Source organism: Taudactylus pleione, unplaced genomic scaffold, assembly GCF_031769625.1.
Source record: "Taudactylus pleione unplaced genomic scaffold, aTauple2 ptg000044l, whole genome shotgun sequence".
Taxonomy (NCBI): Eukaryota; Metazoa; Chordata; class Amphibia; order Anura; family Myobatrachidae; genus Taudactylus; species Taudactylus pleione.
Window position 1 is genome coordinate 3,962,042 of NW_028284446.1, and position 57,876 is coordinate 4,019,917.

The 57,876-nt window shown below is 44.3% G+C and overlaps 2 protein-coding genes across 2 annotated transcripts; one reads left to right on the plus strand and one right to left on the minus strand.

The window, feature by feature from the left end:
* The first annotated feature begins 8,390 nt into the window (after positions 1-8,390).
* Positions 8,391-16,284, plus strand: LOC148537750 (myeloblastin-like). The gene is made up of 5 exons (XM_088460302.1): positions 8,391-8,485; positions 10,556-10,709; positions 14,056-14,197; positions 14,328-14,561; positions 15,220-16,284. Exons 1-5 carry the CDS (start codon positions 8,431-8,433, stop codon positions 15,367-15,369), a joined length of 735 nt encoding a protein of 244 aa, XP_088316428.1. The 5' UTR covers positions 8,391-8,430; the 3' UTR covers positions 15,370-16,284.
* A 10,531-nt stretch (positions 16,285-26,815) lies between these two features.
* LOC148537751 (serine protease ami-like) lies at positions 26,816-40,022 on the minus strand. The gene is made up of 5 exons (XM_088460303.1): positions 39,927-40,022; positions 36,195-36,351; positions 34,257-34,392; positions 28,926-29,183; positions 26,816-27,101 (listed from the first exon to the last, which is right to left on the minus strand). Exons 1-5 carry the CDS (start codon positions 40,015-40,017, stop codon positions 26,910-26,912), a joined length of 834 nt encoding a protein of 277 aa, XP_088316429.1. The 5' UTR covers positions 40,018-40,022; the 3' UTR covers positions 26,816-26,909.
* Between the last annotated feature and the right edge of the window lie 17,854 nt (positions 40,023-57,876).

A 57,876-nucleotide genomic window follows, 5' to 3' on the forward strand; every position in this document is an offset into this window, starting at 1 on the left:
GGGTAAAAAATGTATATGAAAGAAAAATTAATTTCATGTATGTACACAAACTTTGTTTGAGCCACAACATTATGGAAAATATTGTAGAAAATTACCTGCAGGCTGTGTGTATAAGGCGTATATAAAACATAAATACATTCTGTGTTTAGATTTGGGACCCATTCCCAAGATATTTTATTATGACATGCAAATATTCCAAAATACGGAATATTCTTATATCCAAAATACCCCTGGTCCCAAGCATTTTGGATATGGGAGACTCAACCTGTAAAATGATTTTTAGAGTCAGTGTGATAGGCAAAACCAGTGCAAATTACTGTCAATTAAAAAATATGTGGACAATAAGAAGCATAGCCCTGTCAACCACCACATAACTGAACCTATGGGTGATATATAAGCACAGTTTACTTCTTTTAATTTTTTACTGAATTTCTTAATAAGAAACGTTTGGCCCAGGGGTGCCGTGGAAAAATTGCCAATACTCTAGGGCGCCATGATTCAAAAAAGTTAGGGAACCACTGTTATAACTGTTTGAGCCGTACTTCTTCAGTGTGGTCACAGCCTCAGTTGAAACATGATGCAACTTTTTTAGGAAGGCTAGATCTGTCTGCTTATGTATTACAGTATCTGACTGTACTCATATAACAATAATTTGTACCCATGTAAAACCAGAAATTCTGCTCCTAGATAGAACCTTCTATTTGCATTATTTTCCTTACTAATGTGTCTTAGAGTCATGTTCAGAACTCACAGAAATATCTTCAGGAAGAAATACCACCAACAACGGTCTCAGTTACCATTCTGTATACTTTGCTGTACTAATTCTGGTGACTAATATACAATATAGAACATATATTGGTGGCTTGTACTCAACAAAGCACATCCTGGAAGTTAGTTAGAAAAGTTGGACCTAACGGTCTAATCGGCAAAGCTATGTGGATCACAAATATCCCAATATTCTGTATTATGTAGGGGATGTAGTTATGTGCGGCCGCCGGTCACAACCCGACTGCTGAATGCCGGCAAAGGATTAATGATAGGCATCGAAATACCGGCTTCTATCATAATCCCGATGCCGGAATCCAGGAGGTGGCGTGCCCAAATGAGGTTAGTATGGGCCGCGTCTCCTGTTTAGCCGCTGGAGGGGGGGGAGGGTTAGGTTTAGGGCAGGTAGCAGGGTTAGTGTTAGGTCTTTGGGGGGGAGGTTAGTATTAGGCACCCCTAGGGGGGAGGGTAAAGTTAGGCACCCACAGGGAGAGGTTAGGGTTAGGCACCCCCCCGGGAGAGTTAGGTTTAGGGAATGGTAAGGGAGTGTTAGATTTAGGCACCCCCAGGGGGAGGTTAGGGTTAGGCACTAGGGGGAGGTTAGGGTTAGGCACCACTAAGGGAGGGTTAGGGGGGGATAGGGGAGGTTAGGGTACTTACCTGCCTCTGTCGGGATCATCAGCCTGTCGGGCAGCCGCTGTCAGGATTTGAACCGCCGACATTTCAATCCCATTCCTATAGTTCTTTCAAATCAAATGACATCATCATTGCATGGCTTAACGTCAATGACATTATGCCCAAATAGAGTATTATTGCAGAATGAGGGCCTGATACTCTACAGATCGCTATTGCGATCACAGCTGCGATTACGCATGCAGACCCGCTGTGAAAATATGCTAATGAATGCAATCGCAGGCTGACAAAAAGATGCCCACTTCCCCTTATTTACATCCGTAAATATTTGCAAGTCTGCCCAAACATCGGTGCCATCAAGTAACATGGCAGCATCATGCACAATTACAGAAGGTCAGACCTTACTCAGAAATTACTAACCTTTCTGTATGCAGTGAGAACTCAAGCTGCGTATGGCATCGCAGTGGCTAATTTATGTTAGCCCCTGTAACGGCGTTCAAACGGCGTTGCCTAACCCTAACCTCCCCCTTAGTGTCTAACCCTAGCCTCCCCTTAGTGGGGCCTAAACCTAACCCCCCTCCCCGCACCCTAAACCTAACCCTCCCGAGGGGCCTAACCCTAACCAACCCTTCCCCTAGTGCCTAACCCCCCCTTCCCCTAGCCTAACCCTAACCTGCGTAGAGGGCCTAACCCTAAATTCCCCCAGGAGTCCCTAAACCTCCACCCCCCCCCATCTCCGGGCTAAGTGTTATACTTACCCGTCAGAGGACGATCGGGATGGCGGGGGTCGTTCTTCCGGCGTCGGGATTAAGTCCCTTGTCGGGCAGGACGAGTCAGGATTTAGACCAGTGGCATTGTGTCCGCCGGTCTATTAACTACATCCCCTTATAGCACATTATGCCATGCAGTAGTAGTGTCCTTTATACATTATGCCACACAGTAATGCCCCTTACACATTATCAATAAAAAGGTATAACAGTGCACTACCACGTAGCAGCCGGTAGGGGATTGTCAATCTCTGAATAAAGGTACAAATAATAACAAAGAAAAACTGATGGTGTCAGTGACATCCAGCTTCATCAGAAGCATAATCTGATGAAGCTGGATGCCACTGATCCAGCGAAACGCATTAAGCTCTACTACAATCACCTGTTAGGTTGCCAAGTAACCTAGGACGTTTGGACTCTCCATGGATTTTCTTGGACATTAAAACAAGCTCCCATTTTAGACTTTGGACTGGCAGCTACAAGTGGACAACTTTACAGCCCCAGGAAATTGCGCAGGACAAGCTAAGAGGACTGTTATTACTTCAATCCACTGGTTGGTAACTATTGCTGTGTTCAGATATTCAGTCATTTGGGAGTCAGGCCCCGTTTCAGAGCCGGACGCTCTGACAGAGCGCTCGCTCTGAATCAGGGCCGTCCCTGCTCCTTTTTGGAACGGCATCCTGGCCGCTCGCATAGCTGTTGGTGACCACCCACAGCTATAGCGAGCGGCCAAAATGATGGTCGCGATGGTCAAGACCATCGCGACCATCGGGCTTGCGTCGAAACCCTTGTGGTAGGGTCTCGCTGCCGCAAGCCCTGGAGTGCTTTTGGCTCTATCAGAGCCAAAAGCACTCCCACTGACATCACTAGTGATGTCAGTGGGGCCGGCCCCAGACGGTAGGCGTTCCCATGGGAACGCCTCCATCTGGGCAGCCACGCCCCCGGCACGCCCACCTAAGGGGGCGTGCTGTCAATCTCCATCGACATCACGCCCACTTTGGTGCGAGACCCATAACAACGGCTTGGCCGTCGTTATTTGGGTCTCGCGCATGCGCACGACGGAGCCGCCTCCGTCGTGCGCATGCGCACTTGGGCAACATCGACCCGCTTGCGAGCGCTCAGCGCTTGCGAGCGGGTCTGAATCGGGCCCTCAGTCCTAACACTATCATCTATACAGGAGAGACACTCATCACCTACAGGATGTTTGATAACAATAGTGATATATGATTATCAAAGCTTTTTTAATTTATAAGATTTATTAATAAAATTATTGTTTTTATTGACACATCTGTTTTTCAGATATATTTATTAATAATTGACTAGCTCTGGTTCTTTGTTAGTATTTGTACCCTTACACATTATGCCTTACACAGTAATGCCAGAGAGTAATGCCCCTTACATTACCCAGATAGGGAGTGCTTTAGAGGAAAATGTAAGGATAGCTTTCCTCATGAAACACACAACCCAGAAGAACAAGTAAAAGGGCAGTGTGAGGAAGAAGAATCACAAGAAGAAGGTATGCTCATTAAATGATCCCACTGAGCAAATCATTTTATTTGTATTAAATAATGTTAATATATTCACATTGAGTAAAGGGTTAACTTTTCCACTTTCCCAACAGTCCATTCATTTTTACTTTGTATATCTCTGAATAAGTTTGTACAAAGGTTGACCCTAAAGAGACAGTTTCACAAAAAGGATTCAGCCATTATAAATATCAGAAAAACTCAAAACCAGAAATGAAAACAAAATCCAAAAATGTTCTATTAGAATGAAAAGGTTGATACATAGAATGGTTTTATGAAATGTTAAAGAATGACCTGTGTGATATGAAATTTCAATTTAAATATAAGACTAATTTGAGAAGTGATGGTGCAATCATAGTAAAACAAGTTAATAAATCTGGATGCATTGTTTAATAGATACAAGCAAAGGCATTGATGAGGCTAATCATTTTCTAAGCGATATCATGTCATATAAAGTATCTGTGTTATAAGCAGGCTAATGTCAGGAGGGCATGCGGCTGGAGAGACAGGGGGACCTACATAAGGCTGAGACATAGGGGGACTTGATGTTGGAGAGACACAGGGGGTGGTATTAGGCTATAGAGAAGGGGAGCATGAGGCTGGAAAGACATGTGGGGCAGGAGGCTTCAAAACTCAGGGGGTGGCATGAGGCTCGAGAGACATGGGAAAATGAGGCTGGAGAGATATAGAAGGTGGCATATGGATGCAGAGATTCTTGGGCATAAGACTAGAGAGAAACAGGGAACATGAAGCTGGAGAGTACATTGAGGGATGGGACTGAAGCGACACAGAGGGGACGAGGCTATAGGGCGACCACAATAGTTATCGGCACAGCGAATGATGGATAAAAAATACTAGTTGATACATAAGCCTACGGTTTAGTTCCTGATTGGGATAAATTACCTGCTACTCCAAGGTTTGAGACATGGGGTTTTAGACATAGCTTATTGTAATTAAATGCAAGTTAATGCACCAGTTATAACCACTTTTTACTTATTACCCAAGGTGCATAAATGTATGGTTAATCTCACTGGTAGTAACATGATTGAGAGGTTTGAATCTCTATCTTCACTTTGATCCAAATATGTAGAGATATTTCTAATAAAATATTTGAAGGAACTACAATCATATGCTAAAGAAACAACAACCATACTAAAGATATTACAGCATACCATGGTATACAAATGACTGCACTTGTATTCAGAATGATAGAGACACAAAGTATATTAAAATAATATTCTTAATATTAGGAATAATTCAGTGAATTTCTTTAATCCACCATGTGGTTTTTAACTTTTTCTAAATGCACCTATATGTAAGAATGTAAATCCTTTATCCAAAAGCTTGCATAATTATAATAATATGAAGGAGTACCATATAAGACAACACATGAATTGTGGGAGCAGTTCAGTAATGTATCTGTTGAAGTGCTCTTGTTATGCTTATATGTTTTGTTCCCTGTTGGAAAGACTAAACGCCCGTCGAAACGAAGAATCCAGGAACATTTATAGAATGTCAAAAATAACATTGAGACTCACTCAGTATCGAAACATTTTAAGATATCACATGGCTCTGATTCCAGTGGCCTCATGTACAAAGCCATAGAACAGGTGCAATTTGAAATGTGGGGGGGAGGGAGATCTGCAGAAATTATTATCACAACCTGAAATGTTCTGTATCCATCAACGTAATACTTTAGTGCTATTTAGGTGATTAACAATTATAAAATGTGCTCCAAACTTGTAAATTAGTTTTGAAGATAATTGTATTAATGTTTAAACCCTCCACCTTGTCATTTGGGGATGCACCCTTTCTTTTAGATTCAATATCTGTGTTTCTCTATGTTGTATGATCTACAATATATGTTGTATTTTTTATGGTATTTTATATATTGTATAACTCTCATTTTATTTTTCTTGCATTTATTGTACTTTATATGTTTTTTATTGTGTGATTTATTAACAATGTAATATTCTTCAGTGCTACTATAGTGTAATTCTAGTTTATTTAATACATATTACATATGTATTGATTTAAAATGTTATGCTATGTAGGAAAATGGCAGTGTTCATAAATCCTTCTAGAAAATAATGTCTGCCATTATTTAGAAGTTCCTATGTTCAGTCATTTTAGAAAATGGCCTCCTCATAGTCTTCTACAAAAGGTGGTTAAAATAGGACTATATTGCCCTTATCTCTATATTGACTCACATTGCCAGTAATACAGTAGTTCACATTCTTATAATATAGTGTTTTGCAATAATAAAACCGAAACCAGCAGTGATCAAGATAGCGCTGGAACCGGAATGCGTCTTTTGGCGTCACTTCTGGTATTATGTCACGTGACGCATGTGCACCTGTTTGAGGTTGAAGCCGTTCCCTCCATGTCGGAATTGATTTGACCATCACTAATTGAATTTGAATCATTAATGTCATGCTTAGAAGCTCTATATAAAGTGGCAATGTTTTACATGTTATTTTATGCTTTTGGTCCCCATGATGAAGTTCTTCCTTTTAATGTAGCACATTTGGGAATTTGCTGCAATAATTGGATATCATGGAAGTCTTAGGCCCTCCTAATTGGCACTCAAAACTGAGAGGATCCCTGTTTCTAGGAAGTTCATGATGTCAGCACAATTGTTACATCCAGATAAGTTTAATTATGTTAAATTAGTGTGGGATAGCCAAGATAAAGACATGGAAGTTATCTGCCTATAGCAGACTGTTGAAACCAAAGGTACAATATGAGTGTCATCCTGAAGGTGCCCATGTCACAAATGGCGTCATTATGGGATGCTTAGGAAAGCCAGATAACGATTCCCATCAATCCAAATAGATAAAGTGAATGAAATGCTAAAAGGCATTTTGGAAGACACGGCTGCACAGCGAGCAAAAGTGCTGCAAGTCACTAAGACACAGGAGGAGACCGCTAGGCTGTTCCAGTCAGAATTGGGCCTGCTGATGCAGCAACAGCAAGATAAGGAGGTGCAGCATACTCTACACAAAATGTTCACAGTGCTCAAAAGGGATAACATTAAAAAAAGTACACAACAAGTACACAGCAAAATGTACTGGAAAGGTGCACAGCAAAAATACATTGCACAACAATGAACATCACAATGCATAAATAATAAACAAATTGCAACAAAACAATAGACATGGAGTGACAAGTACAGGGGAAAGGTTGGGCAACTCGCTGTAGCTAGAGCCATCAGGCAGTTGTGAGTTGCAGGGGAAGGCACAATAGCGCTCAGTGATTCTGTACCCATCGTATGGGTGATCAGACAGTGTTAGAGTTGCTGAAGGGGTGAAGGAGACAAAAGGAGCACTGGTGGTAAATACACTGCAGGGGAAGGTACAAGAGGGTCCTGTCGAAAAATGAAATTCTAAAAGGGGGATAAACAGGGTGAACTAAGAAGAAAACAAAGCGAGTAGGATGAGAGAATGAGAGAGGAGTTAAGAGTAGTGGTGGTAAGCTTGAGTATAACTGTGTATCTTCAGGCAATGTTTAAAGCTAGGAACAGTGGAATAAAGCCTGACTTAATGAGGTTGAGCGTTCTAGAGGAGGAGGAAGGCACAGCAGGGGTTTTGGGGGGCATCAATGTAAAGATGGTATTGGAGACCGAAGGTGTTGGATGATTTTTCCACGGTGTAGAGGTAGAAGAGAAGAGGTCCATGGACAGACGTTTGGAGGACACTAACAGGTAAAGAGAATGAGGGGGAGGTGGAGTTGGAGGTAGAGATTAAGAAGGATCAGTTGGAGAATAATAGGAGAATCAAGAGAAGACAGTCATGGAGGCCTATGTAATGAAGGCTATGAGGGAGTAGAGGGTGGTCAACTGTGAAAAGCAGAAGACACATCAAAGAGGATGAGGAGAGAGAATTACCTTTAGATTTGGCAGTGACAAGATCACTGGTGACCCTAACGAGGTCGGTTTCTGTGGAGTGGGGGAGGCAAAACCCAGACTGAAGAGTGTCGAGAAGAGAGTGGTCAGTAAGTAAAGTGGTAAGTCTGTGGTAGAGTATCCTCTCACATTTATGAAGGCAGAGGGGACTGAGAGAGTAAGGTTAAAGAGATGAGCAAGGTGGAAGCAAGCAGCAGAGGAGAGTGTGGAATTGTAAATTGAGACAGTTTGATCAGGGTAGGAGAGGTGTGAGAGTAGGGTGTCCAGGGAGGTGATTAAAATTGCAAAGCAGAGGGCATCAAGGTGGCACTTAGTTATAGTAACCTTGGGAGCTGGAGAGGGCGACGGAGGGAAATAGTGGCCATAACTGACTTTCTTTAGTTGTGAAATACTGTGATACAAACTCAGCTTTATCATTGCTGGTTATTTGGCCTGTGTTTCAAAATGAAGTGAAGAAAATTGGTTGAGCAGAGATAGCTGATGATTCACTAGTCTAGAACGATGGTTACTAGTTGCTAGACCAAAAATATATTTTTTGCCCCTTGAATAATGATTATAGAATAATGTAAGAAGGGAGAAACTATACAAAAATTCAAACTTTGCCACAAAACCTTAACTCTTTTATTAGAAAATGAATTTGGGCAACACTATTTCATATACTTCACTTTTGTGTTCACTCTTTTCCTCATACTTTATTCCCCTTTTCTTGACACTTATGCAGTTGCAACTTTCTCATTGTGGGTTAGAAATAACAGTTGGTTGTGTAATTTAAGCGGTTGTTTAACAACTATAAATGTGCAGGATATGAGTGCAGCAATGCAGACCAGTGGATAACATGGACCATCTGCTTTCACTAGGGACCCTTATGTTGGTATGGCAGGTGAATGCAGGTGAGTATTATTGTGCATAATAAAAATTCAATTAGTATATGAAGAATTTAATTTGTGTATTTGGGAGGATTTCTATACAGCATAGCACTGTAATGTGACATGTAATATAGCACATTATAGTATATAAGAGAGATTGTAGGGATGCAGGGCATTGCGCTTCTACGAAACATCCATTACCTTGCAGGATGGGCGCAGGGAGATTACCAATGTGTAAGCTCTGTACATCTCCACCTAGGAGAGTTTAAATAAAATATAAATCTCTGTATTGTTGTCCTGAAGAGGTGTAGGGGGGAATAAGTATATTGCTATGAATTCTAACTGAACATTACCTTGAAAAAAAAAGAATATAATGTATCCATAAAGTTTTTTTCTTTTCAAGTTAAACTTTATACAGGTGATTGAGAAAAAGTTTAATGTAATTGCTAAACATAATTGTTATGTCATATACAAAATGGATTTAAAATATGAATTGATTTAATAATAATAATGTTATTTATATAGCATTTTCTACCAGTGGGACTCAAAGAGAAACATTAGTGAAGGGACATTAGTGAGATGCTTGGGTAAACAGGTGAGTCTTGAGTCTGTTTTTGAAGATTCCTAGAGTGGAAGCATCTCGAACTGTGCAGGGAAGCGAGTCGGAGCCGCAAATCTAAAAGCTCGACCCCCAGATCAATTCAGAGCAATTCTACATACTACTAATAGTCCTTCATCTACAGATTGTAGTAAGTGAGCGGGACAGTAAGGAATCAGAAGATGCTTCAGGTACCTTGGATTCTGTTTATGTAGGGCCTTGAAAATCAGTAGCCAATATTGAAAACGATTCGCCATCTTACAGGCAGCCAGTGAAGGGAGTAGAGAATGGGTCTTATGTGGCTGGAACGGGGCTAGTTGGTTAATAGCCTGGCAGCTGTATTTTGTATCAGCTGCAAGCGGTGCAATTTGTTTACTGAAAGACCCAGGTAGAGGGTATTGGATATGTTCCTCAAATGAAAGAATGAGGATTTGATTGTGACTGATAACTGATGTTTAAGTGTCAAGTCACCATCCCGGACAACACCAAGATTCCGCACATGTTCAGTGTTTTGTAATCCTGAAGCCCCAAGCATAAGTCCAGTTAGTTGGCTATACTGCAGTCTTGTCCACTGATGGTGAACTCCTATCATAAGGACCTCTGTTTTATCAGTATTCAGTCACTCATCCACTCCTTGAGCTCAGCTAGACAGCCATTTAGGGTTGTTATTGGGTTTTCAGTACTTGGAGCAAAGGACAGTTATGTATATTCTGCATAGCAGTGGTAGAAAAGCCTATGACGTCTGATTATTAATAGAATATAAATAGAATCCAGTGCTCTGTTTCATCCATAGTTTGTAAATGATTCACCATTATTTGCTATATGGCCTCATTTAGAATTTGATGTCTGTGCAAAAATACTGTTACCACGATTGGAGGCTTGAGAAATGTCCTACTGAAAAACAACAGTATTTCTGTCAGGTGTACAAATCCTTCACCCCACAATAGCAAGAAATCCAAATTGACATTGACACAATATTTTATAATAAAAGTCCATGTTTATAAGAGAGAATAGTGTCTTAGCATTGTTACTAATACATGTGAGTCATATTTACCATATACACTGTAATGAAATGAAAACATCTCCATATCCTTTGTTTACCACTTTATAAACCCATTGGGAATTTTATTTACTGCAGTAGTCTAATTTGAAATGACAAATGAAATGACCATTCAGAAGCAAAATAATCCCAAAAGACCTTGTGTTTTAGATTGTAAACTAAACATTTTCACATCCCATTCTCCTGCAGCCTTTTATAGGGTTTTGCTACACCATGAACAATTCCAAAAATATAGAGGGGAAACAGCGATAGAGTGCTGCTTCAAAACAGTTTATAGTTTAAAATACCATTCTTTAATTTAATCTATGTATACTATAATTAACATATAGTCAAATATATATAATCTAATATACTATAATATTGTAATGATTGTATATTAATTTGTTCATGCTAAATATACATATATTCATTATAAATATAACAATCCTTTCCTCAGATTCATTCAAAACTGAAATTGTTGGAGGCAGAGAGGCCACCCCCAACTCTCACCCATACATTGCCTCTCTACAGTTAAGACGTCAGCATTTCTGTGGGGGATCACTAATCGCCCCTCAATTCCTAATGACTGCTGCACATTGCTTGTCAGAACTGTAAGTAATTCCATTGGGAAGGGCATAGTCTGTATTAATGGATTACATCACTGTGTGAGCACTTATTGGTTAGATGTCAGTTCAGCAGCTATACCACAGCAGCACACCACACTGCAGCTATACCAAAGCAGCACACCGCACTGCAGCTATATCACAGCAGCTATACCACAGCAGCACACCACACTGCAGCTATACCACAGCAGCACACCACACTGCAGCTATACCAAAGCAGCACACCGCACTGCAGCTATATCACAGCAGCTATACCACAGCAGCACACCACACTGCAGCTATATCACAGCAGCACACCACACTGCAGCTATATCACAGCAGCTATACCACACAGCAGCTATACCACAGCAGCACACCACACTGCAGCTATATCACAGCAGCACACCACACTGCAGCTATATCACAGCAGCTATACCACAGCAGCTATACCACAGCAGCACACCACACTGCAGCTATACCAAAGCAGCACACCGCACTGCAGCTATATCACAGCAGCTATACCACACAGCAGCTATACCACAGCAGCACACCACACTGCAGCTATACCACAGCAGCACACCACACTGCAGCTATATCACAGCAGCTATACCACACAACAGCTATACCACAGCAGCACACCACACTGCAGCTATACCACAGCAGCACACCACACAGCAGCTATACCACAGCAGCACATCACACAGCAGCTATACCACAACAGCACATCACACTGCAGCTATACCACAGCAGCACACCACACAGCAGCTATACCACAGCAGCACATCACACAACAGCTATACCACAGCAGCACACCACACTGCAGATATACCACAGCAGCACACCACACAACAGCTATACCACAGCAGCACACCACACTGCAGCTATACCACAGCAGCACACCACACAGCAGCTATACCACAGCAGCACATCACACAGCAGCTATACCACAACAGCACATCACACAGCAGCTATACCATGGCAGCACACCACACAGAAGCACATCACACAGCAGCTATACCACAACAGCACATCACACAGCAGCTATACCACGGCAACAGACCACACAGAAGCACATCACACAGCAGCTGTACCACAGCAGCACATCACACAGCAGCTATACCACAACAGCACATCACACAGCAGCTATACCACGGCAACACACCACACAGAAGCACATCACACAGCAGCTGTACCACAGCAGCACATCACACAACAGCCATACCACACATAGGCATATGCAGGGGGGTTTCCGTCTGCCTGGAAACCCCCTCCCAAGCACACACCATGACCACAATAGAAATAGTAATATAATAGAATGTTACTAGCACTGCATGTTCTTCTCAGTATCACAAATGAAATGATTAGCACTACCTGAGGATCTTTTAAAATGTGTCAGCTAGTAGTAAATATACCTGTGCACCAACTAGGACATGTGGAAAACATGCACTGTTAGGTGTGCAATGCTATAGACCATCAATAGGGTTATTTATCAAAACTGTATAATAATACACTATCCAGTACATTTGGAGACCAATATGTACATATACATGTCATGGGCAGTTCTAGGTTCTTCTGCCGCTCCCCCACACTACCGGACTTGCTCCCATACTCTGGAATGATGCCCACATCTGAAGAAAAACATTCTGCTCAGACAGGATGGACCTACTGCCGCATCTAATGGCTTACTGTGATCGCTGGTCCTGTATATGCTGGAATTATGCAACACAATATACTTTGAATGTAACATATTAAAGCTGGATAAGTACCAGTGGAGTAACTTCATCCCAGGTGCCCGGAGGTAAGATAAATGTTGGTTCCCCCCCCCCAAACTAAAATGTACCACCCCCCAGCACCTATGCCAGCCCCAAATGCCGCCGCCACCCTTATGTAGTTCCTTTTATATAATGCCCCCAGTAGTGGTCCGCCTATGCAGTACATCCAGTAGTGAGCCCCCGATAGTTGCCCCCAGTAGTGAGGCCCCTTGTAGTTGCCCCCAGTAGTGAGCCCCCGGTAGTTGCCCCCAGTTGTGAGGCCCCTTGTAGTTGCCCCCAGTAGTGGGGCCCCTGTAGTTGCCCCCAGTAGTGAGACCCCTGTAGTTGCCCCCAGTAGTGAGGCCCCTGTAGTTGCCCCAGTAGTGAGCACCCTGTAGTTGCCCCCAGTAGTGAGCACCCTGTAGTTGCCCCCAGTAGTGAGCACCCTGTAGTTGCCCCCAGTAGTGAGTCCCCTGCAGTGAGGCCTCTGTAGTTACCCCCAGTAGTGAGGCCCCTGTAGTTGCTCCCAGTAGTGAGCCCCTGTAGTTGCCCCCAGTAGTTGGCCCCTGTAGTTGCCAGTAGTAGGCCCCTGTAGTTGCACCCAGTAGTGAGCCCCTGTAGTTGCCCCCAGCAGTGAGTCCCCTGTAGTTACCCCCAGTAGTGAGGCCCCTGTAGTTGCCCCCAGCAGTGAGCCCCTGTAGTTGCCCCCAGTAGTTGCCCCCAGTAGTGAGCCCTTGTAGTTGCCCCCAGTAGTAGGCCCCTGTAGTTGCCCCCAGTAGTAGGCCCCTGTAGTTGCCCCCAGTAGTGATGGCCCCCACCGCGCGCGCACACAAAAAAACAAAAAACAAACACTTACCTTTATCCCCGCTCCAGTGCTGCTGCCATCCATCCCTGGTGTCTGTTCCTCGGCACTATGGGAGTGACGTCATTACGTCACTCCCATAGTGCACTGCAGGACCCGGAAGACGGAGCTCACTCCTGAGCTCCGTCCCCGGCGTCCGCTCCTCGGCACTATGGCGTTATGACGTCACTCCCATAGTACACTGCGGGACCCGGAAGACGGAGGGAGCTCCGTCCTCCGGCTGCCGCCAGGAGGATAGGAGCCGGGCGCCCGCTGGTAACACATTCAGCGGGCGCCCGGCAAATGGAGGGTGCAGGGGTGCGACTGCACCCCTTGCACCCTCCGTAGTTACGCCAATGGAGGTGGAGCGCCGATCAGCGGCGCTCCTTCTCCATGCAGCTCCCGGGGACAATGGAGCCAGGTGCCCACTTCAGGGCTGACGCCCGGCAGCAAATGACTCCATTGTCTCCGGGAGTTCCGCCACTGATAAGTACTAATTCTGCCCTCTTCATGGACTGGCCACACTCACTCTAAAATCAAGCATTTGGAAACCTCCCTCTAGAATTCCTGAGTCTGCCACTGTGCCGCAAACAACACAACAGCTACACCAAAACAATTTCACTTTTACTATTGTCCATTGAGACTATTGCAATATAGACTGTGAATGATGCATATGTTACATTCCAGCACATGTGCGTAATTTATTTGTACCACTTTATCAGGGCAACCTTTTACTTAGCATGCTACTCCCTCTTACAATTAGGAATCCATCTACAGTGACTGTGGTATTGGGGGCTCATTCTCTTCTTACCAACGAGGCATCCAAACAAACCTATAGAATCTCCCAAGTCTTTGAGAATGGTTTTAATCCACAGACACTGGAAAATGATATCCTGATATTAAAGGTGAGAACACTGACAAAAATAGTCATGTCTTGTACTGTCTGAGAGATAACTGTGCTGCGTAGGCTTCCCTATTCTTATAATTTACCTATAATTCTATTCTTAGAATTTACCTTTTTTGTTCTGCCTGCAGCTCGATAGGAGAGTATCTTTAAATGGGAGAGTACAAGTAGTGGCTCTGCCTCGTGACAATGAGACAGTCCCAGCTGGAACACCGTGTGTCACTTCTGGATGGGGGCGACTGGGAACTAATGCACGAATTCCTGACCGCCTGCAGGAGCTCAATGTGACTGTGACTAGCAGAGGCTTATGCCGGCCCAACAACATTTGTACTGGAGTATTCATGCGTCAGGCTGGAATATGCTTTGTGAGTAATGGCAAACCATTGCAAATATATTGACCATGGAAATTCAGAATGAGGACAGAGAGCAACTTGAAGTCTGGTGGGCAGTCACAGCCGGGTTGAAGGTCCTACCAAACTCAAGTATTCTCACAATGTCTGTAATAGAGAAATACATATACATAATTACTATAAACACTGGAACACATTGTAACTATTTCTGACTAATACTGGGAATTCTGTAAAATCAGATTTATTAACAGGTGTCTGTGGGTTCCACAGCAAGAAAGTGTCACAAATTGGAAAATTAGTAGTGACAGTGTTGTGTGTGAGTGGTGGTCTTATTATGTATAGCACAGAAGTTGGAGGCTTAGTAACAGAGCCGAATGTGAGTTCACTAAAGAAAGTGTATTAGTCATACTGAATGGTTGCAAAGCAGAAAATAGTACTTGCCTATTCCTCCAGAATTTCTGGCAGACTCCTGAATATGGGTGAGCAAAGTAGGTGGTCCAGGGGCATGATGATGCGTTTTGTAGTGAACCATGATCATGAATTATCATCATGTCTCTCCCCTTGTGGATTAATGCCACACAAAATGTTTTTATAAAATGGTATTAGCCTTCATTGAACGCAAAGTGAAGTAAAATCAGCATTGGCCTTAATACAGTCTTCTCGTTTTTTTCAGGGTGACTCTGGTGGACCACTTGTATGCAATGGGGTGATTCAAGGGATTTCATCTTTCATCATCCGGTCTTGTGGAAGTGGAGTTTCTCCTGATTTCTTCTCGCGTGTTGCACTTTTCCGAAACTTCATTGACCGCTCCATCAATAGCTGAAAGGGCACGAGAATCTGCCCTTAACTTTTCCATTGTACCCATAAAACATGTTTCTCTCCCTACAATGCATACTGTTATTTTAGCTATTTCTCCAATTAAACAATTAACTCCTAAAGCTTTTCAGACTATTGCATATCACTGATTAGCAACATTTACATGGCGTATACATGAATTATTATTAAAAGAACAAATTTGTCTGTGTGTTTCTAGTGTAGTATTGTCTATGTCTTAGTATACTTCATATGTATTTCTTTTAGCTCTGTACTGAAGTATCATATGGGAGTCTCAGCATTATTTTGTTATGCTGTTGGTAGTATAATAGCTCTTTGTCTGTATAGATCCAAATCAATTCTAGCATAGAGAGCAAATTGACTATTCAGACTCAGACTGATGTCAGTGTGACGGTTGTTCCTTTATTAACTATTAATATTGTGCATTGCATGCTACAATAAAACATAGATTGTACCTGAATAGCATGGTGGCAGGGTTTGCCTCCCATTCTCTGAGCTCTGATAGAGGCACTTGTTTCTCAGCATCTTTCATATGACTCAAACCTGTAACAATGGTAAAGGGAAATGTCATATATACATTATAATTGATCAGTGTTACTTGGTTGCCAAAGTATGGTATAAATAAGTATTTGGTATTAAGGAAGAAATTTGTTATTGAACAACAACATTTGCCAAACGTGGCAGAATTATAAAAGTATACAGGAATAAATAACGAATAAATAAATAGGCCTAACACATTATATGTATGATGGGTAGCAGTAGAGTAATAACCATACCGTCTTGTAGTGGCTGGCAGAAGATCACTGGCATTCAAATTAATTGCTATGCTTTCAATTTTTCTTATTTTCTATCACTATATCATGTCATTCATATTTGAGATAACTACTACTTTCGAAAAGTGTGATTTAACCCATAAATGTTCCTTTTCTGTTTTACTTTTTTTTTTTTTAACAAAGCATACAGAATAAAGCAGTCAAGAGTCATTTTCTTTCATTTTAATAGAGAATGTCTGAGTTCATTATGACAGCTCCCAACTGACCCTTTTATCACATTCAAATATACAGCCATGGCCAAAAGCTTTGAGAATGACACAAGTATTGGTTTTTACAAAGTTTGCTGCTTCAGTGTTTTTAGACCTTTTTGTGAGATGTTACTATGGTATACTGAAGTAACATTACAAGCATTTCATAAGTGTCAAAGGCTTTTATTGATAATTACATTAATTTTATGCACAGAGTCAATATTTCCAGTGTTGACCCTTCTTTTTCAAGACCTCTGCAATTCGCCCTGGCATGCTGTCAATCATATTCTGGGCCACATACTGACTGATGGCCGCCCATTCTTGCCTAATCAATGCTTGGAGTTTGTCAGAGTTTGTGGGTTTTTGTTAGTCCACCCGCCTCTTGAGGATTGACCACAAGTTCTCAATGGGATTATGGTCTGAGGAGTTTCTGGACAAGGTGGGGAGGCATAGGGCACAGGGGGGGGGGTGGACAGGGAAGGCTGGCTGAACTAGGGAGGATAGCATGTCAAGGTCAGGGAGTACCTGGTTAGTGGTGCGTTCAGCTGGCTGCGCTGGTGCAGCCAGCCAGGTAGAATCCACACTGCTGCTTAAGTATGGAGAGAGATGGGGCCCCGCAGGGGCAAACGCAGGATTTTTAGAGGGGGGTTTCCATAAGGGTGCGGGCTGGGACACTGAGGGGAGTTACAGGGAGGTTGAGGGCGGGGACACTGAGGGGGGTTACAGGGAGGGTGAAGGCGAGGACACTGCGGTAGGTTACAGGGAGGGTGAAGGCAGGAACACTGAGGGGGGTTACATACATATTTGTTTAAACATATACACAGGCAACATCTTCTGGGGAACACAGAAAATAAAATGTATCCTTAGATTATGTAAATAACCCCCTTTATTTTCTGCTATGTGCCTATGATTTCAGATGTTTAAAAAGTTTGTGCTCAGTTCTGTTACAGTATTTCTCCTTCATTGTTACTAGTGTGTTTTTGTGAACCCCCATCTACCTCCTTTTATATTGAATGGGGACAGTGGCATTTCTAGAGAGGAGGGGACCCATGTGCAGTCTCCGACACGGGCCCCCTCCTCTACGCCCGGCGACCGGCAGTGCACTGAGCTGTGCGCGGCCAGCGCCGGAGTTATAGACTCTGGACACTAGAGTGTACCCAGAGTCTATAATGCATGCACAGGTCACCGGGAAAATGGCAGCAGCGGCCATTTTCCCTGTACTGCACATGCGCAAACTACGGGAAAATGGCCGCCGCGGTAATTTTCCAGTCATTTTACAGTGCCGGACCCCACGCCGACGTGGGACTCTGGAGAGGTAAGTAATATTATGGGTGCAGGGTGTGCGGTGCGGGGCCCCCCTGGACCCAGTGGCCTGTGTTCCCCGCACACCCTGCACCCATTATAGATACGCCCCTGAATGGGGATCATGTCAGCAGGGACCATGCTGCCATAATGAACACATTGCTCATCTCATTTTTCCCCATCACATCTCTCCTGGCCCACAGTCTACAAACTGTCACACACAGTAGGGTAAATAATAACATATTCCAATGCAATCCACCCACTTACCTTAGCTTTCGGTGGTTCCTCCTCTCCTCTCCTTCAGGGTCTAGGACTGTGGCCATGCAGCTGTTGCATCGGATCCGCGGCATCCTCCTTCCCCTATAATAGTGTACTGCTCCTCCTCGGCACTTCAAGACAGTTCTACACAGCAGCAGGTACAAAGATAGCACGCCGGCAATGTGACGTCATCATGTCACCTTCATGGAGTACCCAGTGAAAGGACAGCACAGCTGTGTTTCGAGCCGGAGGGGAGGCGGAGGAGCGAAGCAAATTCTACAAGCGGCTACGCTAATGGGTGGTCCGGAGCACACCCGGATCACCCCTTATGCTGATGATTGTGCAGAGACAAGGCTATCTCTGCCGTCACTTCCTGCTGCTGCAGCGGCGCTGCTACCTGCTGGGCCCCCCTCTCTCTCCCCTCCTTCCGGGCCCAGGACTTGAGGCCCGGCGTCCCCCCTGATGGCGGCCCTGGATCCTCCCCCAATGCATGTCAGTAATTGCAGTGATAGGGCAGACTGGCAGCTGCAAGAAGGGCAGCCTCTGGGAAAATGAAACTTCCAGCGGTGCCGCCACTGTATGCCTGGTGGCTGCAGAGAGGAGCAGCCGCTGGGGACAAACCAGAGTCTAGGCCGCCCAGTGTACCCTGATAGGAGACATTAATTCATATATCAATGGAAATCAATGTTTATAAATAACAATTATAGTAATGTGTTTAAAATAAAAATTGCAATTTTTAAAAAAATAAAATCATGTTGGATGAGTTATAAATAGATGTTCAGGACCTAATTCAACCATAAAAAAACTACAATTTCTGAGCAATTTTTGGAAAACGTATTAGCCAATTGAGTAGTTAAAAGCATTTTGATCACATCTGCATTTACAACTGGTGAGGCAGAAGGGTGGCAGAGTGCCCTCACATATTTGATGCTCAGGAAGGGTGTGTTCACAAAAATGCATCTTTTTAAGACATGCATGTAAACCAGGCAGGGCCGGATTATAGGAGGGGCGAGTGGGGCGGTCGTCCAGGGGCCCCCACACCTTGGGGGCCCCCACACTGATGAGAATAATGACTGGAACCTGGCCACTCACCCTGGCCAGCTTCTGGTCCCGGCAGCATCACAGCAGTGACAGTCTCACTGCCTCTGAGATTCACCCGACAGTGGCTGTATGGAAGCCCCGCCCCCTTGTTGACAATGCCGCGATTCAAGGGTGCACGTGTAGGGGGCGGGGCTTAATGCAGTGAAGTGCCTGCCCCATCAGAACGGTTGATGGGTTGCCTGCTGCAGCTGCAAGAGGTTAGTGTGTGAGCTCCCTTCCTCCATCTCTCTCTCCCCATCTGTCCCTTCCTCCCTCTCTCTCCCTTCCTCTGTCTCTCCCTCTCTTCCTCTATTTCCCTCTTTGTCTCCCTCCCCATCTCTCTGTCTCACTCCATCCCCCACTCCCATTCTCCTTCCTTCCCTCCCTCTCTCTCTCTTCCTTCTCTCTCCCACTCCCTCTCTCTCCCTCCTTGTCCCTTCCTCTATCTCCCCCCTCCCACCACTCTCTATCTTTACTGTATCTATATCTCTATCTTTATCTATAATTATATATATATATATATATATATCAATTTATTTATCTATCTTATCTATCTATCTATATAATATATATATATATATATATATATATATATCCCCACTCTAAATCCTGTGTTTTACCTTTTTTTATTGGGCCCCCACAACTTAGTTGCCCCGGGGCCCCCACAATCCTTAATCCGGCCCTGAAACCAGGTGCATCCACAATCTATACAAACCAGGTGCATCCACAATCTATACAATCCAGGTGCAACCACGATCTATACAAACCAGGTGCATCCACGATCCATACAACACAAGTGCATATACTATCCATACAAAACACGTGCATATGCTGCCTACCACGTCACAACTTGTGCAGTTCTCTTTTCCTGCATGGGGTGTCGCTCTCTGCTCTGGTGTTTCAGCACTCTGGTCTGAGTATCTGCAATTGAGTAATTAGTTGATACAGCAGCTGTGAGCTACCCCTGAACTTGCCATTTAGACCAGCCACACAAGCTCCCTGGTGCCAGTTCATCAAGTCAAGACTGCCTCAGTATCTGCACTCCTTATCATACTTCCAGCTATTATTCCTTGTGTTTCAGGCTGTCTCTAGATCCTGGCCCCTGCAACCTGCTATCCTCTTGTAAAGGCCCCCAAACATCAGCGACGGATCGCTGCATTCCTGCATCCGCCAGCTTCTCAAACGTATACCGGTTTGACCACCCAACAATTTGATATACCATACTACATCTTGGAAGGGACATCCCTCTAGCAGTAACCAGGATTGATATCCAGTGGACAGTCTCCATTTATACCACTCTAGGCATTCACAACGTCCCCCATATTGGGGCTATATTTGAACAGGCTAACACGAACTTGAGGTTGTGGGTGAGATCCTATGTTTTTATATGTCACATGTCAACTGCGTTTTCCACCTTTGGAAACAGTAAAGTGATTTTTTAAATTCATTTAAATACATTTTTGAATGTACTCAGTACCATAATTTATTTCATGTATTACATGTAAGTGAATCCATTAGCGCTACCCTTTTTTTCTGTATTTTCATGTGTGTTAGGTAGTGACTATCCCGTCTATCAGTAGCTGCTAAGTATTAACAACTCATTCCAGCGCCTGTTCATACCTATAAGATATAACTTTTTTTGTATTGCTGAGGGCCCTGAATCAAAGTGTAATTTTTCTCAGCACTTATTGCAATGATGCAGGATATCTTGGTGCTGCATTGTTTTAAAAAGAGAGACCCTAGAGAGGTGTTATGTAAATGCACCCTCTGCCGATCTCATTCCATCTTTATCATGATATATATTTTCTTGTGTTACACATGTGCAATATTTCCAAAAACCGCAAGCTGTCAATTTGCCAGGACTGCTAATGCACATAGAGCATCTGGCTGTGGGGCTTTTAAGTAAGCATAGTGCCTTCTATACTTAGCCATCCATTCCAGCAGCGGGCAAAGGACTCTAACCATTCAGGTTTTCTGCTGGAATAGGGGTCTCTGTATTCTGTAATCACAGACTTCCCCTTTTGATATCAGTGTACAGGTCAGGCCCGCAAAATGTACCCATGCATTGCACAATTCACTGAAGTCTTTTGGAGGTTTCAAAACTGTTATAAATTTCACACCATTTCCACACCCTTTACAAAAGTGTGGACGAGCAGCAGTAAAAGTAAAAGATGACAACTTAAAAATTGAGGATGCTACTGTGGAAGTGCAACAGGATAAGGGGGATATTTGTGCATCTGACACTAATGAGGATGTTGTTTGTGTAAAAGTCCACTGCATGCCTGGGCATGAGACCAAAAAAGCCACCTCTTTCGTGTGGAATTATTTTTACCCAAATCCTGACAATATTTGTCAAGCCAAAGTAAGTAGAGGTAGGGACGTTAACCATCTAGGAACCTCCTCTTTAATATGACATTTGTAGCAAGTTCATGCAAACTATTTGGTAAAGTCTCAAAAATCCTGTACAATAATACGAAGCTGTCTCGCATCAGCTAGCAGCAGCATGGATAGATTCCATCACATGCATTCTCCACCACCAACACCTTCATCATCAATCTCCTCATTAATGATCGGAGGCAGTCCTCCTGCATCCAATTTGTGAAGGCTGACTCCTCCTCTATCCAGGATTCCCCAGAAGAATCATTTTGATCTACGGCTGCTGTTGGGGGTGAATCTTCATCCCAGAAGAGGACTAAGAAGACTAGCAGTTTCAAATAACAATTGACTGTGAAACAATACTTTATAAGAGGAAGCAAATAGGAAAGCTGCCATCCAGATGCACAGCGGACCACTGAAGCCATGAAGGCTATGCTAGCATTAGATCTGCGGCCATCAGTGCATCTGGTTTTAGACAGTTAATTGTGGTCCTGTGTCCCCACTACCAAATCCAGCTCCATTCCATTCTACTAGGACAGCAATTCCTTGCCTGTATTGGGACATTAAAAAATTCCTAATTCTTGGCCTACAAAAAGCCATTGTACTCACTATCCACTTAACCACAGATATGTGGACAAACAGTACTGGTTAAACTAAAGATTACATGACTGTGACAGCCCATTGGGTGGGTGTATCACCTTCATCAACAGTATCTAATTTTGCAATCTTATATATATATAATTTGCTTAGTCCCTTTTTCTGGAACGCTCTTTGAATTTGAATATCTCAAAGACTAATTAAGATATTAATGTGATTCTTTTGCGACGGATTTCAATCAGCAATAAATTACAGAATTTGGAATAAAACTGCATACATTTTGATGAATTTTTTTTTTACAAAAACCATAATAAATGCTTTAGTATAGCTAACCTGAAAATGTCAAGAAAACTACCAGAACATAGAGCCGGCACAGTGACCTGGGGGAAGCAGGATAGGGATGACCACCGCTGGCTGCTGTTCTCATGCACAACTGGTGGTATGTGCTCTCACATGCTCTGCTCAGTTCGGCTCCTGATTGGCCGCCTGGCTGCATGACGTAGCTACTACATAATGAGGAAGGGCGCACGGGTGGCACAACATGTGAGGCTGCTGCCGTAGGGAGCGCTCTTCCCTCACCTACTTTCTCCAACATGTCGATTCCAGGCTCAAAACTCCCAACCAATCAGCACTGGGTTTGCGCCTTGAAAACAATGCCTCTTTTCTCTTCTTTCCACGAGACCTGCCGGCACCCGTTGATTATTGGGAGGCTGGGATACGGTGAGGCGGAGTAACAGTGCATTATCATTTGCACCTAGACGGGCTCAGCTTGCAATACTCCCTGGAAACGGTCCATTTTGCTTCAGAGGCCATGGTCAAATATATCATCACACTTACAAAGTGCCAAAATGTTACAATAAAAAACTCCCCAAAAACCATAACAGGTTGTAGCTTAGCCAGTTTTGTTTCACACACCTTTTATTATCTGATTCTGTCCTATTAACATATGATCTAGCCATTATCTAGCAAAGCATTTTCCGTACGTATTTTTTGGGTTCTAATTGGCAAAATGTTCGCCATGAGCATGCTAGTAGCACTTAACTTGTGATATACATTAAGTATTATTTTGGCTATTTATAGTTGGAGTGTGGCCATAATTTACCATTAAAACTTTGTACACACTAGACGATGTGAAAACAACGCGATGGTCGTTCCGATTTCCCTTCATCCCCAGAACAAACGATATAGGCCCTGATTCAGAGCTGGACGCTCTGACCAGAGCGCTCGCTCTGAATCAGGGCCCACCTCCATAAATATGGAGCGTCCTCCTGGACGCTCGTATAGCTGTGGGTCACCACCCGCAGCCTATACAAGTGTGCAGGATGATGGTCGCGATGGTCTTGACCATCACGACCATCGCCAGTGCGAGCAGAAGCCTGCGGTTGAGTTTCTCAACCGCAAGGCCAGGAGTGATTTTGGCTTTATCAGAGCCAAAATCACTCCCACTGACATCACTAGTGATGTCAGTGGGGCCGGCTTCTGACGGTAGGCGTTCCCTTGGGAACGCCTCCGTCTGGAAGGCACGCCTCCGGCACGCCCACCAAAGGGGGCGTGCTGTCAATCAACATCGACAGCACGCCCCCTTTGATCAGACACAACGAGCGAAGGAAAGTCCTTCGCTCGTCGCGTCTCGCGCTTGCGCATGACGGAGCTCCCTCCGTCGTGCGCATGCGCAGTGCACACCATCGACCCACTTGCGAGCGGACAGCCGCTCGCGAGTGGGTCTGAATCAGGCCCATAGTGCATACACACTATGCAATCCTCCAAATGATGGAACGATATAACGTATATCGTTTGATCATCAGAGGATATGGGAGTGGCTTGAGGTGACGTCATTAAAGGTCTGATTGGAACGACGGTCGTCCAGTTGGGCGTACACACTGCGCAATGTGCTCAACATTGTTAAAGATATGTTCTCATCTGCTGTGCAGTACAGCAGAAGAGAAGATGTGAGGAATGATGCATGGGAACACGCAAAAGTGTGTATACACTAGACCATGTAGAAGTTATGCTTTTCCAATTCTTTTCAAAATGACAAATCGTCCAATATGTCATCTAGGGTGTACCCAGCTTTAGTTTTTTGTTGACTAGAAGAAAGTATCACTGGTCATCACTGGACTCTCTTGCAACATTGTGTAGCCTAGCATGTAGGTTTTGGCAGAGCTCTGAAATGATGTTTTTAATAGGATGTGATTTGTTGGAAAATGGTACATACAGTATGTCCTTCTTGTCTGAAAACCATTCTCCTCTGCCAGTTGACTGGCTGAAGCATGAATTAATCAATCAATCAATGCTTTACCTGACTTCTACTAAATAGTACTCCACCTTTATCTGTGCTAGCCTCGGACCTCGGATCTAGTTTTTTTAAATTAATAAATCATTTTATAGTTTATATTAACCTGCTATTCTGTCAACCACTTCAATGCCACTATGTTTCGTAGATGTGCTATATTCCTTTTTCAACTGCCATGTGTTTATGCTGCTGCTCTGTCTCTTAATTTAGCCATTCATCTCACTGAAGCCTTTCGCCCATATGGGTAAAAACTGAAAACAATATTGTGAGCTGTGAGGTGGTCAAAATGGACTGGAAATTACTGGAAATTAATGTCATTGAGGTTAATATTGAGTTTAATAATACTGTAGGAACAGGTCCCAAAAACATGTTTTTAGCTGTTTTCAATCAATTTTAAAAAAAAATCCAGATCCAAAACATTTGAGGGTGGTTTTGACAAAACCAAAACACGTCCATGAATTAGAAATAAAACCAAAACATGGGGGTCAGTGCACATCTCTACTTTAAATTCATTGTTCTTTTACCAATACAAGTTAATGTAATAGCATGGTAGCACATGAAAAATAGCTCTTGCTACAGTCTAAAATGAAAAGTACTGTTAAAGTTTTACAACACAATAGTGTGTAAAGGCCACTAAGAAACCATTCATCCTACAGGCAGGGTTGCCAACAGTGCTGCCAGGCCCAGGTACTGAGAGGGGGTGTGGCCAACTCATGGAGATGTGGCCAGGTCCCCTCTTTACAAACCATAAATGGGTTGAGAGGCTGCTGCAGCAGCATTCTCTTCCTTCCCTGAGTGGCTGCCGCATTCTGTTCCATGGGCGGGGCTGCAGGAGGACCCGGGTCCCTGCTGAGCCCCTCCAACATGCCCGTGTAAAGAGTATTCACTCCCACCCGCCTCTAGGCGGCCCTGCCTACAGGTGCTCCTCACCTAACGACTTGCCTATTTAACAACTGCTTGGACTTACGACCTGCCCATATGACCTGTAATTAAGCAGGCACCTTCACCTGGCACGGCTGCCCGTCAGCCTTGACTTCAACAGTCCTGATCACAGTCCCGATCACTGTGGCCAGCAGTGATCGGGAAGCCCAGAGCCGGCACCCCCTCCTATCAGATGCTCTTCGCTTATCGACCAATTCATTTAACGACCTAGGGCCGTATTCAATTTGAGTTGAAAAGTCAGTTTCCGCGTGTTTTTGGCGGAAACTTTTTGCCGATGACGTCATTTTCGCCTGTTTGACTTCTACCCCGTATTCAATTTGAAAGACTTTTCGCCTAGGCGGAAAGTCAATGCAGTGTAGTAGGCGGAAAAGTTTCGCCTATTAATGGGAGGCGGAAAAAAAGTGCAGAATTGGGGTTTTGGGGTGCAATGTTGCGGGAACCCCTCTGCAGCCTTCAGACAGTCCCCCAAAGGTAATCTGTGTCAAAATAAAAAAAAAAAAAAACACTTAAGGACACCCCAAAAAATTACTTTGAAAAAGGGGCCGAAAAAAAAATTTTGGGGTACAAACTTAAAAACTAGCGAATTTGACTCTGGGGGGGGGGGGTCCCCAAGTATGTCTCAAGTGTTTTTTTGATTGCAGGTGTTTGCAACAGGTGGATTTTTCACGATTTTTTCAACTTCACTTTAGCAACTTTTAAATATGCTGACCCCCATTTTCAAGTACCCCTTAGCGCCGGGGGGCGGGGCTTAGCGTCAGTGGGGGGGTAGTAGCGACGGTGGGTCGGCGCATGCGCGGGCTCTTAGTCGCAGTATTTTTTCCGAAAATACCGCGACTAGAGTGCGGATGGGATCCGCAGGGACAGAGCTTTATCGCAAGCTCTGTCCCTGCAAGGGATTTATAGTAAATCCCTGTGATATTGCCTGAATTCGCAATGCGAATTCACTCGGTAATATCACACTACAATCCGCATTCAATATGCGGATTGTAGTAAATAGAGCCCTTTGCCTTTTTCATTTAAAACATAACTGCGTATTTGTACTTTTTTAAAGAAAATAGAAAATACATTTGTAGAAAATAAATAGTCCTATTACTCTAGCATTACTAGCTGCAATACTATATTTTTCTTCATTGGACTAATGGCCCACAGAGTAGTGCTTCTGTCCCTCATGATACGCACTTGTGTCACCTTTGTCATGCATTCATTATAACGCTTGCTTCAAAGTTATTGCACAGTATTTTAGAAATCCACTTTATTGTGCACTTAGGAGGAGGTCAGGACTACTGTTATGCTGGGTACACACTGAATTATATATTGCTCGCACAGCCGATAATATTTATTACTATTGTGTGCTAGTTTAAGTAAATGTTATTTAGTATTTTTATGTGAAGTATGATGGTATAAAACAAGGCCCGTATGCTACTCGTGGTGACCTGCATGTACCTTGTGATAGCTGCAGCTTTGCATTTACAAACAATTGCAGCTTTTTTAGTGTACATAAATATGCCCACATTTTGGGGCCCCATCGTGTCTATAACCTGTTACAAATACAACATTATTTGCTACTTGAGGTAAAATAGGACGAAAAGAATTTTATTTATTTTAATGAGTAGAATACTCTGTGTTATTTTTTTCTCCTGTACTGCCACTGGAACAGCTTTTAGGATAGCACCATTGTTGCTGCTGTTGTCCTGGGCAGGGTGGCATTAAGCATGGTGTTATAAATCCAGTTTTTGTAGGGAGAAATACGAGTATAGATGCCAGGCCGTTGGGGATTGCCACAGACACTAAAACCAGTAGACACTATTCCTTCAGCCACTCCATTGCATACTAAGGGTCCCCCGGAGTCTCCCTGATGGATGGAAAAATGAACAATCATTAATATTATATATCCTCACTTAATACATACATACATGCGATGGTGTCACCAAATAGTGCTGCAGTGGGGTGATAGATGACGAGCGCATCATCCACGCTGTGCTGAGGGAGGCTTGGTTCTCCCCACCCAGAGCACTGGGCAAGCCACCAAAGTGACAATGACGGTGTCACACCCCCAAAATGCCGCACACCAGGGAGCATGGCCTTGTGGGTACACAGACACTCCCTTTTGGGCGCACAAACCACTGCCGATCGCAAGGGGCCAATGAGTGCCGCACTAGGTGTCACCACATCTGGTGACGCCTGTGCATTTTATTTATATTTTTATCATCCTTTTCCTCAAGAAAATGGGGCAACTATATGTATAGGTGTGTGCAGAAGCCAGCATATGGGGTCATGTACGACCGTGTCCCCCCCTCCCTCCTGGTCGGCCAGGTGAGTAGAATATGTCCTGGAGGGAGGGGGGACGCGGTATTCCATGACCATGCCGGCTTCTGCACATACCTATGACTACATGTGAGGTGATTTTCATATACCTGTTGCTGTTTTGACCTCTACATGGATAGTACAGTCAATGAGCCTGATTCCGAGGTTTACGCAAAGCCGATATTTACGCTGATTGAGCAATTTTTACCATTGCGCATGCACAAAAGCCGCACTGCGCATGCGCAGTGTTTGGTTTGTGTTAATGCTTGTAAAGAGGATTCACTCGCAGAGTAAGTAACAGGTAGTAAGTGTTTGGGGGGGTAATGGAGGGGTGGGTAAGGAAATGGAGGCGTGTCTGACCGTTCAAACACAATTTCATGGGAGTACATAAATTAGCCATTGTGATCTCCTTTGCAGCATGAGAGCTCTCTGCATGTCAGGAGAGTTGCAGTGTTTGCGGCTGGTCAGACTTGACTTAGAAGCTGCGTGGCTGCCCGATCTCTGCCGATGTTCTCGATGTTTACGCTGATGCAACTTTGTCGAATGGATATGAGAAGGCAGTAGTGGGTGTCTTTATGTCGAAGTAAGCTTGGAAGACATTAGCATATTTTTGCAATTGTAATCCATAAGTGATCGCAGTTGTGAATGCATTAGCGGAAAACTCAGAATCAGGCCGAGTATTAACAAACAGTACGGCTTTCACGCATGTGCAATGGCTAAAAATCAGCGTAAATAGCATTGCATAAATCTCGGTTTCAGGCCCATACTCAGTTACAGTGGCGTATCTATCTATAATGGGTGCAGGGTGTTCAGTGTACACGGGCCATGTTTCCAGTGAAATATGGTACTGGCGACAGAGTCTTTGTCACCTATCCAGGGATGCTGCCCCGATATGCCATTGCGCAGGCTCGGGTAAGTAGTACCTGTTCCCCTTCCCCCTTGGTGCCCCTGACTAGGCGCACTACAGATATCAGCATACCCTTTAAGCTCTTGGCTGTAACTGGATATCTCTGCATCCTGTAAATGCTGAATATTACTGTTTAGCCCTGTGTTAATCTGCACCTGCTTCTACTGGTTAATTAACTATTACGTAGTTATGTTGATCTGCCGTGTGGACTAACTGCCATAGCATACTACTGCCACCTACCATCGTAGTGTCTGGCAATAAAAATGCTCCCCCTGCATGGTTACATGTCCTATTTTAAAAAAATTAGGGAAATCTGTTTTCCTTTACATTGCTAACTTCCTGGACAGTGTAGGGTCAGTACCAACTATCTGTCTGCCTAGTGTTGCAGAAAATTGTGACAAAGTTATAATGCAATATGTTACTCCTTGGATGGGCTACTGGCTGGTTACAACTTTTCATACTCACATCACATGAATCCATTTTACTCTGCCCTGCGCACATCATATTGGGAGTGATTTTATCTTGGTAGTAGGCTCGGCCATTACATATCTTAGAGCTGATTATTGGGACGGAGACCTCATATAGCATGTCTGGCCTCTTTCCTGTGCGCGTTATCTTCCCCCAGCCAGCTACGAGGCAGGGCATACCCCCAGGAATCACAATATCTTCAGTTTGGAATTGCAGAGGCTTGACTGTATCGCTGAGCAGGACCTTGTGTTTTAGCTTAGTAAAAATGTAATAAAAGCATAAGATTAATCAGTAGTGACATTAGGGCTGATGTTGTGTTTCAACACGTAAAACGCCGGCACCAAGAAACTGCAAGTGTGTGAATATACAAATTTGGACGATTTGCAGGATGTACTGTATGTAGTACTGCACTAGGAGCATATACATCAGATATACAGCAGGCATACATTATTTATTATTTATTTATTAACAGACTTTTGTGAGATGCAATTCAATTAATGGGGGGGCTTGTGTATTGTCAAAGTCAAATACCAAAATGGAATGAAGTACAACACAATAAACAACTTTCTGTACGTTTAAATCATATTTTATATTTTTCCATATACTTAAATATTGCTTTTCAATAATATGCATTGATATATATTAGTGTTTATATTGTTTACGAACATTGTACAATTTCCAAAATAACAGTGTGTAAATATAGCACTGCAATTCTATGTATGAAAATGTATTTGATTTTGTGACTGATCACAAACACAGACATTTTTACTTGTAGTTACAGCTTGTTTGGTAGATGCATAGGCTTCCCATAAGAACCTGTTTTTACATTTTAATTGTAAACTGTTACCTGCCACTTTCCCACTCTGAGTGGCGAGCGCCTGAGGACATGAGCACACATGGATACAACAATAACAAGCAAGAGGTTACCGCCACTCAGGAAGACAGTTGAAAGCTTGACCAGTTGCATTGTTTGACCTGTAATCTATTGTGTAGTGACCAGTTTATCTAAACTGTAATATGTGTTACTAAGGTTACTCCTGTATTGTTTGCTGTGTATAATTTGTACCACACTGACCCGGCAAGTCAGTGCATTCAGAATTGAAGCCTTGTATTGTGCCAACCGCGCACGCGTATTGTATTGGCGGTACTCTTTGTATTTCTTTATGCGAATAAATGTTTTGGACTTTGGAACTCCAAGTAAGCTGATCGGACTTCACAATTATTTTACTTTAATAGTATGTGTAAGTGGAAACCCGTGCCGTCCACTGATTTTACACCCACCGCCACAACCTTTATCATTTGGTTTCATCACTGACACCAGCCACATGGTAGGTGCAAGAGATCCGGCAGATACAGGCTTCCCTTGCCCATATGCACTACACAGAATCACACTGAGCTTTGGATACATACAGTATACGCATGATACTTCCATGACACTCCAGCAAGTCACCATTGTTGCTGCCCCGAAACACTCAACTTGACGTAAAGGCAGTTACTTGCGATTCCAGTGCAACTCAGGATAGGACTGAGATACGCAAAAATGTGTAATTTTGCATCTGCGCATGTGATGTATGGAAAACCTCGCCATGTGTGTCTGTGCACAGGATGCGTCCAACGCATCAGTCCCATATTCCACAGTGCTTTTTATGAAGAATATTCAGATCAGTCTCTACCCTGGTGGAGCCTACAATCTATATTCCTTACCATACGGATACACATGTATACACTTAGTTCATTTTTTGGCAAAAACCAATAAACCTACCAGTGGGGTTTTAGATTCTAGGAGGAAGCCAGAGCACCCTGAGGAATCTGACATAAACACAGGGAGGACACACAAACTCTGCACAGATAGGACCTTGGTGGTAATGGAACACAAGACATCAGTGCTGTAAGGCAGTCATCAGATGCACTTATCTAATTTTTTTAACATTTGTTTTGATAGTTAAATAAAGCAGGTATAACTTTCCTTCTCATGTACGAATACAATATAATTGCAATCTAGCTTTAAATCGTCAACAAAATCACCAGCAATGAAGATAGCTGAATCCATAATTAGAATTGGTTAGCTAGTAGGGATTATTGTAATCATCAACAGCAGCGCCTGCACCTGCCCTCAGCCACCTGGAAGTGATATGGCTACTGGCAAGTGTATACAGGGACGTAACTAGGGGTGTGCGACCGGTAGGGCCGCACAGAACACACTGCTCCACGGCACCCTGCAGTCAGGATTGCTGCTGCAGCTCTGCTGGTGCGGCCTTTAGACGCTCTAGACAGGCACCCTGCAGCTTGCACAGCTGATTGGATCGGCCTCAGGACTCTTAAGCCTGCGATGCTGGCCCCCGCCCCCTCCGTGCGACATAATAACGTTATGTGCTCAACATCATGATGACATGCGCACAACGCCATGATGTCGGGCATTCAAGGGGTGGGGCTGGCATAGGGTGCATTTGAGCCCCGTTACGGCACTGGGTGTATATGTGTCTCTGCGCGGGTTTGCACCTGTTCACAATTATGCTAATACACCCGTACACTACTCTGCATTTGTAAGCCTTTTCCCTCCTCTGTCCCACCTCTTCAATCATACAAAGGTGCAAGTGTAAGTGACTACCATATCTACATTCACCTGTAGGCGGACAGTTACTTCATTGCTCATTCACGTTTTATATGATATTTTTCAATTATTTTCTTTCTTTCTTTCTTTCTTTCTTTCTTTCTTTCTTTCTTTCTTTCTTTCTTTCTTTCTTTCTTTCTTTTTTCTGTATTATATGGGCAGTTCTTTCTATTTACATCAAACCTAGTAGCAAATGCGGCTTTTACTATCAAAACAAATGCTAAAATTCTTGTGCGTATGATCATGCTGGGTGTATGGGTTGGGTATGGGATGCCGGCACTCAGGATCCCAGCGGTCAGAATCCTGACACTGGCACCCCGACAGTTAGGATACCAATACTTGTCGGCAAGTATCCTAACCTTCTCCCTCTCCCTACCCCACCTTTCCCGCTGCCTAAATCTAGCCCTCCCACCTTAATGCCTAAACCAACCCACCCCCCTAGTGCCTAATCCTAACCTACCCCTAGTGCCTAACCCCTACCGGTCAAAATGCCGGTGCCGGGATTCTTACTGGTGTCGGAATTCTGGTGTTGGCATTCTGAGCGCCAGCATTCTGACAGTCGGTATTATGACAGTCGGTATTATGACTACATCCCTGATGTATAAGTGACATAAACCTGTTGCATACGCTGCTGGTGCAGAGCTTGAGATACATCCAACAGAGCAACCTCATAATCTCTAAAGCTGGTTTATATAGCACATTTGTATAGAGATTCTATATAAAAAAAATTAAATATAGTGCAATTTACTTCAGACACGTCTATGAGCTTATTCTTTTTCAAATATATGGAATCTTATTAAGAGTTGAAATCAAACATAATGCAGCAAAAAATGCAGTCGGAAAAAAAGTTGCTTTTTGCGACTTATTCTGAGTTGCCAGCAGCCTAATTCCTATTGGCTGCTACTGGACGTCCACCACGATTTACCGGTCGAATGTTGATGCTTTGTCCACCCTTGGGTTAGGGGTTAGGGTTCAGTTTTAAATTGGGTGTGGACTTATTTATCTGTCGACAATTTGAACATGTTGACATTGTGTCAGTGTCGACATTATAGTTGCCGACATTCTGGGCACGTCGAAGTTTTATCTGTCGACATTTTGTAACTGATGAATTTATGGTGTCTATATAATGCTTGTCGACAAAACATACCTAAACCATTGCAGTACTTTAACTTAATTTGCACTATGAACCTCCTAACCTCCTAATGGCTGACGTGTGTTTTGTGCTTAGATCCCAATAACATTAAACTTATCTAAAATAATGAAATTGAGACAGGAATGTTAGCTATTTATTGAAAAGATCACAATTAAAAGACTGTATGGTGGCAAGAAAGGACAGGCAATAATTATCGCAGCCCAGCAATGCACCAACGCAAACACAAAACATGCATTGCCGTAAGAGTCCGTCCTATAGGTGCTTACAACACACAACTAAAAGAGGTATCCAACTCAACCTTGCAACATAACAAATCACCGGGAAAGGTGTAGTGCTTCTTCCGGTGGGGCGGTTCAGACTTCAGACAAAAATGAGTGCACCCACAAACAAATCAACTGCACCTGAGCTGAATGACCTGCCGTTCTTTCCCACCAATGGAAAATAGCCAACAACCGGACAAAACCTAATTAAAGAGCGGGCGGGCAAGAGAGAAAATTCTTCACAAATAGGCGTGTACCATGTGACCACAAGCTTTAAATACTCTAACCTTTAATCCCACCCACTAACACCTAACTGGCTAAAAATCACTCATGTGACCTCACACAAATCTCCCATAGCCTTGTGGTTTAACCCACAACAGGCATAGTCTGCCTTCTGTTCTTCATGTGTGTGGATGCATTTGACCAATCATACACAGCCTATGGCCAACTTCATCAACAGTTCACAACCAGAGTGTCAATTGAGTTGCTTCCCTCCAAATAGGTGGAAATACAAGTTTTTGCTCTAAGTCTTTGCCTCAGTTTGCATCAACAGGCCCATAGCACACCCTCATTCTGGGTACACACTAGACAACTAGACTGGCCGACATATCATATCTGCGGTACACATCAGTACAATGTAATGACCTTCATTACCTTGCCCGGGTATTGCTAATGAGCGCACCGATTGGCCGTACATGCTGAGCAATCCGTCTGATATGTCGTTCTGATTTGGCTGGAAAATACATATCGAGCCGATATCGCTCCACTGTGTACCCAGCTTTACTGTAATTTGGCCATGTCTACACCCACAATCAACCCCTAAACTGGCCACCTTGTTCTAGAGCAGGGTTTCTCAAACTCGGTCCTCATGACCCCACACAGGTCCCGTTTTCCAGGTACCCAGCAGGTGCACAAGTTTATTACTTACTGAAACATTTTAAAAGACTTAACTTGTGATTCTGTGAGGAGACCTGGAAAACATGACCTGTTAGTGTCCTGGGGACCGAGTTTGAGAACCTGTGTTCTACAAAGTTGCAAGTGCAAGTTGCCTGAAAAAAATGCAGACATGCATCACAAAAAGACACGCATGTCCACTACAAAAAGCAAGTTGCAGCCAAAAAAATAAGGCAATTAGCATTTACATCCAACTGTGAATGAGGTTTATTGTGTCTTTCATGCAGATCTGTATAATATGAGATAAAAATAGAATATTCTTAGATTTTATTTGCATTGAGCCATTCTAATTTGTTTTTGTATAGCATGACATTATTATAGGCAAATAACCTTACCATTACAATTCTTACCTTCAGAAGAAGAAGGTCATTGTGCTTGATGGTTCTGTTATACTCAGGGTGACTGACTTGGATCTCAATATCATGAGCAAATTTAGGAGATTCGGATAGAGAGTTAGTTCCAATGACCGCACGAGTGTGATTATTACTGAAAGAGAAACAGTCCTTATTCTGTGCTCATCAACTTCTATATCTTTACCACACTGTTTGGAAAGAGCTCCACTTCTCCCTCAAATGTGACTTTAGATCATCCAAACCACCATAGATTGTAAGCTTACATGAGCAGGGCCCTCTTCTATTTATTTTATCTACATAATTATGCTACTTCGGTATTGTAATTATGTATCTAAGGGGCCTATTCATCATCGATAAATGGCCCGGGAACCATGCAGAAACGCATATTTAGGTTGCTGGGCTATTCATCATCAGGGGTCCTAAATGGACCACTTGATACTCAGCGAACTCTGAAAACTCTGAAAACTAAAAGTTTACAGAGTTTGCTTCCGAGGACAAGCGCCATCTTCAGACGGCGATTGTTCTCGGATCCCCGCTCCTTCCTATAGGAAGGAGTTCTGGGGACGCTAAGAGGGATCCGATCGAACCTCTCCGCCACCTCCTCACTACCTCCCTGGCGGCTTTGCGTAAGCTTGACCTCGGGTCAAACATGCGTAGCCAGGATGTCAAGGAGGAGGTAAGTAACACAGCTGTTTCCATAGCTGCGATATTAACTGCGGGGACAGCTGCTCTTTGGAGCAGTTGTCCCCGCACAGGAGCAATGATGAATTGATCCGGTGTCAAGTTTCCCCTGCTGCGAGTTGGATACTTAAATATCCCTCGCAGCAAGATCAATACGTAATCATCGGAGGCCGTATGAATAGGCCCATATGTGTTTTTACATTGTCTATAGTGGTCTGTACTTCACATATCCTGTTGTCAGTTTTATCCACTTGTACGTCACTAAGGAAACTTTGTGGTGCCTATAAAATAGCAGCACATAACGCTCTTTTCTGCATCACGTAAAAATATAATTATTGTATATTTATCAATCTTGCAGAAATGCAGTGTCTGTAGACTCACTTTTGTCCCTGAACCTCTGTGCAGCCCAGCATTTTGTCAATTAGAAAAATTCTCCTGTCTGTGCAAGCACCAATAGGCGCATACACTGGGTCATATTACTATATTTTTATATAGTGGTGCCGCCCCCAGTGTCCTGTACGACGTCACCCCACGCAAACCCCTTGGCTGCCAGCATACATTGATGGGACCGACGTGGGAGGAGGAGAAGAGGTGGGGCTTACAGGAGAGGGATCTATAAAGATCCTTTTCTGATACAAATACAAAGAAAAGACAGGCAATGCTATCTGCAAAGACAGGCAATGCTATCTGACAGGCAAAGCTATCTGACAGGCAATGCTCTCTGACAGGCAATGCTATCTGACAGGCAATGCTATCTGACAGGAAATGCTATCTGACAGGAAATGCTCTCTGACAGGCAATGCTATCTGAGAGTGTTTTCACGCCGTTGACTAAAGGATGCAAAAAAATGCGTTTTCAGCATTGGTTTAATAATTTTAAGGGAGCCTTTAAATATATTGGATATGTGATGATGATATCCTTAATTACTTAATTAATGCATGAGACAGCTCTGATATCTCATTGTGAAAGATTTGAGAATTTCACACATTTACTAATACTTAAAGAAAACAAAATCAAAAACTGTCTTTTAGCATATGTGTGATTTAGCCCCAGAAACACATCAATGTTAAACGATTTCCATCCATATAAATTCAATCAAAATCAATTAAAATCAACCTTTAGAAAATATACCCCAAAATCTTTATAGTCACAGCATAATTATGTATAGCATGTTTATATGTAACACTAGGGTGTACATTATCACATCTATAGATGTATCACTGTATTTTATATTAAACCTGATGATATATTTACCTGTCAGTAGCACAATGTGCTGCACTAAGCACCCACTCATCAGAGATTAGCAGTCCCCCACATTGGTGGGTTCCATTCACCTGCAATGACACCATATATGGTCTACTATGTAAAAGGGATTCCTTCCCACCCAAGATTCGACCACGGGGTCGGCAGTCTGAGAGGAAAAGAGAAAATCACAAATAAAAATAGTAGTGGTAATTATAATAATAAGGAATAATTTGTTAAAATTAGGTTCTCAAAAAAAGTACCCATGTTTTGGTTCCTGACCTAAATATATGCCCCTCCCCACTGTGCTAAAAGTACCATATTGCCATGGAATCGGTATGAATCACTGCCAAACCTAATCCCGGTGGATGAAATACCGACGCCGGAGAACAGGCAGCTGAAGATCCTGACTGCGGTAAGTGACACCCCTAACCTTCCCCTCTCTCCCCCCTAACCCTAACCCTCCCTTAGGGGTGCCTAACCCTAACCTCCCCCCAGTGGTGCGTAAACCTAACCCCCCCTCCTACCACCCTAAACCTAACCCTCCCGGGGGGGGCCCTAAACCTAACCTCCCCCCCGGTGGTGCCTGACCGTAACCCACTCTTCCCCTAACCTAAACCTAACCCCACCGGGGGGGGGTGCCTAATTTAAGTCCCCCGAGAGTCCCTAATCCTAACCCCCCCATGCGGCTAAGCGCTCCCGTCGGGATTTCGGCATGGGGCTGATGATAGGCGTCGGTATTTAGACGCCTATCATTAGTCCCATCCCGGGATTTCACAGTCGGGAAGCATCCTAACTACATCCCAGTGCCATCTACAGTCCGTTTCTGCATAAACAGTTGTATAACATACAAAAATGTATGAACATAAATTAAAGTTAGGCTATTTGCAAGTATAAAGAGACTAAGGGGCCTATTCATCATAACTAAAAATTCTTTGGAGATAATTAGGTTTAGAACTCGCATGGAGTTCTACCTAATTACCAGAGGAATTCATCATTCCTCCTCTCCATAAGTATCTATTCCGAAATGCTGTCATTTTTGCGATGACAGCTTTTCGGGAAATAGATACTTTTCCCTGCCTGCTCTAACTTACCGCAGCTGGAATCAGTGCTGCGCATGCGCTGTTACATTTGTAAAAGCAGAGCATGCGCAGCACTACCTACAGCTGTGGTAATTATGTGTCCCCCCCTCCCACCTCCCCCCTCCGCTCACCTCCCCCCTGTCCCCCAATTACCTGGCCTCTGCAGCCGCCTCAGGCTCCGTCTGCTATGCTGACACTGTGTTTTCCTGGCAGTACACAGTAAAGTTTAGAAGAATAAAAAAAAAATTTTTCTAAACTTTACTGTGTTCAGCCAGGAGAACACAGTGTCAGCACAGCAGACGGAGCCTGAGAAGTGACCAAAGCGACGGAGGAAGCCGGCTGAGGACCTGCCCAGCTGACCGCAGGTAAGTGTAACCTGCTGTATGCCACCTGAGAGTGGCGGATAATAACACAATCAAATTCTGAAAATACAAAATTTTCTGAATTTGATGAATAGCCTAATTTCTACATCCTCATACTAATGTATGGGGAGTGTGGAAATTAACGCAGGCAGACTTAACCAGGAGATATCAGTGATATCTCCTGTGCTAAGTGTGTTCATGAATACTAAAATAATGGTAATTAAGGAAAATATCCTTAAAAATTTTATTTTAGTGTTGATGAATAGGCCCCTATATGTGTATGCATTAACAAAATGACATACAATAAATTGATTATAAATGAATAAGTGGGCAGCACAAAGGCATACTTCTTAGCATTGCTGCCTTGCGAGCTGGGGCCAGGGTTCCCCTTCTTGCATGTGTTTGCTATGGGCGCTCCTGTTATTTCTCACACTGCAAACATATACTGGTATGTAAATGTAAGTGTGGTAGATAATGGAGACTGTGGGGCCTATTCATCATCGGGGGCCGTATGGCCTCCAATGATTAAGGAATGATCTTGCTGCGAGGGAGACTTAAGTATCCAACTCATAGCGGGGGAAACTTCACACCGGAGCAATAATGTGAGGGTTTGACACAATTTGAGAAGGTAGGGTAGATCAGTGCTCTGTTAAGTGATTGTTATAGAGCAGAGGTAGTCAGCCTGTGGCACTCCAACTGCTGTGGAACTACACATCCTAGCATGCATTGCCACAGTTTTGCAGGATATGCTGGGATTTGTAGTTCCACAGCAGCTGGAGTGCCACAGGTTGCCTACCACTGTTATAGAGCTTGGTCTAGGTTTTAAGACATGAGCTAACGTTAAGACTATGTAAGCGCTTAGTTGTCAAATAAAGTTTTGTTGTTTTTCCTTTTCAGTTTTATTTAGGCCCATATAAGCAATGGATTATTTGTCTCGGAATCGGTATGATTCCGACAAAGTTCAAATCCCGACAGCAGCAGCCCAACAAGGATGAAAATCCCACGCATCCCCAGGTAAGTATTCACTAACCTATTCTACCCCCTAACCCTACCCCTCCCTTAGGGGTGCCTAAACCTAACCTCCCCCCAGTGCCTAACCCTAATCCCCCCTCTAAGTGCCTAAACCTAACCCCCCTTTCCCCGCCGCCTAAACCTAAGTCCTCCGAGGGGGTGCCTAACCCTAAGTCCCCCCCAGGGATGCCTAACCTCCCTGCCCCTAGCCTAACCCTAACCCTCCCGGGGGGTGCCTAACCCTAAATCCCCCCCCGGAAGTGCCTAACCCTAACCCTCCCTCCACCTAGCCTAACCCTAACCTCCCGGGGGGGTGCCTAACCCTAAGTCCACTCCCGGGAGCCCCTAACCTGACCCTCCCCCCGCAGCTGTCCGAGCTCGGCGCCCGGCATCTCTTAGATCGGGATGCCGGGTGCCAGTCTCCCGGCGTCGGTAAAATGACAGGCGTCTAGATTTAGATGCCTGTCATTTAACCCTCGCCGGAATTAAGCAGTTGGGAAGCCGGCCATCGGGATTAGGTCCGCCAGCTTCCCGAGTGCATACCCTTGTCTCTTCTATCTAACTAAGGTTTAACTAGAAAGTAATGTGAGAGACCACCTGTTGTGTACCCCTTTCATCAAACAGTCCTGACTCTATAGTTATGGCATGTTATGGTAATTTTTGTATCTGCGTTTTAAAACATTTTGTACCTTAAAGATGAAAGTAAATAGTAAAAATGTCATAACAACCCCCAATAATATATTAATAACAGGGATGATTCTTCTCACAGCTTTGTCAGCGACATCCGTTTGCCACTCTGCTAATAATTGTATTGGAAAAAGATAAGTGCCAGGAGATCTGGGTGAGGGACTGTATTTTATTGTTTAGACATAATCTATCACTGTGTAACCGTATAGGATGATAACGCATTACAGTACTGAGTCTGTATGATGTCTGGGAAGTGCTGACATAATCTTCTTGATCAGATTGAACAGTTTTAAACAAATATGTAATTAGCCTCTATCAGGCTTTGTTTAATTAAAAATAGGCATAATAATAATATGACCTGGACTGTATTGCATATTTAAACGTGTAAGTTGATTCTTTTAGAGCAGTGCTGTAGAATTTGTTATATCCTATTCTAGCAATACTCACATAGGTATCTATTACACGTGCGCATATTATGTGACTAGATCTTGAAAGCCTACAATAGTCTATAATAATGCTGTTAGACACAATAATACTTATTATTATTATTATTATTATTATTATTATTATTATTATTATTATTATTATTATGTTACACTTACCATTAGATGTGATACTAAGTACAAGTACCAAAGCAGATAAAAGGTATGGCGCCATCATGTTGAATACCAAGTGTGACTCTGAGCTTTGCATCTATGTATATATAAGGTAGAAGCCTCTCCCCCGCCTAATCAAACACCTTCTTGTGCTGACATAATATTATCTGCTATATAAACAGGAAACCTGCAAAACAATAGTAAAGGTTGTTGCTGAATACTGATGGAGGCCAGTGACTAGGAAACCAGGAAAGTTCACATTAAGTGCAGAGAATAATACTGACAGAACAGCAGCCAAGTACAAAAATAGACAGGGAATATATGCAGTAAGCAATTTTCATCAAAATAAAGGGGGAAAAAGTGCTGTTGCATAAATCTAGAGTTGGACATAAATGCAGTCTGTGCTCCAGCCAACCCTCCCCCAATTGTGTTATCCCACTGTAACCGCGAGCCATAAATTCTTACACATACGTCCCTATGGCGACTGGGACGCATTTTGCGCTTATGACTCCTTGCACTATAAGGAGGCAGAGAGCTTAGAGGAGCATACAGTATAAGTGTAGTCAAAGTACAGTTTGCTGACCACTAAAAAGAAGCATATGTGCCTATTAGGAGGCGGATGTCTTGCTGGTGATTGACCCCTGCAAAAAGCAAACTGATGATGACAATCAGCTACTGCTTCTGATTGGCTGAATACATCTTAATCCCTCCCAATATACTATTGCTATTGTAATGTGGCTGTCACATTATCACAGTGATATTAGCGATCGATCTGCAGCAATAAAGCAGATTCCCATTTAAACTTTTAAACGGAAAGTCAAGGATGCGTACATTGAGTTAAACTTGATTAGTACTTTTATTTTGTCTTTGCATTTTGTTCTTGTTTCCTTTTACATTATTAGTTACATTAATAACACTGTTTGGACATACTGTATACTACTGTATACGATCTATTATGTGCTCAAATTGACTACTATCTCTGTGCAGCCACATTTCCTTGCATAAGCTAGAAACATATTCTACTGGTCTCTCCTGGTGTAAAGCAGGCGCATACGCTACCCTTGCAAAATGCGCATGTATGGGGTGCATTTATTGCTTGAGATGTTGATGTAAATTCCATCCAACTCAACATGGTAACGAGCAGGGGCATCTTAAGAGAGGAGGGGGCCCGTGTGCACTCCCTGTGCGGGGGCACTTCCTCTCTCCCTGGTGGCCGGCAGCTGACTGACGCGACTGGCAAGCCACCAGAGCCTTAGTAGTAGACTCCGGGCACTAGAGTGTGCCCAGAGTCTACTGCACATGCTCAGAACGCCGGAAAAATGGTAGCGGCAGCCATTTTCCGACGTTCTGTGCATGCGCAGTAGACTCTGGGTACTAGAGTGTGCCCGGAGTCTACTGCACATGCGCAGAACTCCGGAAAGTTGGCCGTGGCAGCCATTTTCCGGTGTTCTGAGCAGCGCTGACACCCGACGCGGGACCACGGACAGGTAAGTTTAAAATAATATGGGTGCAGGGTGTGCGGTGCGGGGCCCCCCTGGACCCGGGGGCCCATGTGCCCGCACGCACTGCAGCCATTATAGATACGCCACTGGTAATGAGAGTAATTCTGTATTAAAATAAATTAACTATGGGATGGGCACTATGGGGGAGATTTATCAAATCTTGGAGAGAAATAAAGTGGAGATAAAGTACCAACCAATCAGATTCTGTCAATTTTCAAACACAGCCTGTAAAATTAAAGTTAAAAGCTGACTGGTTGTTACTTTATTCCTCTTTCCTTTATCTCTCTTGTAGAATTGATAAACCTCCCCCCCATATCTGAATCCAATATATGTACTATGCAGAAATATTTAATAATATTATTATTCAGAGATGTGAAGGGTCAGATCTGAAATCACCGGTATGTGCAATGCAATCAATATAAACCTGCCAAAATACTCCAAACTGCCAGTGAGTTTAAGGAAATGCTGCAATTTAAAAAAGAAAAAAAATCTGTCTCATTACATCAACTCACCTTCTATCTTACCTGCACTGTATAGGGCTCCCTACTGCCCAGGGGCGGATTGGGGTGGAAAACCAGCCTGGGAAATTTCTGAAAGCAGCCCTAATGGAGGTGGGTATGTTGAGAGGACGGGGTCTGTGGAGGAGGGCAGAATACTCCCTCCTCTTAGGGCCTGGAGGAGCTTTTGTAAGCCATTGAAGGGAGCAGGGTCGGCAACATAAATCTTGGTCAATGATACACTTTTTGGGGGGCACCCCATCCCTCTGCACTAGGTACAGGCCAGTCAGTTTGAAAGTCTTTTCTTACCTATATGGTGGTTTCTCTGCAACGGGGAACCTCTGAGGAATTTGAGCCTCACTGGGCAGCGCCTTCAGCCGGTATTCACTATTCATGTAGGAGATCACATTGACTGGAAGATGTCTGTTTACGTAGAAACATAACCAATGTCATCATCATAACCAGTTAATATATAGTAACAGAATGTTTTGTGCAGGGCAAAATGTGAATTTCCCTGATCAAACAATTTCTGTGTCTCTCCAGGCCTCCCTGTGTTACTCCAGACTCACTACGTCTCTCCATCCCCAGGTCCCCCTGTGGCTTTCCAGGACCCCTGTGTCTCTTCATCTCCAGGCCTCCATGTCTCTCCATATCCAGGCCCCCTTGTATCTCCATTACCAGGACCCCCAGCTTCTCTCCAAGCCCCACTGCATCTTTCCATCCCCGGGCCCACCTGTGGCACTGAGCCTCAGTCCCCCAACCCCAGTGTGTCTCAACCCCATTCTTCTGGCCCCAGTGTGCATCTCTCAGCCCTATTGCCCCGGCCCCAGTGTGTCTCTCTCAGCCCCATTCCCCCAGGACCCAGTGTGTCTCTCTGACTCATTCCCCCCCAGCCCCAGTGCGCGTCTCTCAGCCCCATCCCCCCGGCCCCAGAGCACATCTCTCTGCCCCAGTGCGTGTCTCTCTGCCCCACTCCTCCATGACCCAGTGTGTCTCTCAGCCTCATTCCCCCCCGGCCCCAGTGTGCATCTCTCCCATCCTCAGTATCAGTCCTCAGCCACCAGCCCCAGCCACCAGCCCTCAGCATCAGTCCCCACTCCCCAGCCACCAGCCCCAGTTCTCAGCATGTCCCCAGCCACCAGTCCCAGTCCTGAGCATCAGTCCCCACTACCCAGCCAACAGCCCCAGTTCTCAGAATCAATCCCCAGCCCTCAGCATAAGTCCCCAGCCACCAGTCCCAGTCAGGAGCATCAGTCCCCACTCCCCAGCGACCAGCATAAGTCCCCAGCCACCAGCCCAGAGCATGAGTCACCAGCCCCAGTCCTCAGCCCCAGTCCTCAGTCCCCACTCCCCAGCCACCAGCCCCAGTACTCCGGAGCAAGCCCCAGCCACCAGTCCCAGCCCACAGCATAAATCCCAAGCCACCAGCCCTCAGCCCCTGCCCCTGTCTGCATCCGTCCGTCCACCCGCCAACGCTTACCTGCTGCTGCTTCTCTGTGGCGTAGCTGGCGTTCCCACCATGCAGGACAGGCTGATTGTTGCTGAGTTTGTACAGGGCCGGGGCGCGGAGGGGCTGGAGGCGGAGCCATCATCAGTGGTGACTGACAGGCTCCGCAAAGGCTTGTGGGGGACGTGCTGTGGCTGGGGCTGACATGCGCAGCAGCTCCCCATAGGCATTTTCATTAGTACTGTAGTGCTGCCCAATCGGGCAGCGGCCATGGGTAAGTGGAGGGTGGCCGCCGGCCACTGTAGTGACCGGCCCAGCGGGAACCGGTCCGGTGTCCCGGCGGCCCAATCCGCCCCTGCTACTGCCTAATGTTAATTGTTAAAGTTTGCAGGTGTTAGAGGTAGGATACAGTACAGGAGAGATTGCTTTAATAGATCTGAATACTTGAGTAAGTTTGAGGAAAGATAAGCACCCTGTTTAGTGATGGAATATTGCTAGTTCACCAGGGGTTAAAGGAGAGGAGGGGGCATAGCCAGGAATGTGTCCATCAAAATAATAGCCTATGGCAGCAATAAAGGGCAAGGCCCCTACCATTCATTATAAATAGTCTGGAAGAGGAGCCATTTTCCTCTTTTCCAGTTCTGGAACCATGCTGGGATGAGTACCACTAAATATATTTAATTTGCTGTCTTATTCTCCACTGTATTGCTAGCTGTTGCTGTATTTACCCCACTTCCATCTCCAGCCTAAAACCCCCTGTGTCCTTCCGACCCGCGCCTCCTGCAAAAGCAGCACCTAATGGAGCCTTTTTCCTCCTACGTACCCCTCCCCCCCAGTACACTCAACGCACCCTGGGGCATCAATAGGGCAGCACAGAGGGTGTGGTGGTTAACGTTATTGCCTCTCAAGGCAGACTTTGAGGGTTAATTTCCATCCTTGGCCCTGACTGTGTGGAGTTTGTTATGCTCCCATGTACTCTGGTTTCAGGGAACGGATTAGGAAAGGCAAGTTTGTGGGCCTGCTTGCCAGTACGGCGGATCCTAAAAGGCATAAACAGGCAGCATGATTGGCGTAGTGGTTAGCATTCCTGCCTCACAGTACTGAGGGCTTGGGTTGGAATCCCAACAAGATCCTATCTATGTGGAGTTTGTATGTTCTCTCAGCGTTTGTTTCAGGCAAAGGCCTCGTTGGCATTTTGGGGTCGGTTACCATCGTTCATACCTGATTTGGTTAACTGGCTTGTTTGTATTCATGGTGAATTTTTACTGGAGAACCCGGCTGGGGAATACATGGAGGTGCTGAAGTACATGCAGTTTTTTCAGAAAGAAGCAGGAAGGTTAGGCAGTGTTTCGACTCGTGATTCAAGGACGTGGAGTTTTTAGTTGAAGGTTACTCGGCAGTCCAGTATACCTATGGGTTCCGCGATAGCCTGGAGGCAGCACTGTCCAAGTACCTCAAGTGCAGGGCGCGGTGAGGGCTATGAGTTCAATAATGCCCAGTGCAACAGGGAGTTGAGCGTAGTTGCATTGAATTCTGCATGCTGTGTGGTGACAGCCATCGGCCAGTAATATAGCCGCATTGGTGGTGCAGGAGCTGGTCAAGTGGATATCAAAATGAGCAGCGAGGGGGTATGACATAGTGTTAGAGGGTTTTTAATTTGGGTTTTCGTTTGCTCTTAATGCACAATATATACGTCACTTTCCAAATGGAACCTTCAGTCCATCACCCAGAAGTCGTTAATGGGAAGCGGAGGTTAGATTAGGGCACATGTGTGGCTCTTTCTTGTCTTTCCCTGGGAAGGGATTTTGTACCTCGCCTTTGGGGTTTGTACCTAACAGGGCGATGGGCAAGTTTATATTTATCAGCATCTTTCCTACCTGGAACGGTGATCTGTCAACACACGTTTAGATTCGTCAGTTTGCCGAGAGCTGTACCAATTCTTCGAGCAGGCACTGTAGAGGCTGCAAAGTTTTGGCGAGCAAGCTCCTCTGGCTAAAGTAGATATTGGAAACAGGAGCTCATTCAGACTCGCTTGCTAGCAAGCGGCCGCTCTTTACAGACGATGGCCCTGATTCAGACCCACTCGCAAGTGGGCGTACGCACGTTCGGCGTACGTAAAAAAATATTTAAATTCAAGCACTCGCTCGTATTTTCCTACGCAGCTAAAAATCCGCCCCAAACTCAGGCGACCCCTCCTCTGACTAATGAGCGTGCCAAATAGTGAGCGTACATCCCCGAAATGGCTTGAAGGGAACGCACGCACAAGTACAAACCGGAAGTGGGACTGTCAGATTCCGATTACCTGCTCGTTTTTTCGGCATACCTCCCTCAATCGTATCATGCCAATCAATGTATCAATTAGCTTAATTGTTTTTTATTTTTCAACACAATGCAATAAACTTTAATCTTGTCCGTGTTTGTATTTGCTCGCAGAATACGTACGGCTGAAACCTTCGCTTTTATTGTTCAAAAGACATGTTAGCCCCAATTAAACAATTGTTCTATTTGTTTGTCTCCCCACAATTTTTCTGTGGTTCATTTCTTTATTTAAATTTGCTTACGCATGTCACTGCATCAAGCCTATCATAACTCTCAAGAGATTTGTGGCCCTGTCGAACACATGACTCATACACTAACCAATAGAATTAGTCCTGTTAATTTCCCAAATACATTAGCCAATCAAATTTTTTTGAGGTGCTTTATTAAAAATATTTTGTCAAAAAAACACCATTGCCATCATGAGATCCGCCGCATTCACCAGGCGCGAACTGCTGGTGCTGACGGAGGTGATGGACAGGAGGATCACCAGTCAGCCTCCACCCATCTCCAATAGGCGCAAGCGTTCCGCATATGCGGAGGTTCGTCGACGCCTGCGCTCCTTCGGCTCACGCCGACATATTGGCCAGCTGGAGCGCAGGTGGTCGGACCTGCACCGGCGGACGCCCCGCTTGCTGGCATGCTTTCGCATGCAGATTGCGGAAAGTAAGTGTTCTGGACTGTGGTTTTCAAGTTTATCTTGTGGGCCCTAACTGCGTGTGCATGTTTTCATGTCTGTCCTATTGAGTCATTGTAGTCATATCTGCATGTGCATGTTTTCATGTCTGTCCTATTGAGTCATTGTAGTCATATCTGCATGTGCATGTTTTCATGTCTGTCCTATTGAGTCATTGTAGTCATATCTGCATGTGCATGTTTTCATGGCTGTCCTATTGTGTTTTTTTTTTGTTTTTTTTTTTTTTTTTGGTTTCCTGTTGAAACTAACCACAATATTTTTGTCATTTTTTAGGGGCACAGCAAACACTACGGCGGCATCGCCACACAAGACGCCGGTCCCGGCCCCTCTCTCCAACCCCCAATTCCTCTATTACCCCCTCCTCCCCAGACCCTGTGGCCGAAAATTCAGGCCTACTTCCCCTCCAGCCCAATTCCCCCTCTCCTCCATCCGTCCCTCCTCCAAATACCCCCTCCCAGGATCCCGAAAACACCTTGTCCCTCGGGTTGGGGAATGTAGCCACCTCAGAGGTGGTCCAGAGAGTGGCTTCTGGCTCTGTCGTTTTGGAGAACGGTATGTTTTTAAAGTTTATTTTGGACACCACAAACTGTTTGTATGTAATCATGTGTCGTCCCCATTTTTTTTTACTTTTTGTCGCCTTAGGGTATTTTTGGGGGTTGTCTTTACCTGTTCCTGCTGATGTCACCATACACATATCACACCTGTGTGCCTTTTTTTAGGGCCCTTGTATTTTTGCCCTTAGACATTTTGGGGTGCTGGGTTTTATCCGTGTAATGTTTTTTTGGCCCACAAGCTTGTAAGTTTTGGTTTGCTTGTTTTGTGTTTTTTTACAATGTTGCTTCATTATCGATTTATTAATCCCCAAACTTTTGTCACCCACAGAGGAACAGAGGCATCGGGAAGAGATCGTGAATTGTGTGGGCCGTATGCGGGAGCAGGTCACCGGGCTTATGCAGGGCCTTGACCATCTGTTGGTCCTCCTTAGGAATTAGTTTATTTTTTTATTTTTTTACAAATTGTTTCTTAATAAATCTGTTTTAAATCAAGCTCTGTCTCATGCGTTTGGAGTAAATCCAAGATTCTTTACACTGACATAAGTAGACTCTTCAACCAAGGTTTGCCACAGAATCTCACTACAGATTGTGTGTTGTATTTTGAATGCAAACAGGCACAAGAAACACCTCCCAGTACCAATGTCATTTTCCTTTTTTGTGGTGGTCAACATGATAGTTTACACCATTTTTCAGGTTCCTATTTGGTGGCCAAACTGCTTAGGACAATCTTACGAAGGCAACTGATTGTACACGATTCCTTGTTGTGTTGGTTAGTACTACGAAAACATATTACATTTTAGCTCCACTTGCTTCATTACTGGGTTACCCCTTAGGTAAAATTAACGTTTGGGAGTTTGTTTACACTTGCTTCTAACGTGCCCAAAAAGGAAACAAATTACACTCTCCAAATATTTATTCACAACAGAAATCAAAATACAAAGTGGTCACTCACAAACAAAACACACAGTGATAATCTGAAAAACACCACATACCAAAAACACTAAACAAACACACAACAAATCAAGAACTGGTTGACGAAGGTCCATGCCCACATGATTTAAAAAATATGGCGTTGCAATATTGGTGTCAGAATATATTCCCGAAGTTTCAACAGAAAGGTTTTTGAAGGGTAGCAGGAAGTAGTCATCGTGGGAGTGCCAAAGATTATGCAAACAAACAGAAGATGGTGCAAGAATTAATATCAAAAAAGATGAACGTTAAAAAACCGTAACACATTGGGTATACACACTGTTGTTTGATCAATAATTACCTAAAATATCATGCTACCACATCATCGCGTATGGCCCCCCCACATACTGACCTCCGACCAAAAATCGGGGGGGCCATCCTCAGGTAAGGCATCCTCAGGCTGCATTGGAACACCACTCCTTATGGCGATGTTGTGAAAGATCCCACACAGGACCACAATTTTCGAAACCATATCCGGCAAATACATGAGCTCGCCACCAGAGCGGTGGAGGCATCTGAATTGGCCTTTTAAAAGGCCGATACAGCGCTCCACCACTTGCCTGGTGGCTGTAAGTGCGGTATTAAACTCACTTTGTGGACCTGGTGTGGGAGCCAAATAAGGAGTGAGCAGCCAGGGCATGCAAGGGTATCCACTGTCTCCTGTGAAAAAGAATAGACAACATCAGGATCACTGTGTATCAAGCTTAACATTGTTATGTACTAAAGGTCTCCACTTACCCAGAAGCCACGCATCACCAGCTTGTAGGTTGGTTAATTTGTGCCATATCCCTGATTGCCGGATGACGAAGGAGTCATGTGCACTTCCTGGTCATTTTGCATTCAGGGACAGGATCTGGAGGGAGGCATCACATACCACCATTACATTCAGGGAGTGATAGTGTTTCCTGTTTCGAAATATGGCCTCCAGCCGTGCTGGAGGCTGAAGTGGTATGTGAGTACCATCCACAACCCCTATGATGTGTGGGAAGCCAGCTATTTGGTAAAAATTGGCCTTGGCCACACTAAGGGCACCCATATCCAAAGGCATTTTAATAAAATGATGGAGGTGCTTGAAAAGTGCCTCCATCACTGCCCTCAGGATCCGGGAAAAGGAGGATTGTGGGATGCCCGCCACTATTCCCACCGTTGTTTGAAACGATCCTGAGGCACAGAAATGTAACACCGCCATAAATTGCGTAAGTGGTGGTATTGCTGTAGGACTGTCAATTTGCCGCTCAAGATCACTCTCTATTAATGAGAGAGTGTCTATGATGATTTTGGGAGGAAGACGGTAGCATCTTAAAACCTCATCATCGGGCATTCCAAAAAGGGTGACACGTGTTTGAAATATCTGGGGCCTTGCTCGCCTACGATGCCTACGCCTGGGACGAGATTGAGGTTGGTCGGCTTCCGGGAGCATGGCCAGAACAATCCGCCCAAGATCAACCTGAAATGGCAAGATTGGAATGTAAGGCTTTGGACCCACCCCAAAAGAAAATTAAAAACAACTTAGCTTGATGATACCATCCATTGCTGCTTACATGCCGGGGTATTGTCATGATACGTCCAAACTGAAATTAATCACAAAAATAATTTGACAAATTTCACTCTGTGCATTTTTGTTTCTAAATTTTGTGCTAGACAAAACTTAAAATATGCGAAACACACATTTGGCAAAAGAGCAAAACGACATTGCACACAGTACATCAAAATGCGTTGAAATGTTTGCCAAAAAAGTGAAAGGGCAACCACAAAAAATTTTACAAGATTAATAAGCATTTAAAAATGCGCTAATTAGTTCGCAAATACAAGTCACAATAGTAAGTAGTAAAAATGCGCTAATTCGTTCGCAAATACAAGTCACAATAGTAAGTAGTAAAAATGCGCTAATTAGTTCGCAAATACAAGTCACAATAGTAAGTAGTAAAAATGCGCTAATTAGTTCGCAAATACAAGTCACAATAGTAAGTAGTAAAAATGCTCTAATTAGTTCGCAAATACAAGTCACAATAGTAAGTAGTAAAAATGCGCTAATTAGTTCGCAAATACAAGTCACTATACAAACTGAGAAAAATGCGCTAATTAGTTCACAAATACAAGATAAAAAATGGACTTACCAAGAGCAAATATATGAGTCCAAATCAAAAGGTCTTTGGGTCCGAAATTAATAAAAAGCTAAAATATATGAAATTATGGATCCAAAAATTAAAAACAAGAAGAAACACAATGAGACAACAATTGATCAAAAGTTAGACTTCACAAAACTTACCAAATCAAGAAACGAGGGCAAAAAAAAAAAAAAAAAAAAAGAGAACGGAAAATAAAAACGCAAATCTACCACACAAAATAAACTCCAACCGCCAACTCCTTTATCCGCAAACAATAAACTCCAGCCAAGGTAACCTCCAACAATCCAAAAACGCCACCTCGACTCGAGACACACCAAGCCATAAATAGTGTTTCGTTTCCCGCACAAATTAAGGAGGGATCATAGGAACCCACAATCAATGATGCGGCCGCAAAATAAGGACGCATGTATAAATACGTCACGAAAACACATTAAAATTCTGGTGTATTTCTTGTTTGGACCTCAGACATGGCGACAGACCAGGGAAACAATGCCCAAGAGTCAGGCGGTAAGTCTTTCATGCATTTTGTATCAATGATTAATTTGAAACATAAGATTGGGCAAGTTGTGATTTTGTGAAATATGAATATTTACACAAATAGGTGAGGAGGATGACATGGAAGAGGCTGCTGGGCCCAGTATTCCGGCCAAAGCTGCCAAAAAAAAAAGGCAGCCACATTTCACAAGAAAGGAGATGGAGGTTTTGATACAGAAGTGTGTGGACATCCTGCCACAGGCAGACAGGAATATGAGTCTAAGCCAGAAGGGGAGAATGTGGGAAGAGGTAGCCGTTGCTGTCAATAGGGTGGGTGATTATGTCCGTCTAGCTCGGGATGTCAAACGGCGGTAAGTAAACACTTGCCCCCCCTAAAAACAAACACCATTTTAAACAAAAGGATAATGGCTTTCATTTTTTCCCACAGATGGGGCGACTTCAAATATCGCCTAAAGCAAAAACTCGCGGACAGGGCTAGGCATGCAAGGGGGACAGGTCCCCCACCCCTGTGTCATTGGAGTTGACGGATTTAGAAGAGCTGGCACAGGGGTGTGTGCAGCCTGTGGAGTTGTTTGGCGTGTCCAACATGGATACGGACATGCCAGACTTTGCGGCTCCTCATGTTGTCCCAGGTAAATCTTTTGATGTCACCAACTCTGAAATGTTATTGTGCCAATATGTAGATTCTAATGTGAGTCTTTTCTCTTTTTTCCTAACAGAGACACAGGCGGATGAGTCTGCTCCAGAGGGGAGCCTTGGCCGCCGAATTTCTGCTGGCTCGGCAGGGGAGGAACCAGTACATCCGGCTGAGGACCCTGCAGAAGCCAGTCCAGGGCAATCCCCCTCGCAGGCAGTGTCCCTCCTCACAGAACTCAATTTCAAATCGGATTTCCATACGGAGATTCTGCAGAGGATGGACGCCAGTCTGCTACGGGTGGCTGAGGCCCTGGAGCAAAATGCTGCGGCCAACGTGACCATTGGTCAGGCCCTGGCGGAAAATACCAGGGCCAACATCCGCATCGCCAATGCCCTGGAGCAGCTCGTTCGCCAGCACATGGTGGAGCCGACCTCCCTTCCTGCCCTGTGCCTAGTCCAGAGGCCACAACATCTGCCTCTGGACAGGCCAGCCCGATGACATCCCGGACCCGGTCTGGCGCCCTCCCTCCCCCATCCAAACAGGTGAAAAAACGGTGACAGCAATGGTGACTTTTCCCACAATCCTTCTGTGCTTGGCTCATATTCCTTTCTGGTCAAAACTTCCCTCTCCTTTCTTGTGAAATGTTTTTAATTTTTTGTTGTATGTTTATGTCAACAGTTATGTTGGGCCAATTTGTTTGATTTTGGGACAGATCTTTGCCAAAAAAAGATGTCCCCAAATTTTTTATTAATTTATTTTTTGTTTGAGCAATAAATTGACACCAAAAATCTGACATTGGATTGTGAAATTATTGTACAAATGGGTTACATTTAATCCTGGACCAAAAGGCAAAAACTGGCAAAAAAAAATAAAAAAAAAATAAAAAAAAATGGGCTCTTTAAGGAACGTTTAAAAATTCATATAACGAGGCAAATTCAAGAGGCAAAAATAAAATGGTGAGAAAATTAAAACATGATGACATTATTGTTATAATAGGCCCTAACCACCAAATTGAGGGCAAAATAAACCCCCACAAATGTACGCAAATTGATTGTGTCATCCTGACATTAGCAGCTCTGATTTCCACCTGCGTACGGTTTTGTGCTATCCCAAAAAACTGATTTCAAAACACATACCAAGCCGGTTTTCAATCCAACACTAATTGCTTTTCAGCCCTCCCGCGATTAATCGCAACAACATCGTGGAGTCCCGGGACGGAGGAGAAGGCCATCGCCAATGTGGTCGAGTAATCCAGACCCTAAGCTGTGCGAGCATTTTGAAGGGAAAGAGGATCATCCAGTGACGTATGAGTCAGTCCGAACACATTTTACGCTCGCATCTGCTAATGTATGTACGCCCCAAAAACGCCTCGCCACGCCTGCGTTTTTCCATCTCCACCCCCGTCAACACCCAAAAACGCCCTGTTCTGTCAATCACATTTGACATGTCACTTCCTGTACGCTATTTGACGAACGAGACCAAAAAAGCTCGCAATCTGCCGTACGCACATGCGCAGTGTTACACCGACGCATGCGCGGTTATTCAACATCGGAACGCAACGAGCGTACTGCTGTTTGCGAGTGGCTCTGAATGAGGGCCGATGTTCACTAATGTGCGCATGCGTGTGGTTCGCAATGCGCATGTGCAAATTAGTACGAGCGATCGGAATGTGCTTGCTTGCCCTGCAAAGACAGCCCAGTGGTTTGAGTGACAGTAAAGGTCATTTGTGGGTGGTAACAGGGGCAGGCCAGCAGTAATGGGGGAGTGGAGTTGCGGACGCAGGCGTGCCAGAGTGTTTTCACGCCATTTCTAGTGCATGAATAATTAACAGGCAGCGTCATATTACACATCACCTGCTTGAATAATACACTGAAGTGCTCGCAGTGCTTGCGGTAGGGTACTGTCAACCGCAAGCACTGTGGTCAGATCCGATGGAACCCGATGTACAGATGGTTGTATATACTTCCTAGAGATGACGTGCGCTAATGGGCAGCTAAAGACAGGCTGGTGGGTGTCTGTAAACATAAAGAGATCGCTCGACAAGACATAGTGGGCGTGCTTATGCCTTGCCGTGTGAGCGGCTGCCTTGACGTCACTTAGCTGAATTTCCATACGCTGGGAGCGAGCGGCAGCATCTAGCGAGCGGGTCTGAATCAGGTCCACAGTTTCATTTAATGCCTCTTTCACTACGTATCATTTCTGTGTACGGGAATTTGTGTCGCGGAAACTTATTCTGTAGATAAGCTCTTTCCAACGGGTTGTTCTGTTTACTTTTTCTTTGTCGTCTATTGCAGCTCACCTTTGCAATGGTGCGTGCAAGCACATACACGTCACGGGGGGCGGCCCAAAATTTGGGTTACTATAATGGTAGTGGGGCCAATTGGTGGTTTTAGCTTGCAAGGATTTATTTTTCTTTGCAGGCGTTTATCTATTCTAGGTATACTGGTTTCTCGCAACTAAACTGATGTCTCGGGGCCTGATTCAGAGCCGGACGATCTGACAGAGCGCTCGCTCTGAATCAGGGCCGGCCCTCTGGTTTTTTAGAGCGGCCTCCAGGCCGCTCGCATAGCTGTGGGTTACCACCCACAGCTATAGCGAGCGGCCATGATGATGGTCGCGATGGTCAAGACCATCGAGACCATCGGGCTTGCGATGAGACCCTTGTGGTAGGATCTTGTTGCCGCAAGCCCCAGAGTGCTTTCGGCTCTAACAGAGCTGAAAGCACTCCTACTGACATCACTTGTGATGTCAGTGGGGCCGGCCCCAGATGATAGGTGTTCCCATGGGAATGCCTCCGTCTGGACAGCACGCCCACCAAAGGGGGCGTGCTGTCACTCAACATCGACAGCACGCCCCTTTTGGTACGAGATCCGGAGCGACGGTTTGCCCGTCGCTATCCAGGTCTTGCGCATGCACACGAGGGAGCCAGCTCTGTCGTGCGCATGCGCACTGGGCCACCATCGACCCGCTTGCGAGCGAATAGCGCTCGCGAGCGTGTCTGAATCAGGCCCTCTGTTACATGTTTGTCCTTTCTAGGGATAGATATAGACACTTTGCTAGGTCTTTACTGATTACCTTTGGATACATTTAGTGAATTGGGGAATTATTGGGGCAGTGTCACTAAAGCAATTGCAATCGCTTACGGGCCGTGAATTTTGATTGTAGAGTAGTACCCACGGGCAGGAAATTGTCGTCACTCGGACCGCTTCATAGCCAGGATTCAAGATCTCGTCATTTTCGCTTGTCTCAGGACTGGTGGGAGGAGCTGCAAGTTTGGTTGGTAAGGTTTCCGGATTTCAATGGAGTTAGCATTGGCTACCTGCTCGGATGGACATTTACGGGTTTCAGTTGTTTAAGGTCGCGTCTAGTTCCATAGTTTTAGGGGAGTTATTGGAGGGCGGCTGTAACCGAGAACTTGGCCGGATTCATGGATGCGGCAAGATCTAATTGCCAGTATGCTGTTTTTTGGAGTTTTTTCAAGTCATAGGGGCAGTCGAATTCTGGGCTACCAGACTCGGCAGCAAGAGGATTATGTTATGCATTGATATTTTAGTTATAGTTCTTGCTATCAATACTTGCAAGTCCCCTTCGATTTTGAGTTTGCTGAGGCGTTTTTTCACCTCTTTGTGTGTTTGCGCAGGAACATGGACATTAGGGCACGGCACGTTCCGAGAGTGGAGTACGGTATTGCAGACGTCCTTGTCTTGCTGTCCATGGATTGGGTTTTCGGGGGCTGTCCTCCCTCCTTTTTTGCTGAGATACACGGCTTACCCTGGTCCTGTTAATATCGGGTGGCTGTCATGCTGGAATTTAAGTAGTTTGTTTGATGTCATTGGCTCCACGTACGCTGGGGAGTTTAGTTGACGGCTTGTAATGTTTAGCAAAGTTTTCTTGGTTACGAGTGCAGGGGTCAGGGGAGGTTCGTCTTTCCATGCATACCTTTTAGAATCGTTTGGAAATGGCATGAGAAAAGTCATTCCGTGATTTCGCTAAGACCTGTTGAGCTATCAATTTTAAAGGAGCTGATAATTACAGGATTGGGTATTGCATCGGTTTAATTAAGAGCACAACTCTTTAATTTGGCATTTTGGTTAGCTTATGAAGGGATCTTTTTAATTGGCGGGTTGCTATTAAATAAGATGAGTTAGACATCAACGGGTGGTTGATTGAGAATGAAGTTTTCAGTATAACCTGTATTGTGTCGTATTCATAGATTAATAAACTGATCAGCTTGCTAAAGGGCGATGGACCTCTATCCCAGCTCAAGCACACCCTTTCACCAATCCTAGTCGGCTTGGACGTATGCTTAATAGGTCACGGCCCCGGGCAGCGCACGCTGGCTTCTTCACGCCACTCAAACAACATTATCTAGGTTTTACTTTACAAGGGACTTTCAGAACTGTTTGTTTGCTTTAGGTTTGCCACTAGATCAGTTTGGCACACATTTTTCAGGATTGGGACAATCTGTATGGCAGCTGCAGATGCTTCCGTTGACGCCTTAAAACATTTAGGTCGATGGTAGTCAGCTTACAAGAATCAGTTGCGTGGCGATAAGTTGCATAGTTAGCAGCACTTCTTGTGAGTTTGTTGGGAAACCCAGGGGCCTTATGCCTACTGCAGCTATGGATTTTAAAGGGCTTTTCAGATTTGCCCTCAAAGAGGTTTTCTGTTTTTCACCTTCAGATGGGTCACCCAAATATTGTTTTCCTTCCCTTGGCTAGGCTGTTTTTCTATAAATTGTATTAGCCTATCCGGGCGTGATTAACCCCCTTTTTTGCAGGTTTATAGCAATGCTAACTGTCAGGTGTGGTTCGTAGGACATTCATATATCTATCGGGCTATTGAGCATCCTTTTGCATTATCAGGCCCCGCATTTATAAAGTACTAATAAGAATCAGTGGTTCAGTTTTAGGGGCATGCCCTGGGTGGCCTTTATTAGATGTTTATAGACAGTGGAAGCCAGATATGGGACCCCGATTGGTGGTACATTTGGGGTTCAATGATCTGGGTACCGATTGCATTGCACTGATACTTGCTATTAGGAAGGACCTGCAAATAGTCTACTAGAGATGGCCAGCAGTAGGATAGGCTGGCGATAATACCTAGTCCGGTCACTAATGGGTGGGCGTGTTATATAGGCACCTTCGATTGCCTTACAAGGAGAAGAGGTTTTATAGGCTCGATGTGATACACCTCACGGGCGCAGATCTATTTGAAACATTGCAGTCTTCCTTGGTGTGCGATTATTTCCTGATGGGAGGCGGGGCTCGGCTCTTTGAGCCGATCTTTGGTGGGAAGCAGTGCTCCTAGGCGGCCTATTATAGCGTAAGAGTGCATGGGTAGCATTTGCCTTTTGATAGCGGCGAGTTGGTCATTCCCCTTAGGGGGGACCGGGCCATCATCTTAGGGAGGGGTCAAGGCTAGGCCAATTAAGGGAGAATGGTTCTACCTCAGGCCAGTTTGTGCCGGGCGGGGATCCGCCTCTTATTTATTTAGTCAAATATATTTGCCGGGCTGTGGCCTTGGAGCACTGCTTTTTACTGCCACATCTTTCTAATTACAAATCTACTATATAAAAGTGAAAATTTGTCCTTCTGTCTTTCTATACAAATCCACAGTTTACAAGCCACGATCGTGAAATTTTACATACGAGCGTATTAAAACACGGCGGAGGCAACCAAAACAATGTTAAATCAAAATTAATTACTGTTCATTTTTAATTAATAAAAAAACAAAATTTTTGCATAGCATTCACCCTCTACAGGTCAGGTACGGAATTACAAAATGATTTAGCTTATCTACTATTTTTTCTTTTCTATCTGCTCTACTAAATTGAAATTAATTACTGTTACTTTTTAATTAATTAAAAACCACAATTGTTGCATAGCAGTCACCCACTGCTGGTCAGGTACAGAATTACAAAAGGATTTAGCTTATCTACTATTTTTTCTCTTCTATCTTCTCTACTATAGCAAAGCGAAAATTTGTCCTTCTGTACTTCTGTCTTTCTTTACAAATCAACAGTTTACAAGCGAAGATCGTGACATTTTACATACAAGCGTATTAAAACACGGCGGAGGCAATTAAAACAAATGTAAATGCAAATAAAATATTGTTAATTTTTAATTAATTTATCACCACAATTTTGGCTGGATGCTCATTGTGGGGCCTCACTGCATATGGGTAGGGCCTCGCAGCAAGCATTTTGTGTTGTCATGTTTTGTCATGATCTTAATGTTTATTATTGAAGAGAGCTTTAGCAGGCTTTGCCAGCATTCTCAGCTCTCTGACTATACCAAATTATGCAACAACATTTACTTCTTTCTTCCAACTGTGTCAAAATTATGACTTTGCAAGGACCCTGCTGTACTGTGAGCTGCCAAAATAATATTACACAAGCAATGTTTCTCCCAAAGTTTTTCTACGCAGAAAACAGGGAGTTGCTGTAGATGGTCATCCTGGTATCAGAGCAACAGAAGCTCTTGGCCGTGTTTACACTGTACATCCGACAAATTTTGAATGCTTCTATCTCCGAAGTTTGCTTTACACCGTTACAGGTCCTACTTCCTTCGACAACCTTAGGACTGTTGATGGGGAAGTTTGTCACACTTTTCGTGAGGCCTGCCTAAGGAGAGGTTTGTTGGAGGATGATGTGTAAACAAATTTCTTAAAATCCTGGGCAACGCCGGGTACTCCAGCTAGTTGATCAATAA

What these genes read in the sequence shown, in the direction of transcription:
- LOC148537750 (XM_088460302.1), top strand. Translation starts at nt 8,431, where the DNA reads ATGGACCATCTGCTTTCACTAGGGACCCTTATGTTGGTATGGCAGGTG. An exon ending in GCACATTGCTTGTCAGAACT is followed by an intron (nt 10,710 to 14,055) that starts GTAAGTAATTCC and finishes TCTTACAATTAG; the next exon opens with GAATCCATCTACAGTGACTG. An exon ending in GTCAGGCTGGAATATGCTTT is followed by an intron (nt 14,562 to 15,219) that starts GTGAGTAATGGC and finishes CGTTTTTTTCAG; the next exon opens with GGTGACTCTGGTGGACCACT.
- LOC148537751 (XM_088460303.1), bottom strand. Translation starts at nt 40,017, where the DNA reads ATGCAAAGCTCAGAGTCACACTTGGTATTCAACATGATGGCGCCATAC. An exon ending in ATGACCTTCTTCTTCTGAAG is followed by an intron (nt 29,184 to 34,256) that starts GTAAGAATTGTA and finishes ATTTTTACTAAG; the next exon opens with CTAAAACACAAGGTCCTGCT. An exon ending in GTAAAATGGATTCATGTGAT is followed by an intron (nt 27,102 to 28,925) that starts GTGAGTATGAAA and finishes TCCATCCATCAG; the next exon opens with GGAGACTCCGGGGGACCCTT.